Source organism: Triticum aestivum, chromosome 5A, assembly GCF_018294505.1.
Source record: "Triticum aestivum cultivar Chinese Spring chromosome 5A, IWGSC CS RefSeq v2.1, whole genome shotgun sequence".
Lineage (NCBI taxonomy): Eukaryota > Viridiplantae > Streptophyta > Magnoliopsida > Poales > Poaceae > Triticum > Triticum aestivum.
Window position 1 is genome coordinate 443,169,287 of NC_057806.1, and position 72,089 is coordinate 443,241,375.

Here is a 72,089-nt window from a genome sequence, read left to right on the forward strand (position 1 = left end):
AATCTATTACACAAGTCTCATAGTAATAATGAGCACCGAAGAAAGGTATCGGTGGGGGTAATTTTCTTCCAAGATGCTTCTTACACTTCGTCCGTAATATAGCATAAGTTCCCTGAGCGCGCTTTGTCTGTTACAGCCTTATGGCCCGGTTGCCTGGTTATCGGAAACACTGTCAATATTCTCGACAGGTGAAGTACATAACACTTTTCGGTCCGTGACCGAAGAGGGAGAAGCCGGCGGTCGGTTAAGACGCATTTAAAGTTCGGTTGAACAAAGATATGATATTAGTACTTCAGTACATACAATCATTATACATAAAATTCTTTTACCCAAGTCACTTGGGGGCTCTTAAATTTATATGAGCCGTTTTATAATAAGTGTTCTTCTTCTTTGTCATTGCAAAGTTTTTATTACTATTATTATTTATCACTCCTTTTTTCGACACGAGTGTGTGGTCACTAGCCGGGGAGCCTAATCTCTCTCTCAAAGCCGCTAGAGTTTATTTGCTAAACTGGCCTAATGAGAAGTACTCCGCCTTCGGGATAGGAGGTTGAAGCCGTAGGTTGACCTGCTCGAAGTCTTGAGATAGGATGTGTCATGTTAAAGCACGACAGAAGCACTCTTTTTTTCTAAGACCAATTTTCGGATTGGCACCGAACACTTGATCTTGTTCGGACGTCAAGTTTTTACTGCCGTTTTTTGGTTTTCCAAGCTTATGGCACTTTTAAACTATTTGTGTGTTTTCAGCACAAGTCTCGTAGTGCAATGCCGGACACCTTTATAGATTCGGCAAAAATATTCTCGGATATTGCTATATATGCATCGGTTTCGAATTGTGTCTTCGGTCAATAGTTGGGTTGCCCGGCTCCTCCACTTGCTTCCTACGTTCCGCTTTGTTTGGCTAGGCGTGTAAAGGGAGAACCACTGTGATTGTGCTTCCAGCTCACACGGTTAAGCACCTCAGTGGAGAAAGCCAAAAACTGACTGTCACAATAAGCGTAAACTGGTCAGCGATCCGATGACTGTGTTAAATGATGGGCCACTCATAACAATGGCCGAAGTGTTTACGGCTTGACCTCGACTGTCGCCGAACACTACCGGGGGCTATTAACTGGCCTCCAAACTAAATCCTCGATATTTTGCTCTTACATTAGAGTTGAGGTTTCATGATAATGCTTAGCATGACAACCCAAAGAAAGGAACCGATAGCGGAACTATTTTCTTTGGAAGACATTTCTTATGATAAACAGTAATATAACATATCTCTCTGCGTACCTTTGTTTATAAAACCGTGTGGCCATATTGCCTTGTTTGTCGTAAATCTTTGCCCTCATAAAGGCTTTATAAAGTAGGACAAGCACTCCTCGGCTACTGGCCCAGGAGGTGGAAGCCGATGGTCGGTCAACAAAGTTTTGTACAATGCAGATCTGAGCATTAATAACGTAAAGTACTTGGATACATAGAGTCATTACACATAATTTGTGATTTTACTATGGATATCGATCCTTAATTCGGCGACCCGTGCCCGCATTAAGGCTCGGGGGCTACTAGGCTTCGGGCTTATTATTTACAAATATTAAAGGGGCACATCGATCCCCTGATCTAGTGTTGCCACCCGACCAGTGTCTCGGGGGCTACTGCATTACCTGTCCAATGCAGAAAATTTTAAGTGTAATACAGTTTCCGAGGAGATTTTTATCCTCAGGTTGGTCGGCCGCACCCAACCCGAGTCTCGAGGACTGAGCACGCCGCGTTTTGTGTCCCGAAGTATTCTGCCGAGCTAGGACTTGATCCTCAGACCGATTTTTGCAAATCAACCTGAGTCTCAGCAGCTACTGGGATCAGCTGTCTTATGTCATCCTTCATGTGCATCTCGGGTTTTAGACCAATACCCACCTTGAGGGCTACTGGCTATATATCTCGGCAGAGAATAAATTGCACCAATCAAAAATCGGCCCACATTCGGGGTGGTGCACCACCTCAGAAGTAGTCCGGCATAAAGCTCGGGCGCTAGTGGCTGGCTCCATAGAGGGAATTTCTGGCGATAAGCTCGGCTAAACTCCTTCAACTTTTTTGAACCAAGGTGACATGACACCTCGGATATAGTCCAGCGTTGGAGCTTGGACACAGTCCGGTGTTGGAGCTCGGATATATTTCGGCGTTGGAGCTCGGATAGATTTCGGCGTTGGAGCTCGAAAGCAGTCCAGCATTGGAGCTCGGCTGCAAAAAATACCTCGAATGCATTCCGGCATTAGAACTCGGACGCAAGAGGACACTGCCTCCCGAGAACAACTTCAAACCCGAGGTGTGGCATAAAAATAACAAGGCATTGATAAAGGCCAGAAACTTCAAGGGGCTCCTCGGATACCCGACGTGTAAACTCGTCGAATGCATTTCGGCGATCCTCAAGATCGAAGATGAGAAGATTTGTTGAACCAGTTTTCAAGACCGATGACCGAAGATGAAGAACGGTTCGGAAGAATCGAGGAGCATCCCTAACTTGAAGACCGGTTTAGGGGGCTACTGACGATGTCCTGGACTAGGGCGTACTCACCACGTCATCTCCCGATCTGTTAGATTGGGCCGAGGACCCCCTATGGCCGTATACTCATGGGCCAGTTCGGACAACTGCCGCATACAAGGAAGATTCCACAAGACTTGGCGATCAAGACAAGGACTCCTCCCCACCGGCGTATTTGGCTAGGACTCTTGTTATGCTAGGCATATGGTGCATTATATAAACCGAGGCCAGGCTAGTCGATAGATCATATACATACAATCATACCATAGGCTAGCTTCTAGGGTTTAGCCTCTTTGATCTCATGGTAGATCTACTCTTGTACTGCCCATATCATCAATATTAATCAAGCAGGACGTAGGGTTTTACCTCCATCAAGAGGGCCCGAACCTGGGTAAAACATTGTGTCCCCTGCCTCATGTTACCTACTAAGCATGTCGGTTAAGTCGTCGATAGTGGCTACTAAGTGTGTGGTGGGTGGGCAGCGAATTTCTTCGTTGTCTGCATCCCATTCTAGCCGGACATAGTTCGGCCAAGGTTCTCCTGACAGGGAGAGAGACCTTAATGAATTTAGCACATCTCCGAATGGTGAGTGCTAAAAGATATCCGCGGAGGTGAACTCCATGATCAGCGCCCCGTCGGATTCGACAGGCATGGATGTAGGCGGCTCGGAGTCCGTGGCCGGGGATAAATCTAGTGGTTCGGTGACGCGGCTCTCGAAAGGGGTGAGGTCAGTATCTGGCTCTATCGCCACTGAGAGTGCGGCCTCCATGGCGGGGTCTATCCCTCCGCTCTCGGATGGCGTGATTTGCTCCGGATTAACGTTCGGAGTATCTGTGGATGCGATCTCCCGAACCCTGTTCGACAGTAGAGTTACGTCTTGCTCGTCGTGACTGTGCGGCGCATCCGGCATGGGCTCAAATCCGTCGAAGATCATGTCTCCGCGGATGTCGGCCGTGTAGTTCAAGTTTCCAAATCTGACCTGATGGCCAGGGGCGTAGCTTTCGATCTGCTCCAGATGGCCAAGCGAATTGGCCCGCAGTGCGAAGCCGCCGAATACGAAGATCTATCTAGGGAGGAATGCCTCACACTAGACCGCATTGCTAGTGGTGATCGAAGGAGCCATCAAGCCTTATGGTGACGACACAGTGGAACTCTCAATGAAAGCACCAATGTTGGTGTCAAAACCGGCGGATCTCGGGTAGGGGGACCCGAACTGTGCGTCTAAGGCGGATGGTAACAGGAGGCAGGGGACACGATGGTACCCAGGTTCAGGCCCTCTTGATGGAGGTAATACCCTACGTCCTGCTTGATTGTTCTTGATGATATGAGTATTACAAGAGTTGATCTACCATGAGATCAAAGAGGCTAAACCCTAGAAGCTAGCATATGGTATGATTGTCTGTTGTCCTACGGAATAAAACCCTCCGGTTTATATAGACACCGGAGGGGGCTAGGGTTACACAAGGTTGGTCACAAAGAAGGAGATATACATATATGTATTGCCTAGCTTGCCTTCCACGCCAAGTAGAGTCCCATCCGGACACGGGACGAAGTCTTCAATCTCGTATCTTCATAGTCCAACAGTTCGGCCAAAGGATATAATCCGGCTGTCCGGAGACCCCCTAATCCAGGACTCCCTCAGGCACGGTGTGCCATAGAGGGTGCCACCGAATTGAGAGGACTTGGGTGCGGCAGCAATCCTTGGTAGGGAGAAGCAAGATGATCCCCCCAAGGACGGCGTCCGGGAGATCGCTGATGCGGTCCACCCAAGATTCTACAGGTTCCTGGGATCCGGTGGGGGCAGGGTCGCCGCTTCTCCCCGTGCTACCAGGTGCGGGATCTACAACAGGCGTCACCACTGGCGGGATCCTCATCTTCTTGGTGCTGGGGTCAGCCGAATCCATTTTCCTCAAGGGCGTCTCGTCGCGCTCACGGATTTGAGCAGAGTAACGAATGACGAGCCTAGTCGTAGTGCGAGTAAAGAAGAAGGGGAGATGGGGTTTTTCTGTAGTAGTGAGGAAGAAGGGGAGCTAGGGTTTTCTGTACGAGTGAGGTGAGGAATTTGGGGGTACGAGTGGAGCGAGCTGACGTGAGGTGGGTGGGAGTGAGGAGGAAGAGGAACACCCAGGTTTTTTTGGGGGGCGGTGTGCTGGGTGTGGGTAGCGCCTCTCATTTAGTAAATACATGGACTTTTGAATTGATTTTACTATTTACTAGGGTGGATGGGCTGTTTTGTCTTGGGCCCAGAGAAACAATTACTACTAGTATAGTGGAGACACTCTACAGCTACCCGGAAAAACAATTACTACTAGTACAGTGGATACAATACCGCTTCTGGCTCCTCCTAGGTCATCGAAACATCTCCCTCTATTGAATGCCATTATACTTCTGTTCACCGACATGCGGGCCATGCAGCGTGCGGGCCGAAATGCCATCCACCAAATTAGAAGGCAGTATTCAGGCGGAGAGTCACCCCCATCGTAGTGCGGCAGTAACGAGCCGTCGTATCACAAAACCCCATCTCCCCATAGTCTAAGTTTGGTAGACGAAGCAACCATCATTTCACTCTTCGCTGAATCCCCTTCTGCCTCTCCGTCTTCAAGAAAGGCAACACTCGCATCTGCCACTGTTCTTCTCTCCCAATGAACGGAAGGTAAGCAGATCCGTGATGTTGGTATATTTTCGTTCAGAGAGAAAAAAGAACTTTTTCAAAGCAGTAACCGATCCACACTCTCTTTTTTGTTTCATTGTCATTGCGATTGTGTTTTCCTTTCAGTGGTCTCCTTGTATTCGTCAGTTTCATGATGAACCAAGGAGAACCAGGCAAAGATCTGCCGATATTTGACCAGATGCGGGAGGGTGATCCCCACGAGACAGAGAGCTCCAAGAAGATGGATGCAGCCACCGAGCCGACCCCAAATACGCTCACGACCACTACTGAGATGGTCAACGCCCCGTTTGAGGTTACAACCCCCGTGGCACTGTAGGAGCAGTTTTCCCCCTTCGAGGATGTGCCCCCCGCTGAGCTTCCCAAGGTGATTTTCTTCTTTGCCGATCTCGATTGTGGTTTTTCATCTAAGTATGTGGTGATGAATAATGCAAAATTTTGTTAGCTTCGATGCCATGCTATACATAGTGGTTTAAATAACTTGTGTTTCTTATACTGGAAAGTAATTCAGAATTTGTTTCTGTTTCAATTAGAGCCCTGATGCAGACAAGGATTGTGTGGTTGTACATGTCACTCGCTATGAGGCGGATGACCTGAATATACACACTGGGAAAACAGAGTTTTTAGGCTGTTGGATCCTGGAAGCCATTTGCGCTTATACCAATGAAGAGTTGTATTCCATCCTCACTATTGTGAGGCGTGTTGTCCAGGGTGTACTGAAGCACAAGAAGTTCAAAGATACTCCTTCGTTTGTTAGGCATACTGTTCTTGTCAAGCTTACGCAGAAAGATGACATGGCATGCCTCCACAAACAAGTTTATGAGTGGCAAGGCCACAAGGTTGTCTTCATGAAGGTTCACAAGATTGAGGTGCTGCCGGACGTCATCGATGATGTTTATGGCATGGTCCGTCTTGTGTCCAGCCCAAATTAGATCGAGGCATGACATAGTTGCCCCAGCTAGTGTTTAATAGTAGTTTGGATTGTGTCTAATTATCCGAACCTTTCCTGTTATCGAGCACTCTGGGGCTAGTACTCTGTTTGAATCCTTCTATGGGAACTGCTGGTACTTTTGTGTGCCCGTGAATCATGTGAGAACCATCGTAATTGTTGCCGAAACAGATGCGTCCTCACTAGTTTTTTCATGAATATGGCATGGTAAGACATAAGTTGTCACAGTTTATCATACGAGCAATGTGTGTTTTGATGAAATAGAGTACTCGTTCGAGAACTGTGCGCTGATGTATACATAAGTACTTGTAAACACTGTTGGTGCTACCCCACTTGTAAGCAGTTGTTCCAAACATGGCACATTGGCTCAACTTGCTTCAACACTAGGCTATCGACTAGCTAACAATCAACAATCTGCTGTCTGACATATAAGCAACTATGTATCTTGTTACAGTGGTTCATGCAGTTAACTAAGGCCACAATGTAAATTCCAAACATTCACACGCTAGTCCAGCGTTCATGTGGAACACTCACATTAAACTCGGCTTCATAAAAAACTTGAAAAGCATAAGTTAAGCAATTTTATACATCTCAGTGATTCATAGAACATAACAAACATATACTAGTTCACAGCAAAAGATAAGTTGTGAGAAGGTTTACAAATCAGGAAAAAACAAGCAAGGCTTCTCTGAGCAAAGGGCCTCCCGGCAGACTTAAATATCCCGGAATTCACTCTGGTTTTTTCTTGTTGCCACCATCCAGGGTTAGGTTCTCTCATTCCAGAATAACCAATTACAATTGTGTTCTCAGCTGGAATGCTGAACTGAACCATGTAGTGTACTGTCCAGCTGAAAGTCTTGTGCATTCCACCAAATTTAAGCACCGATATTTCCAGAAATAAGCAGACCACAATGCCTCTTGTCCGCGCACCTGTCCAAAAAACTGTCGTGCAGCCGTGCCAGCTAGTCCTCGGTCCAAGGATGAACTGGAAGAAAGTGCATTCTGGACTAGGATGCATTTGTTTTTGCTCGTCCCTACACTGCAATCAGGAAGTAAAATGTACGAATCAATTTCTTTTATATTGCGTTTGTCATGCTACCTAGTAACTACCAATGTAGGAATACCTGGAAGACGGGTGGTTAGATGACGGCAACGAGGGATAGCCATCTCATTTTGCATAGTTCTACTAAAATTGAGGTGTGTGCTTTTGAGTGCGCAGATAGAAATGGTACGGAGACAGACATCCCGAAACGATATGGAGACAGACATCCTTGTCTACGCAAATACGAAATACGGTTATTTAAACAGTGACAGATATTTGCAGTGGCATATGATTAACAGCAGCATCTATTGTGTTATAACTGGAACTAGATTGACAGTATGAAAGTGTCCTTAAGTAAGTAGCATCACATGACATCACATCAACACTGCCACTAGATTAACATGCAGAACAATAGCATTAGTATTACTGTCATGAGAGTAGCACATGGTCAGTAAATGTGCAATCAAATTTGTGAAGTTCCATTGGGATGAAGCAATGTTAGCGGTGTGAGATTTAAGTGTAACTGCAAAAACACAATTCATGGGAAATAAAGCAAGACGGAAGCACTTCATAAAATGGTGGTGGCATTGCTTCAATTTATCGACGGCACTAGACCATTACTTATAGTGACATTATGTGGCATTGCTTAATGCTTCAGGTGATTTTACATTAACGGTAGCGATATGGGCATAGGGACAAAAGGGGCATAAAGTGGTGAGGTAGATGTGCTTGCCGAGAGCGGAAAACACTCAGGCAGCATGTTTGCATTTCTCCCATTTTTTATCTCCTCGGCGACATTTTCCTATGTGAGCACAGGAAATCTAGACCTGCTCATTCTCATTTGCGTTGTTCCCCAACACCCATCACTTTCTTTCCTTTTTCAACCAAGAGATAGGTCCACTTCCCCCACCCTACGCCATCCACCATGCTTTCTTCGTCTTTTCAACCAAGACACCGGTTGGGTAGCCAGTATCTACTACTTTCCCCCGTTTTCTCTTAGAACCAAGTCCTAGATTCATGCTACAGCTTTCCCACTTTCTTCCCTGTTTGAACCAACTCTTAGAGTTGACTGAATGAACTAGCTTTACCTCTAATAATAGTAAAAGTCAAGGTGGCTTTGGAACAGCAGGCGGAAGTAGAGAAAGATCCACACGAAGCCAAGTGGGGAGCTGGGGCAGTAGAGCAAGGCAGGTTTCGAAGGAATATATACCTGAGAGTCGTCGGCATGTGGCAAAGACGGCGTCGGGAGGCCGCATCTTGGCCACAATACCGCAGGGAGGAAGAAGGGGCTGGAGGCCCTCCTGAGCCGGTGCTCTCTCAGAGAGAATGGCATGGCCACTGATCGGAATGCGTGGCCAGCCGTTGGTCTCCTCCCTCGCCGCCGCCGACAGCATGAATCGGGCCGGATTTGTGACCAACCGTGAGCTGAGAGAGAGTGTGGCCACCTATGTCTTGCTTAGATCTGGAGATCATTAGAGAGTGAACAAGAGGAACCCTAGTAAAGTAAGTGCTAAGGCTCCTTATTGTATATATAGTGGAGTGATTTTGTTGTACCAGCTTAAAAAAATGCGCTCCTACGTGTACCCGCGAGTGGGTGTGAGAGAACTAGTGCGTGCATGCACCGCTTCTCTTTGTGAGAGTACAATATACTATGCCCAAAGAACGTTTGCCACAAGAGTAATAGTATAAGTGTGTGACGTGTGAGCTAAAATAAAATGTGCGCGACGTCTTTTGTTTTTTAGAAGTTTTGAGGGTAGGGTGTGAAGAGCACATATGTGTGTGACGTCTACCTGCAGATAGACGGTGGGTGCGAGAGGATTCAGGAGAGTCGTGACTCATGAGGGTGCGTGTGTGTGAGAGAGAGGGGGGCATGTATCAATGCAATGCATGTGTCCGTAAATCATTATCCGACAAACGTTCGCCACAAGCCTTTTCCTAACGAACGCCATAAGAACCGTTAGATCGGCATCCGACACTGTCAGTTTTGCCATGTCATTTAACAGAACAGCCACTCTTCCTACCAACAAATATTCCATGTGAGTGTTAGCAACTGTCGTATGCTCCCCCCATTCCAGAATGCAGTGCATATAGCTTTATTGAAAATTCGAACCTCGCAAACTTTTACCGAGTTTTCGTGTACCAAATTGCACATGTAGAATACGTTGTATATATCATTTCATTCATCTTCGAGAGGTAACTATAAAGATGGGGGAGGAGTCTACAAAGAAAGACCATCGTATTACCTGCAGCAATTTCAAACATCCTTTGGTGTGGAGGAATATCATAGGAACTCTATATGATATGATTTTTATAGGATTTTTTTCCTTTAGAGCCAATTGGTTCATAGGAATAGATTCATATACTCCACATTTCAAAGGAAATAAACATGATATCATTTCTATAGCTTTAGAGCCACTTGGTTCATATGAATGGATTCCGATACTCCCATAATTTCAAAGGAAAATAAACATTAGCATATATTCAATAGAAAAGTTCCTATGATATGAACCAAATTACATCTCTTTTCTAATCCCTCCTCATGGGAATTGAGATACATGTCATCTCTAGATTCAATAGAAAAGTTCCTATGATGTGAACCAAATGACATCTCTTTTCCAATCCCTACTCATAGGAATTGAGATACTCCATGTCATCTCTTTCCCTACAACTTCCATGTATAGATCTTCTATTCCTAAATAGCTAGTACAACCCACTAGTTGCTTTTTCCCAAGACATGAAAGTATGGCACAAGAACTATATAGTGTGCGAATAACTTTGAAATATGGTCAGTGGATGAAGCTAAGCCGACAGTGCAGAGATGGAAAATCCAAGCACTACTGGCCGTTGGATATCATCAACATTCCACCAGATCTGCCACATGTACAATTTAGAAGACTCCATGGTTGAACTTAAGCATAATGCACAAACCTCAAAGCACTAGCACTTCTCCTTTGTTCTAGAATCTTTCGTATCATAATTGAATTTTTTTTCTAAATGAATTGCCATTATTTGTTTTTTTTTACTTTATGCTTTACAATGCACAACCCCATGAATCTTAACATTTTTATAAAACTAATTGATTTTGAATGAGATGAACTATAAGAACTAAATGGACATCTACATCATGCATATTTGGTTTCGAAATCTCATGTGTTCAATGCATGTGTAGCTTACTAGTTTTGAGTAGAGTAGCAAATTTCACGCGGCCCCGGGTATATCAAAATGCAGGACCCATGCATCATTGCCTTTCGGTCGAACCTACGTCCACAATTTTTTGTACGTACTATATCTCCATTGGTCCCTGAACCCAAAATGCCGCCTCGTTCCCCTAAAACAAAGCGGCCCACACATATTTAAGGCATCGACTCGAACTCAATCCCTCTCCCGTTTACTACGACGTGGCCCTGCACACCGTAGTAGTACTCCTACAAACCCTACCGCCGCACGCATCATCGGTTTTCTTCAAGAGGACGAGGGAGAAGCCGATTTATAGTGGAGGCGCTTTCAAAAAAATGATCTGTAGCGGAGACCCCTACCCTAGGGTGCCCTAGGTAGCTGCCGCATGCATCATTGGTTATCTCTTTTCTTTATGATGTTGCGCCCTAGAGTGAAATGATGGTTGCTTCGTCCATCCAGCTTAATGCGGGAAAGGTGGGGCTTTGTGATTTGACCCCTCATCATTCATTTTCTACTACTGCGGCGCTACGACCGAGGTGCCAACAATTCCAACCGCTGCTCCGAACTATAATTTCGTGCATCGCACGTGGAACAAGACGATGGATGAGCCACATTTTGGCCAAAGGGGTCATGTTAAGTGTGTCGCCATTTCGTGTGCGGACTGACCCGGCTTGAGTTGCTACGCCAACACGACAGGTGCAACCTACCACTTGGTTTTGCTCCTTGGTGAATCCCAACTATATTGATCTAAAAAGATACGTACTGAACTACCCTCTCCGTCCTGTTTTTTAGGCGTCTCGGTTTATAGGGCGTGCACGTAGTTCTAGGTCATCCATTTGACTAACTAAATATGAGTTATTATGTCACAGAAAGTATATCATTGGATTATTAAGCGGATGTAGTTTCTAAACATATACTGTTGATCACATATATAGCCAGTTAAATTCTCAACCTAGAACGACATGCATGTCATGTAAACCGATACAGAGGAAGTATAGTAGTAAAAATGAGGTGATTTTACTGAGCGATCAGCGGGGCAGCATGGCCTATCATGCGGTCCCATGTGTCATGATGTACCAAGGCAATGCGTGTGTCCCTCTTGAGGTAGAAGCAATACTACGTGTTTTGAGATGATGGCGAACTGAAGTGTGAAATAATGGTTGCTTCGTCCGTCTGGGAAGGTGCGGCATTGTGATTTGACGTCTCATTGCTCATTACTACTACTGGGGCGGTACGACTGGGAGCATCCCCCTGCTGTTCTGCATTGTTATTTGGTGCTTGACACGTCGCCCCGGTTGCTATATGTCCCACATGTCGGCGACAGGAAGTACAGAATTCATGAAAGCGATCGTCGACGGAGGAGTACAAGACACGGCTTGGGTTTTTGCTACTTCGTGCGATCCATCGATACAAAACCGGACTAAAAAAGGCGAGGGCGGGTCTTTTCCCGCGCGGCAGGCAGGGGAGTTTGGCATAGTCTGTTCGAGGCAAGGAGGCAGGAAGGGAAACAAGCAAGTAAAGGTTGAGCGACTTAGTTTTGGGAAAATCTGATTTTACGGAGTACGTACCCACTAGGGTTTATAGGCCTCATCTAAAAAACATTCGTTTTTCCGTTTCATAAGTCTCAATTCTACTACTAGTAGTAGTACCATCACATGTTGGATTTCGAGGTGCGTTAGATCACCTGATGCAAGCAGTGTCAAGAGAAAACTCGCCAATGCATGTAGAAGTTCATGGAAATTTAGTGGTCATTCATGCATTTGTTCTAATTAATGCCTCGATAGACATAACTTCTTGAGAAAAACGAGTGTACTAATTACTTGTGCAAACTAGGAGTACGAAATTAATTTGACCACTCACCGTCTACCTTGGTTGGAGAGATTTTGAAATTGAGCCATAAACTGGAAAGGAGGGGGTAGTAAATTTTGTCTCAGTTACTATCTGTGGCCTTGTATAGATGCAAAATGTATTTTTTTATAGTAGCCTTGTATAAGTAAATGGAGGGAGTACTAAAGGACATATATATTCCAAACAATATGTAATCTCTCTAACCAAGGTAGTACGGACAAGGAGTAAACGGAGGGAGTAGTAAAATTTTCTCCTCGTCCTGCGAGCCACCGCGCGCGTGGGCGAGGGAGCGGGCGTAAGGCATACAGTACTACTACTAATAAGCAAGCTTCACCTCATCATGCGAGCCACCGCGCCCGTGGGCGGGGGAGACGGCGTACTAAGAAAGCTTCTCCTCGTTCTGCGAGTTGATGGGACACATCAAAAGTACTCCAGTGTAAAGAGCCTTGCCTCTAAGGTAGGCCCCACATGGTTTGCCTCTTTTTTAACATAACGCGTCAAGTCACAATTTGTTTGTTCACCCGTTGTAGACGATCCTCCCTCCACCGAGTGGACAACTAGTACATGGTCAAATTACCACGTGGACTGCCTTTTCATACAGGAATGAGCTCCACCGTGTACCCGCGCGGGTGTGGTTGGGAAAGAGACGGGAGTACGTGCATCGTGCGTGCACCTATTCTCTTCGTGCACGCCCCCCACCTACGTGGGTGTGTGTGAGAGATACAAACCTAGACAAATGGCTTGTGCGGAATAACTACTCTTCATAAGCCATTGTAAGAGTGGACAAAATGGTGAAGGAGGAGATAGGGGAGCGGCGAAGGTGTGGGATTCTTGGCCAGTGTTTGGCCTCGTTTAAATAGGAGATTAAATAGACAGCGGACGGGAGGAGCTCGACCGGTGTTACGTTTAATGCCGGACCGGTCATGAACGGATGTGTGTCCAGAGTGGGTTTCTCGGCTTCCACATGGGCGGGTTTCATGGAGGCGTTTGAATGCGGCAAGGAGGCGTGTTCGGCCGAGCGTGCAGCGAGTGGCGCCTCCGAGTCTGACGTAGGACACCACACCGTTCTTCCACTGACATGTGGGCTCTTTGGGTACATGGCCTGCATGTTAGTGACCCAATGCAGGCAGCACACAGCAGAGGAACCTTTGGTTGGCCAGGGCGGTCAGAAGCGGGCATTTTATAAACCGATGATTGTTCATTGAGTGTGACGTCATCCTTTTCATGTAGATAAGCCTACTATGTTGATAGCCCGTTCGATACATTGTGATTCATAAAGACCGCTGCAAACATCAATGTTCTGCTTATCATAGATAAGATTGATTAATACCCGTAACAATCCATGTCCTTAACAAAGGGTGCATGCACGTATAGGTTGAGCGTGTGTCTTGCGTCGTGTGCTGTGTGCATGCAGCCGTGCGAGTGTTGCGTGCTTGCAAGGGTACGTTTTAGTGTTGCATGCATGTGTGCGTACGTGCGTGTGTTCGTGAGTGCATGTGTACGTGTCAGTGTTGCACGCCTGCATGTGTGCGTGTGTTCGTTATGTGTACGTGTCAGTGTTGCACGCCTGCATGCATGTGTACGTGCGGGGTGAGGCTACACGTCAGTCGACTGACTTTTTCATCTCTGGTCATTAGATTTTCCAGCCATTGGATACGAAATCAAGAGCTGCAGTTTATCATCAAACTCCACCCCTTGAGCCGCCAGCCACCACCGACCGAACCGCCGGCCCGCGCCGCCGTGCCGCCCTGCCGCCCCGAAACCACTCCCCACCGCCGGTCCACCGCTGCACCAGCCATCCCTCTAGCCCCCCCCCCCCCCGCGTCGAGCTTTTTCTCCGGCGATCCCCACCCCACCACCCAATCAACGCGCCCCCCACCGCCGACGACTGCCAACCAGAGGTCTCACGACTTTGAGTACCCACCGACCACTAATTTATTACCATTTCTATCCTTCATATACGCGCTGACGGGTGGGCCCTATGGTAAGGTGCGCTGCTCAATGTGGACCGTTTGATTGGTCAATTGATCGTGTCATCAACAAATTACGGAGCTGTATGGCGAGCCAGTGACCGTATGATCACCCTAAAATGTATTTTATTAACACAGTACAGACTCAAACTACCATTTCTTTCTTTCATATACGGGCTGACAGGTGGGCCCCACGGTTACGCGCCCTGATGGTGCAACACTAGTTGCGCCACGTGGAATGTTTGACTGGTCAATTGATTGTGTCATCAACAAAATACGGAGTTGTACGGGTGAGCCAGTGACTGTATAATCATGACATGTATTTTTTTAACACGGTACAGACGCAAGGGCTCATATATACGCGCAAGAACTCACCGCTATAAGCGCACACACGCAGACCCTACCCCTATGAGCACCTTCTAGAGAGTGAGCCAGCATATGATCTTGAGATTTTACAAAGTCACCACAGGCGCCTCGTAGTCGAGTGGAACGTCTCCTCCCACTGAACACACATCGCCGGAAAATACTGAAATTAACCCAGGATAAATGCGAGCTCCGGGACTTTAACCCTGGTGGGCTCGAGAAACCACTGTCCTCCTAACCATCCAACCACATGTTGGTTAGCACGAAAAAATGTATGTGGTGACCGTGATGAGCTTATTCTGAAGTCCAGTGACCATATCATGCTTTTGCTTCAACATTATGACCGTAAGTGTCGTCAACAAAATATGGAGCACGCATCAAATGTGAAGTCCGTCAGTGTCATCAAGAAAATACGGAGACATATCGTGAGCTAGATACCGTATGATCACCACGAGAATGTATACAGTGACCGTAATGAGCATATTCTGAAGTCCAGTGACCGTATAGTGCTTTAGCTTGAAATACAGTGACCGTCACGCGTGAATGTGTCGTGGGCATGCATACTTTTAGAGGGCCGAGAGATAGTTTGTGTGCGTACGTGAAAGTGGTGTAGAAAGAGGGGGTGTCCAGTGGAGACAAGGAGAGATATGCCCTTCGTTTCTCTTTCCTGCCACTAATATTTTAGGAGAATATATAACATTCACAATGCAGAACAAATATTTTTGGATGCACCATGCAATTAACTTTCATGTATAACATTGTACTATTGTATATGCTTATTTTCTTAGTGGCCGATTGCGTGTGTGATGTGGTGGGCACATCATTTCTAGTTGTGGTGGGTCAACATGAAGACTCATGGGTCGGTTCCATCCTGCGCCACATAGGTTGGACCGAGACGCGTTATACGAAGACCCATGTGGAGGACTCGGCGTACAACACAAAGCTAGCTACCAGAGTCGCGGAGGACTCTGTCCCCACTGGTGATAAGCCGACTATACATGATTTGTAACCCTAGGCCCCCAGTATGTTATAGAAGCTTGGGGGCTAGTACATTGATAGTATACACACACGCATAATGCCTGGTATTCACGTGTACTTTATACACATCCCTATCACTAATATACAGTACCAGGAGTAGGACTTTTCCTCAACTGAAGGGTCCGAACTAGGGTAAAACTTTGCCTCGTATTACCATCCAGCCTAACAGTCAGGGATATCCTACCGAATGATACGATGTAATCATATCTGCCAACTACTAAGAGAGAGGTGTATCTGGGGGGGGGGGCAATGTGTGCGAGATAGGCCTAACGATAATGTGCGTGCGGGAGACACGTAGGCACATATATGTGCGTATAGAGGGCTAGTAGAGACCGTGCATGTGTATATATGCATGTGAGAGAAATAGTGGTTTCCAATAGAGATTAGTGAAAAGAGTGGCACATAGTAGTCAGAAAGAGAGAGAGAGAGAGAGAGAGAGAGAGAGATACAGAGAGAGCATGTGCGTGAGACTCCCTGACACCCCGAGAGAGATTGTGAGCATGTGTGAAAGAGAAATGCCGATGCATATAAAGTGTGTGCACTTATGCAGTAGATAGAGACATATATAGCACGTTTGTGAGAACGGGCCGAGGCATAGTGCATTTTACGTGTAAAAGGCAGTGCTACGCATTAAATTAAAATATAAATGGCATTATTATTTTTGGATGAGATCATGAATTTTGCAAATTGCGTATGGACGAAAATCGGTCTATCAGACACCCATACTCTATAGAATTCTAGCATGTGCATGTGTTTCTTTCATATTATCGATCCATAGAGTGAAAGCGGTTTAAAATATAGGCAATGGATGCTTTTGCAATTCATATATAAACATTAATTAGTGCACTCCATGTTGTTAGTGTGAAGCACTTCATACATTTGTCACTTGCATGGATACATTCCAAATTGCTAGCTACAAAATAGAATACATGTCGAATTCAACATAAAGGGGGCTTTGAAGACTCGAATTCGTAGGAAGTGCATTCATCTATTTGAACCCGAGATAATGGCATTTGTAAATCAGATGTAAAAGGGGGCATCAATCTTTGTTGTGCGTTTGAACATGCTATATATATTCATACACATGTCTAACTTTTTTTTGCAACCAAGGAGATTATATCTGGAACCATGCATGAACTGAGGTAAGTCGCATATTTTTTAATATATACTTGTGAACAATGTATATTCAAATGTACCCCCTCCATTCCAAAATAATTGTAGCTTTAGGATTTTCAAGAGTAAACATTTGTGAAGTTTGACAAATCCTGAAAGTTCAATTCAAGAGAACCGAAAACGTTAATGCTTCTGCTCCCAAATATTGAACGAAGCGCCAAATAGGCCTCTGGTCACCCGAAACCGCGCGAGACTAATGTTTGGTGGTAGGAAATTACTGTCCTGACTCTGGCCCGTGTAGCCTATCGGCCCGATGTCCAAAGGTCTAAACCGGGGTAGGTTTGTAACTTCACCAAGACGCCAGTCTCAACCGCCTCCGAGAAGCATTCATACGCCGTGGGCGCCTAAACACCCATGCGCTCGGCCGAAATCTATCCCACGCACATTTGGGACACCTGAGATTACTGTCCTACCCCCAACCCGCAATATGTCCGAAATTTTAGATGGGGGCAAAGTTTGTAACTTTCCCCAAATTTCAAACAAGCGCGTCCCAAACCGAAACATTATCCCCCCTTAGTTCCCCGCCTCCCTCTGTTTCCCCATTCATACTCCGTGGGCGCCAAAACGCCCTCTCCACCAGCCGCGAAACCCCAGCCTCCTCCGTCCTCCACCCCATAGTGCCCAATCCACCGCCGCCCTCCTCCATCACGCCGGAGCTGGTACCCCGACGTCGTCGTCCAACGCAACCGCAACCGCAACACCCTCAACGACTTAGCGGCTGAAGCCGAGGTACAGTTGCCTCCACGATGCCGACGTCGACGTGCACCGTACTAGAACCACTCTGACCACGCCGTCCTGCGCCTCACTGCTGCCACTCCACTGTCGCAACCGTCCACCGCAATAGAGCTGTTCCCGCTACGCCGTCATTCGCCGCCTCGGATCTGGTTACCCGCCACCGATAGAAGGTCACCGCACCACACTCAACAACTTGGCCATGGGTTCGTCCAAGGCTCCATTGTCCTCCACAACTTCTCGTTTCCAGCGAACCACAAGAAGATCGTTGGAAAAACAGAAGGCGGACACATCACTGCCAGCAGAAAGAGGTACTCCTCTTCCCTTATTCATGCAAAACTTACGTCTCTGCTCACACCGTATTCATCCCACGAAAGAAACTAGTTGAACACTTCTTACTACATCTTCTTCGTGATACTAAATGCACAAGGTTTCCTCCCTTTACTATTTCACCTTTGCTAGAGGTCAGTAGCCCGCCTGGATTTCAATTCAGGGTCAGTCGAATCGCAAATTAAAGAAGCAGCACCCGCTTAGGCACGTGGAGCACCTAGTCTGCCTGTTCGCCGAGGAAGCAGTGCATCCGTGTCTATCATACGGGTGTGGGCGCAGGAGCTGCTTGCGCCCGATCTGGAGGTCGGCGGGGCTTGAATGGATGGCCGGGGGTGGTGCCAAGCACGGCGGTGCGGTGAGGTCGAGGGGAGGGCGCAGGAAGGGGACTGGGCCAGTGGTCACTGGCATTTCAAGGAAGATCGTCAACACTGACTGGCTGGAGATAGATGAAGGCGATCTGCCCGTTCTTTGTACATCGGACGGTGCAGAAAAATGGACTGACCTATTTGTTTTCAGTCGCCTGTTATTTTCATAGAATCCCGTAGTAATTTAGTGTGCCATGCATGTTGTAGAGCTATCATATGTCTCCCGTCATTTATTTCTCACCGACCTGCTATCTGCTACCCTTACACTTTACTAATTGTTCACACATTCCACCCATACTCACACTATTGTTTTTTATGCATGGGTATTTCAGACTCTGACACAGTGTTGATGAATGCAGAAAAGAAAAGACAGAAGTCGCTCCAGTGTAATTCGAAGATAAGCACTAAGCGTTTCAACGCTCTAAAGGGTGCAGTGTCAGCAGTTGGAGACAGTAATCGTAGCTCTGTAGTTGATGATCTCAATTGCCACACACAACCATCCCAGGTACTTGCTTTAACTTCGCGCTGTCAAATGTGGTTGCATGTTGCACATGGTGTGTCTAGCTTGTATTGCTTCCAATTTGGTTAAATTGCATCTGCTTACTTTACACATTATACCTTTAATAATGACATGCCTTCCTGTTTTTGATACATACTACATATGTCTATTAACCATTTTTGTACATCAAACTAATGCTCTTTAGTATCCCTCGCCAATCACTTATGATGAGACAGTTACCCCAGTGGGTTACTGTGAGACGCCATACTCATTTAAAGAGTGCAGTGTCATCCTCCCCACATGATTCTCAAGAAATAGCAAGGCTAAATGAAGATAGTCAACGTAGCTCTCTAGTTGATGACCGCAATTCCCCCACACCACCATCACAGGTGCTTGCTCTAACTTCGCAGTGTGATATGTGGTTGCATGTTGCATACGGTGTCTAGCTTGTAATGCTTCTAATTAGGGTAAATTGCATCTGCTTACTTTACACATTATACCTTTGAATATGACATGCCTTCCTATTTTTGGTACACACTACATCTATGTGTTAACCTTGTTCTTACATGAAACTACCTCTCTTCTGTATCCTGCATCAATCACTTACGATGAGTCACCTTTATTCGTTGCATATTGCATATTATTTCTAGCCTGTTGCCATGTATTGCTTCTAATTTGGTCAAATACATTTGTTAGGGCACCCTTTTAATTTGGCAGAGTGATATTGGTTTCATCTTTCATATGGTTTCTAGCTTGCATTGATTCTAACAAGTTCAAGCACCTTGTGCTTAGTTTACACTTTATACATCATACATGTCAATATGTCACGCCGTCCTGTTTTTCATACATATTCCATCCTCCTATCATGCGGCTGCCTTACATGAAAGTAGTGTTCATCAGTATCATGCATCAATGAGTTCTGAAGAGCAAATTTTATTCCTTTTTCTTGTGGGTTTGACTTGACAAGGCAAAATCAAGAAAGAGGAAGGAAAAGAGTAAGGAAGGCGATGATGGTGGTCCTCTGCAGCAACGTAAACGGAGCATCTATACCGATTCTCCTTGCACTGATAGTGCATTACAAGGTCCAAGTCTCCGCTCCCCTACTCCACCATCCAAGGTGCTTGCTCTAACTTGGCAGTGTGATATCTGGTTGCATGTTGCATATGGTGTCTAGCTTGTATTGCTCCTAATTAGTGTAAACTGCATCTGCTTAGCTTACACATGATATGTGTGAATATGACACGCTTTCCTGTTTTTGGTACATACTATATCTGTCTATCACACCATGTTCTTACATGAAACTACTCTTCTTGTGTATCCTGCATCAGTCACTTATGATGGGACACCTTTAAGTTGGCAGTGTGATATTGGTTTGCGTCTTGAATATGATTTCTAGCATGTATTGCTTCTAGTTTGATGAACGCCACCTATGACGAGACAGTTTTAACTTGGCAGAGTGATATTGATTGCACCTTTCATATGGTGTCTAGTTTGCAGTGCTTCTAATTTGTTGAAGTGCCTTCTGCTTAGTTACCACATCATAGGTGTGAATATGTCAAGCCAGTCCATTTTTTCGTACATATTCCATCCTCGTATCATGACTTTGCCTTTCATCAGAGTAGTGTTCGTCAGTATCATGCATGAATGAGTTCTGAAGAGCGAATTATATTCCTTTTTCTTGTCGGTTTGACCTCACAATGCAAGATCAATAAAGCTGAAGGAAATTGGCAAGGCATTGGATGATGGTGGTCCGTCCGAGCAACTGAAATGGAGGTTCTCTATAGATTCTACTCTGCCATCCTCCCAACAAGATTCGCAAGACAACGCAAGGCTAGACAGTCAACGTAGCTGTGTAGATGATGAGCACACCTCCCCTACTCCACTATCATAGGTGCTTGCTCTAACTTGGCACTATTATATGTGGTTGCATGTTGCGTATGATGTCTAGCTTGTACTCCCTCCGTTTCTTTTTAGTCTGCATATAAGGTTTGGTTAAAGTCAAGCTTTGTAGAGTTTGACTATCTTTATATTACAAAATATAAACATTCACTATATGAAATCAATATTATCAGATGCACCATGAAACGTATGTTCATACTATATAGTTTTAGTATCGTAGATGTTCATATTTTTTATATAAATTTGGTCAAACTTTGTGCAGTTTGACTTTGACCAAATCTTATATGTGGAGTAAAAAGAAACGGAGGGAGTATTGCTTCTAACTTTGTTGAATTGCATCTGCTTACTTTAGACATAATGCCTGTGAATATGACATATGTTCCTGTTTCTAGAACATACTATATCTGATCACACGATGTTCTTACATCAGACTACTATTCTTGCATATCCCGCATCAGTCACTTATGATAAGGCACCTTTAAGTCGCCACTCTGATATTGGTTGTCTCTTGCATACGGTTTCTAGCATGTACTGCTTCTAATTTGTTGAAACGCCATACAGTTTGAACTTGGCAGAGTGATATTGGTTGCATCTTTCATATGCTGTCTAGCTTGCAGTGCTTCTAATTTGTTGAAATGCCTTTTGCTTAGTTACCACATCATAGGTGTGAATATGTCACGCCATCCTGTTTTTCATACATATTCCATCCCCGCATCATGTGTTTGCCTTTCATCCGAGTAGTGTTCGTCAGTATCATGCATGAATGAGTTCTGAAGAGCGAATTTTATTCCTTTTTCTTATCGGTTTGACTTCAGAATGCAAAATCATTACAGCTGAAGGAAATTAGTCTGGCAGTGGATGATGGTGGTCCTTCGGAGCAACTCAAACAGGGGGTCTCTACATATTCTACTCCGCCATCCTCCCAACAAGATTCGCAAGACAACACAAGGCTAGACAGTCAACGTAGCTGTGTAGATGATGAGCACATCTCCCCTACTCCACCATCACAGGTGCTTGCTCTAACTTGGCACTATTATATGTGGTTGCATGTTGCGTATGATGTCTAGATTGTACTCCCTCCGTTTCTTTTTAATCTGCATATAAGGTTTGGTTAAAGTCAAGCTTTGTGGAGTTTAACTATCTTTATATTACAAAATATAAACATTCACTATATGAAATCAATATTATCAGATGCAGCATGAAACATATGTTCATACTATATAGTTTTAGTATTGTAGATGTTCATATTTTTTATACAAATTTGGTCAAACTTTGTGCAGTTTGACTTTGACCAAATCTTATATGTGGAGTAAAAAGAAACAAAGGGAGTATTGCTTCTAACTTTGTTGAATTGCATCTGCTTACTTTACACATAATGCCTGTGAATATGACATATGTTCCTGTTTCTAGAATATACTATATCTGATCACACGATGTTCTTACATCAGACTACTATTCTTGCATATCCCGCATCAGTGTAATGCCCCGAGACCGACGCTCCAGAAGACTTCCAGTTATTCCGAGTTTCTCCATATGTTTCTTTTGTGCTTGCTCCTTTACTTTTGCATTGCATCATGTCGTCATGCCATCATGTCATTAACCTTTGCATCTCAACTCAACTAACAAATTGCATAGATGGTTGATCTATTTAAATCGAGGGAAGGGTGACTTCTCTTTATAACATGTCGTCCCAATATTAGGGAGCTATATTAAATATTTCGTTAATTTTGAAATCACCATAACACACTTGCATATTATCCCAATGCCTTTCTTATCTTAATTCTTGGTTTCCAACCTTGACATATATTCTTTCATCATATTCCGGAGCTCCACTAAAAATCCGAACATTTTTGGACCTTCTCAACCCTCACTTCCTATTCAAATCATTTGAATTTAAATCAAATGAGTTTGAATTTAAATCTTTCAATCATGGTTTTTTCTATTTTCTTGGAATAAGCACATTTTTGTGAGTCCGGGAAAATTATCCGCGTGTCCAACTTCTTCCCCAACACCTCCTTCCTTCTTCTTTTCTTCTTTGTTATTTTTTCTGTTTTAGAAATATAAGAAAGAGAGAGAGTGCAGCTCTCCCAGACCCCCCTGTTCCCCCTCAGCCCACCAAGACCCAGCAACAGTAGCTGCCAGTTCGGCCCAGGGCCCAGCAGCCTCCTACCCTAGCGCCTATCTAACCCTAGCCCCGATCCCCTCCTCTCGATCCCCTGGTCTCTCCCTCCTTTCCCCGCTCGCGCCGCCAGAGAGGAGCGAGAGCCTCTCGTTCGATCCCGCAGTGCTGCCACCTCACGCCCGATCCCCTCTCAGCCTCACCGCGTGCCTCCCTCTACGGCACCAGGCCGCGACCGCGCCTCCTCGCCAAATCCCTGTCGCCCAAGCGCCCGAGGAGAGGAGCTCCTCGAGCACCTGCGCCCGCAGCCGACGTCCTCCGCGCCTAGCAGGAGCCCCGCGCCGTGTGTTCCCTTCATTTTGGCCGGAGCTCGTCGGAGCCCCAGCATCGGTCGTCATCGAACCTCCTTCCCGCGTCCCCGCCTCTAGCGACCAAGTCTGCCGACAACCTCGACTTCCAGCAGCCGTCTTCGTCCGCAGCTAACCGTCTCCCGCTCGTGCCCGAGGATCGAGCGTCTCCACCTCGTCCACCGCCGTTCCCGTCGCTCCACCTCCCGCAAGCCCGACCTCACACTGCTGCTTCTCTGCTTCGTCCTCTGCCGCGACCATCTCCTCCCGGACGCCTTGCTGCTGCTGTTGCTGCAAGACCACCACGGCGCCGTCATGGAGTCCCAGGTCCGAAGATGACCACGACCGTGCATCTCTCCTTGTACCACTTTGGAGTTCGAGACCATCAAGTACCCCGACGCTCATCACCATGCACGACTACAACATCAAGGGAACCACTACCCTCGACTCAGGGACGCCAAGTACCTCTACGGACCGTGTATGACTACGTGATTTCACCAAGTACCCCTCGGATGCGCCAAGTTCGACTACATGGACCACCAAGTTTCTCTACCGATGACTCGAACAACTACTAAATGCCAAACGTGTACCTCTACCATCGCCATGTACCCCTACTTCCTCTACGAACATCCCGAGAACGTCCACTTCCCCTACACCGCATCGAACTTGGTCCGTTCCAACAACACACGCTTCGAAGGTATAACCCCAAGACGACGCCCGTGAACGAATGTTGCGTGTTGTATGAAATGCTCGCGTTTGCACCGTGCCCAACGTGTTTCTTGCATGTTACCCGTGGCCATACCGTCGTCTCGTGGGACACCCGGTAACCGGGATCACCCCACCATCTCTAGTTGTTCTGCTCCCGCCACACCACCTTTTGCACCAGTATCTCCGTGAGCTACCGGAACCGATATGTTACCGTGGCATCATTTTCGGATTCGTTGCCGTGGCACCCCTTTCGTTTCCGCCATGGTGACAAATGCTTCATAATAATGCTCTTGTCAACTTTTAATAATAATTGCATGAAACTTGCTCATGTCATCCGCATCATGATAACAACTTCAAGATTGGTTAAAATTGTTGTTGCATTAAATTGCTAATGCATATGGGGATTTACCAGATCCATGGTTTGTTACATCTGGCCCCATTTAAATTGTTTAGATGGTATAGTTTTGTTTTGATTCACCTCTTGCCATGCTAACAACATTTAATATTGTTGGGTACATAAACGAGATCGAACTAAATAACTTGCCGTGGTGTTTCGTCAATATGCAACTCGTTGCATATTGAGCTCCACTTAATTTATAGGGTTGCTTGTGCATTTTGCCATGCCATGCCTCATTAAAACCGGACATGCATCATACTTGTTTGCGCACCATGCCATGCTTATGTGGTGGTTGTTTACCATGATTGTTTGCTCCTTTCCGGTGTTGCTTCTTCGGGTTGGTTCTGATAACGTTGCGTTTGTGAGGACCCATTCGACTACGCCCGTTTGTCTTCTTCATGGACTCGTTCTTCTTCCTTGCGGGATTTCAGGCAAGATGATCATACCCCCAAAATTACTACTATCTTTGCTTTGCTAGATGCTCGCTTTTTGCTATGCCTATGCTGCGATACCTACCACTTGCTTATCATGCCACCCATATTGAACCAAGCCTCTAACCCACCTTGTCCTAGCAAACCATTGTTTGGCTATGTTACCGCTTTGCTCAGCCCCTCTTATAAGGTTGTTAGTGGCAGGTGAAGATTGAAGTTTGTTCCTTGTTGGAACATGGAGTTGTTGTTCCTTGTTGGACCATGTTTACTTGTTGGGATATCACTATATATCTTATTAACTTAATGCATCTATGTACTTGGTAAAGGGTGGAAGGCTCGGCCTTAGGCCTGGTGTTTTGTTCCACTCTTGCCAACCTAGTTTCTGTCATATCGGTGTTATGTTCCCGGATTTTGCGTTCCTTACGCGGTTGGGTAATAATGGGAACCCCTTGACAGTTCGCCTTAAGTAAAGCTCCTCCAGCAATGCCCAACATTGGTTTTACCATTTGCCACCTAGCCTTTTCCTTTCTCTTGGGAGTCATGCTCCTGAGGGTCATCATTATTTTACCCCCCCGGGCCAGTGCTCCTCTGAGTGTTGGTCCAACTTGTCAGCCGCCGGTGGCCACCAGGGGCAACTCTGGGCTAGCCTACCGGAAGTTTAGACAATCCGGTGTGCCCTGAGAAAGAGATATGTGCAGCTCCTATCGGGATTTGTCGGCACATTCGGGCGGTGTTGCTGGTTTAGTTTTACCCTGTCGAAATGTCTTGTTGTACCGGGATACCGAGTCTGATTGGAACGTCTCGGGAGGAGGTCTATTCCTTCGTTGCCCGTGAGAGCTTGTGATGGGCTAAGTTGGGACACCCCTGCAGGGATTTGAACTTTTGAAAGCCGTGACCGCGGTTATGGGCAGATGGGAATTTGTTAATGTCCGGTTGTAGATAACTTGAACCTTAACTTAATTAAAATGACATCAACCGCGTGTGTACCGTGATGGTCTCTTTCCGGCGGAGTCCGGGAAGTGAACACGGTGTTGGAGTTATGCTTGACGTAGGTTGTTTTAGGATCACTTCTTGATCATACTTTTATCGACCGTGCTTTGCCTTCTCTTCTCGCTCTCATTTGCGTATGTTAGCCACCATATATGCTAGTCGCTTGCTGCAGCTCCACCTCATACCTTTTACCTTACCCATAAGCTTAAATAGTCTTGATCGCGAGGGTGCGAGATTGCTGAGTCCCTGTGGCTCACAGATACTTCCAAAACCAGCTTGCAGGTGCCGATGAGCCATGCAGTTGACGCAACCAAGCTCAGGAGGAGCTCGATGAAGATCTTGTCCTTTGTGTTGTTTCGTTCTAGTTGATCAGTAGTGGAGCCCAGTTGGGGATCGATCGGGGACCTTGTCGCATTTGGGGTTCTTCTTTTATTTTGGTTCCATAGTCGGACCTTGATTGTATCTGGTTGATGTAATGCTTTATTCATGTATTGTGTGAAGTGGCGATTGTAAGCCAACTATGTATTCTTTCCCTTATGTATTACATGGGTTGTGTGAAGATTACCTCACTTGCGACATTGCTTTCAATGCGGTTATGCCTCTAAGTCGTGCTTCGACACGTGGGAGATATAGCCGCATCGAGGGCGTTACAAGTTGGTATCAGAGCCTTCCCCGACCTTAGGAGCCCCATTGCTTGATCGTTATTAGCGGCCGAGTTGTGTCTAGAAAAATGTTTTGAGTCATTTAGGAATTATATATCGGAGAGTTTAGGAATTCTTTTTACTTCCCAGTCTCCTCATCGCTCTGGTAAGGCATCCTGACGTAGAGTTTTGACTCTTCTCTTCTCAAATTTCACTAAAAAAATTTAGGATCACGCGGGTATCTTGGAATCGTTCCGATGGTTTTATGATGAGAACATTGTCTTGGTGCCTCCTGTCAGGGGTTTTGTGGAAGTGTCCCGGGGAGTTGAGCTCTGAGGTGTTGTCGTCATAATTTTATCGTTGCAGTTCTGGAATACCTGAGTTTAGTACGCCGACATCGAAAATCTCTTTTATGCAGTTCATTGGTGAGATAACCTCGACGCCACCCAGTACTGGGGCGGGAGTTCGGGAGTATTGCCATAACTTGTATAACGGATGCTTTTCGAAGGTTGAGGTAGATGATTTCCGAAGGTTTCTTGGTTATGTGTTGAAGGATGGATACAGCTGGATGTAGGATTTGCTAGTTTGGGTGAGATATTATGCTTCCCCTGTATCCCCAACACCTGATTGCATAACCGGAAAGTTCGGGAGTTTCATAGGTGGGAATTCAAGTAGCTCTTAGGATATCTTTCTGACAGATGTATGATATGAAATTGGGGTTCGACGTCTAGTGGTCCGCCTATTCACGGTTGGTTTTGCAGTGGTCTCGTTGTGTCTTAAAGAGTCCTTGGCTATGCCGACTCGGGGACGCTTCGTATGTCATGTGCACTGCCTTATACATGATGGTGCTGTACGATCGAGCCCGTGTAGGCCCCACCACGAAAACTTCAGACGAAATCTCTATCATATGTTTGTTTCGGCTTATTTTGCAAGCCAATCCTTTGTTTTGTTTTGAGTTGTGGTATTCGAGTTGCTTCGAAGTCAAATGTTGATTCCATACCTTTTTCCAAGTGGTGTTCTCATACTCCTATGTGAATACTAATCCTTCTTGATCATCAAGATTGTTTTTGTCAATCCCTTTTAACCGGTGTGTCTCTTCTCAAGTGGATCCGATCACTTCAACATTCGCAAGATATATTATCACTTCTTCTCAACGGTGTTTGTTTCATCCATCTCCAAGTTGCCTTTGTTTTTCCTGCCCACCCACCCTTTTTCTTCGAGGACTCGAACTCCTTATTCAAGTATCCTTTTATTGATGCGAAGTCTCTCCATTCTTTTCCTTCAATGTTCTTACCCGGTGATTCTCATGAAGATTCTAACGGAACCTCAAGTTCATCATTTTTCATTCTCTTTCTTCTCCGTGGAACCAATTCAAGCTTTCGGTGTTGATCTCATATCCCTTTTTCCTCATTTCAACTACCTTCTCATACTGGTGCACCTCATAATAATTCACTTCTCGCTATTCTTTTGTTCCGGAGTGCTGAAGATATCTCAGAAGATTCATATTTTCATTCCTAATTCGTTCAAGATATCTCGAGGTTGTTATCTCATTCTAGCCATTTAATTCAACCAATGCATTCTCTCTTTTAAATTGTTCTACAGTGTTTCTTTTGAGTGGGCCCTAACCCACATGTCTTTTCCTAGGATCTTACCTGACTCTTCTATTTTCCCGGAGCTATCCTAAATTCTTTTTGAAGTTTGACGTAAGAATGAGTTATCATCAGTCAAATGCCTTCTCCAAGATCTTTCACACTATTTTCATCGTTGGCTCAACCTTCTCCATTCTTCATTCCGGAGTGCCTCAACAATTCTTGGTGGTGTTTCTCGTCGTCATTCTCAACATTTGAAGACCGAAGAAGAGTTTTACCTCCTTATCTTATCCGTCTTTCAGAGAATCGTGGTTCTAATTCGAGGTCATCCTCTCATAATTGTTTAATTGTGAGAATTCTTTTCACCCATCTGAAGCAAAATCAAGAGTCTTCTCAATTTGATTCTCTGGAGCCCATCATCTCATAATTATTCATTCCCAGCCTTCAGTTATCGTTCTCTAATCTTACCGGTGCATCGTTCAAGTGATCTTTAATCGGCTCGTGATCTCTTCGTTCTCATGTTTCTAAATCCTCTAAATCTATGTTCATTTTATAATTCTTCCCGGTGTTTTCTTTACCTTTAATTCAATCATTTTCAATTCTTACGGTGGTTCGTTCAAGATCTCTCGTCCGTATCAATTCATTCGTTCTTTCAATCCCGACGGGTGATTTGTTGAAGACCTTCTCAAGTTGGAGCTATATCCGTCTTAATGCTCGCTACGAGAATAAGTAGTATGTAAAATCCGTTGATTGTCATCAATTTAATTGATGAAGGATAAACATAATGTAATTCTTATTCTTGTTTCATCGAGTAAATTCAATTCCTTATTCCGGAGCCTCATCAAAACTCTCGGTTTCACTTGTTTAATCTTTCTTTCCGGAGCTCAAAGTTATTTAATTATATCATTCCAAAGATCTATCTAATCATTGCAAGGATTCACCTTGTGTTTTCAACTTCTCTTTCCTTTCGATTGATCATTCTTTTATTACCGGAGTTCTTCATGGAGGCTCTACATGATGGTTCATCAAGTATTTAATTCCTTCTCAAAGTGTTCATTGAGATTCTTTTCAGAGGAGCTCAAGCATTCTCTATCTTGCAACCCGGAGTGAAATTCCCTCTACCATATCATCAGAGGTGGTATTATGTCATTCTTGATAATTTGAGTTCATGTTTCATGATTCACAGGTTGTTAAGAATGGGGTATTTTAAATCCATCAACGTATTCATTGGAATTACCTTGGGTTATATTTCACCTAGAGCGTTCCCTAAGGATTGTTGCTACCTATGGTGCTTATAAAGGACCCAAGTTCTTCTTTATACTCCTAGTGAAATAGTTTCTCGTCTCCTTGTTCTTACCAATCCAATTCTTTTTTACCATGAGTGGCAGGTTATCACCTCATAATTTGAGATGTATTCCATAAAACCATATCAAGCTTATTCCTTTCGTTGTTGGTTTTCCAACAACTCTGTTCTAGCTTTTGTTGTAAGCATGCTCCCTCAAGACCTTGTTTCCTTTCGTTCACTTCATTCCATTCCTACTTTTGTTCCGGAGGCGTTGTGCTGCTCATCTTTTCAACCCATATTTTCGTTTTATCAAAGATCATGTTCTTTTCATGCCTATCCATTTAACCGGAGAGTTGTGCCCTCTGCTCAGTTCTCTTCATCTTATCAAGTCTTGTATCACTTTTCAATCGGGGTGCTGCCCGAAGTTGTTCTCCCTTGTTCCTCTTTTCTAACAGAGTGTTTTCAACTTTGTTCACCTTCGTTGTATTCTTTTCTTGAATTTGTTCAACCTCGCAAGGTTCTTTGGTCTCACTCGTTTGTCAAAGAAGCAACTTAGTTTTACCTCTTCAATTTCTCTTCCGTTGTCCCTCCGGTGCCATTCTAGATCTCGGGACGAGATCCTCTCATAGTGGTGGAGTGTTGTAACGCCCCGAGACCGACGCTCCAGAAGACTTCTAGTTATTCCGAGTTTCACCATGTGTTTCTTTTGTGCTTGCTCTTTTACTTTTGCATTGCATCATGTCATCATGCCATCATGTCATTAACCTTTGCATCTCAACTCAACTAACAAATTGCATAGATGGTTGATCTATTCAAATCGAGGGAAGGGTGACTTCTCTTTATAACATGTCGTCCCAATATTGGGGAGCTATATTAAATATTTCTTTAATTTGGAAATCATCATAACACACTTGCATATTATCCCAATGCCTTTGTTATCTTAATTCTTGGTTTCCAACCTTGACATATATTCTTTCATCATATTCCGGAGCTCCACCAAAAATCCGAAAATTTTTGGACCTTCTCAACCCTCACTTCCTATTCAAATCATTTGAATTTAAATCAAATGAGTTTGAATTTAAATCTTTCAATCATGGTTTTTTCTATTTTCTTGGAATAAGCACAATTTTGTGAGTCCGGGAAAATTATCCGCGTGTCCAACTTCTTCCCCAACACCTCCTTCCTTCTTCTTTTCTTCTTTGTTATTTTTTTCTGTTTTAGAAATATAAGAAAGAGAGAGAGTGCATCTCTCCCAGACCCCCCTGTTCCCCCTCAACCCACCAAGACCCAGCAGCAGTAGCTGCCAGTTCGGCCCAGGGGCCCGGCAGCCTCCTACCCTAGCGCCTATCTAACCCTAGCCCCGATCCCCTCCTCTCGATCCCCTGGTCTCTCCCTCCTTTCCCCGGTCGCGCCGCCAGAGAGGAGCGAGAGCCTCTCGTTCGATCCCGCAGCACTGCCACCTCACGCCCGATCCCCTCTTAGCCTCACCGCGCGCCTCCCTCTATGGCACCAAGCCGCGACCGCGCCTCCTCGCCAAATCCCCATCGCCCAAGCGCCCGAGGAGAGGAGCTCCTCGAGCACCTGCGCCCACAGCCGACATCCTCCGTGCCCAGCAGGAGCCCCGCGCCGCGTGTTCCCTTCGTTTTGGCCGGAGCTCGCCGAAGCCCTAGCATCGGTCGTCATCGAACCTCCTTCCCGCGTCCCCGCCTCTGGCGACCAAGTCTGCCGACAACCTCGACTTCCAGCAGCCGTCTTCGTCCGCAGCTAACTATCTCCCGCTCGTGCCCGAGGATCGAGCGTCTCCACCTCATCCACCGCTGTTCCCGTCGCTCCACCTCCTGCAAGCCCGACCTCGCACTACTGCTTCTCTGCTTCGTCCTCTGCCGCGACCATCTCCTCCCGGACGCCTTGCTGCTGCTGTTGCTGCAAGACCACCACGGTGCCGTCATGGAGTCCCAGGTCCAAAGATGACCATGACCGTGCATCTCTCCTTGTACCACTTTGGAGTTCGAGACCATCAAGTACCCTGACGCTCATCACCATGCACGACTACAACATCAATGGAACCACTACCCTCGACTCAGGGACGCCAAGTACCTCTACAGACCGTGTATGACTACGTGATTTCACCAAGTACCCCTCGGATGCGCCAAGTTCGACTACATGGACCACCAAGTTTCTCTATCGATGACTCGAACGACTACGAAACGCCAAACGTGTACCTCTACCGTCGCCATGTACCCCTACTTCCTCTATGAACGTCCTGAGAATGTCCACTCCCCCTACACCGCATCGAACTTGGTCCGTTCCGACAACACACGCTTCGAAGGTATAACCCCGAGACGACGCCCGTGAACGAATGTTGCGTGTTGTATGAAATGCTCGCGTTTGCACCGTGCCCGACGTGTTTCTTGCATGTTACCCATGGCCATACCGTCGTCTCGTGGGACACCCGGTAACCAGGATCACCCCACCATCTCTAGTTGTTCTGCTCTCGCCACACCACCTTTTGCACCGGTATCTCCGTGAGCTACCGAAACCGATATGTTACCGTGGCATCATTTTCGGATTCATTGCCGTGGCACCCCTTTCGTTTCCGCCATGGTGACAAATGCTTCATAATAATGCTCTTGTCAACTTTTAATAATAATTGCATAAAACTTGCTCATGTCATCCGCATCATGATAACAACTTCAAGATTGGTTAAAATTGTTGTTGCATTAAATTGCTAATGCATATGGGGATTTACCAGATCTATGGTTTGTTACATCCGGCCCCATTTAAATTGTTTAGATGGTATAGTTTTGTTTTGATTCACCTCTTGCCATGCTAACAACATTTAATATTGTTGGGTACATAAACGAGATCGAACTAAATAACTTGCCGTGGTGTTTCGTCAATATGCAATTCGTTGCATATTGAGCTCCACTTAATTTGTAGGGTTGCTTGTGCATTTTGCCATGCCATGCCTCATTAAACCGGACATGCATCATACTTGTTTGCGCACCACGCCATGCTTATGTGGTGGTTGTTTACCATGATTGTTTGCTCCTTTCCGGTGTTGCTTCTTCGGGTTGGTTCCGATAACGTCGCATTTGTGAGGACCCGTTCGACTACGCCCGTTTGTCTTCTTCATGGACTCGTTCTTCTTCCTTGCGGGATTTCAGGCAAGATGATCATACCCCCGAAATCACTACTATCTTTGCTTTGCTAGATGCTCGCTCTTTTGCTATGCCTATGCTGCGATACCTACCACTTGCTTATCATGCCACCCATATTGTTGAACCAAGCCTCTAACCCACCTTGTCCTAGCAAACCGTTGTTTGGCTATGTTACCGCTTTGCTCAGCCCCTCTTATAGCGTTGTTAGTGGCAGGTGAAGATTGAAGTTTGTTCCTTGTTGGAACATGGAGTTGTTGTTCCTTGTTGGACCATGTTTACTTGTTGGTATATCACTATATATCTTATTAACTTAATGCATCTATATACTTGGTAAAGGGTGGAAGGCTCGGCCTTAGGCCTGGTGTTTTGTTCCACTCTTGCCGCCCTAGTTTCCGTCATATCGGTGTTATGTTCCCGGATTTTGCGTTCATTACGTGGTTGGGTAATAATGGGAACCCCTTGACAGTTCGCCTTAAGTAAAGCTCCTCCAGCAATGCCCAACATTGGTTTTACCATTTGCCACCTAGCCTTTTCCTTTCTCTTGGGAGTCGCGCTCCTGAGGGTCATCATTATTTTAACCCCCCGGGCCAGTGCTCCTCTGAGTGTTGGTCCGACTTGTCAGCCGCCGGTGGCCACCAGGGGCAACTCTGGGCTGGCCTACCGGAAGTTTAGACAATCCGGTGTGCCCTGAGAAAGAGATATGTGCAGCTCCTATCGGGATTTGTCGGCACATTCGGGCGGTGTTGCTGGTTTAGTTTTACCCTGTCGAAATGTCTTGTTGTACCGGGATACCGAGTCTGATCAGAACGTCTCGGGAGGAGGTCTATTCCTTCGTTGACCGTGAGAGCTTGTGATGGGCTAACTTGGGACACCCCTGCAGGGATTTGAACTTTCGAAAGCCGTGCCCGCGGTTATGGGCATATGGGAATTTGTTAATGTCCGGTTGTAGATAACTTGAACCTCAACTTAATTAAAATACATCAGCCGCGTGTGTAACCGTGATGGTCTCTTCTCGGCGGAGTCCGGGAAGTGAACACGGTGTTGGAGTTATGCTTGACGTAGGTTGTTTTAGGATCACTTCTTGATCATAATTTTATCGACCGTGCTTTGCCTTCTCTTCTTGCTCTCATTTGCGTATGTTAGCCACCATATATGCAAGTCGCTTGCTGCAGCTCCACCTCATACATTTTACCTTACCCATAAGCTTAAATAGTCTTGATCGCGAGGGTGCGAGATTGCTGAGTCCCTGTGGCTCACAGATACTTCCAAAACCAGTTTGCAGGTGCCGATGAGACCGTGCAGTTGATGCAACCAAGCTCAGGAGGAGCTCGATGAAGATCTTGTCCTTTGTGTTGTTTCGTTCTAGTTGATCAGTAGTGGAGCCCAGTCGGGACGATGGGGGATCTGTGTAGCATTTGGGGTAGTCTTCTTTTATTTTGGCTCCGTAGTTGGGCCTTGTTTGTAACTGGTTGATGTAATGCTTTATTTATGTATTTGTGTGAAGTGGCGATTGTAAGCCAACTATGTATCTCTTTCCCTTATGTATTACATGGGTTGTGTGAAGATTACCTCACTTGCGACATTGCTTTCAATGCGGTTATGCCTCTAAGTCGTGCTTCGACACGTGGGAGATATAGCCGCATCGAGGGCGTTATGATCAGTCACTTATGATAAGGCACCTTGAAGTCGCCACTCTGATATTGGTTGTCTCTTGCATACGGTTTCTAGCATGTACTGCTTCTAATTTGTTGAAACGCCATACAGTTTGAACTTGGTAGAGTGATATTGGTTGCATCTTTCATATGGTGTCTAGCTTGCAGTGCTTCTAATTTGTTGAAATGCCTTTTGCTTAGTTACCACATCATAGGTGTGAATATGTCACGCCATCCTGTTTTTCATACATATTCCATCCCCGCATCATGTGTTTGCCTTTCATCCGAGTAGTGTTCGTCAGTATCATGCATGAATGAGTTCTGAAGAGCGAATTTTATTCCTTTTTCTTATCGGTTTGACTTCAGAATGCAAAATCATTACAGCTGAAGGAAATTAGTCTGGCAGTGGATGATGGTGGTCCTTCGGAGCAACTCAAACAGGGGGTCTCTACATATTCTACTCCGCCATCCTCCCAACAAGATTCGCAAGACAACACAAGGCTAGACAGTCAACGTAGCTGTGTAGATGATGAGCACATCTCCCCTACTCCACCATCACAGGTGCTTGCTCTAACTTGGCACTATTATATGTGGTTGCATGTTGCGTATGATGTCTAGCTTGTATTGCTTCTAACTTTGTTGAATTGCATCTGCTTACTTTACACATAATGCATGTGAATATAACATGTGTTCCTGTTTCTAGAACATACCTGTACATGATGAGCACATCTCCCCTACTCCACCATCACAGGTGCTTGCTCTAACTTGGAACTGTTATATGTGGTTGGGTTTTCCGTATGATTTCTAGTTTGTATTGCTTCTAATTATTTTGAATTGCATCTGCGTAGCTTACAACTTATACCTGCAACGATCACTTACCCATAAGACACATTTAACTTGGGACTGTGATGTAGGTTGCATCTTGCATTTTCTTCTAGCTTGTACTGCTTCTAATTTCTTGAAATGGCACTTACAACGAGACACTTTTTACCTGATAGAGTGATATTGGTTGCATGTTCATATGGTGCCTAGATTCCATTACTTCTAATTTTGTTGAAATGCCTTCCGCTTACTATTTTTTCATACATATTCCATCCTCCTATCGTACGTGTGAATATGAAACACTGTCTTTTTTGTATATATTCCATCCTCCTATCCCGCGCTTGCCTTACATCAAAGTAGTGTTCGTCTGTATCATGCATTAACCCATTATGCTGAGCTAATTTTATTCATCTTCTTGTGGTTTTGACTTCATAAGGCAACATCAAAAAATAGGAAGGAAAATAGTAAGTTAGGGGATGTTGGTGGTCCTCTACACCGACGCAAACAGAGACTCTCTAGATTTGCCATAGCTATTGCTAATGAAGTTGAAGTCCCAAGTCTACATGATGAGTTCATCTCCCGTACTCCACCATCATAGGTGCTTGCTATAAGTTGACAGTGTGATAATTGGTTTCATGTTGCATATGTTGTATAGCCTGTATTTCTTCTATTTTGATTAAATTGCACCTACTGAGTTTATACGTTATACATGTGCATATGACATGGCGTTCTGTGTCTAGAATACACTTCATCTATCTATCATACCATGTTCTTACATCAAAGTACTGCTGTTGTTATCCCGCATCATTCACTCATGATTGGACGCTTTTAACATGGCAGTTAGATAGTGGTTTCATCTTGCATTCATTTCTATTTAGTACTGCTTCCAATTTTTCGAATTGCCACTTATGACAAGACACTTTTACTTGGCAGAGTAATATTGGTTGCATCTTTCATATGGTGTCTAGCTTGCATTACTTCTATTTTCTTGAAAATCCTTCTTCTTAGTTTACACATCGTAGTTGTGAATATGTCATGTCGTCCTGTTTTTCTTACATATTCCATCCTCATACCGTTGTCTTACATCAAAGTATTGCTTGTCTATATCATGCATCAATGAGTTCTGAAGAGCGATTTTATTCTTTTGTGTTGTGGGTACGGCTTGACATGGTAAAGTCAAAAAAGAGCAAGGAAAATAATATAGTAGGGAGTGGTGTTACTCATTGGGAGAAATGGAAAAGGTTCTGCCGTCCAGATTCTACTGGTACTTATAGTGAAGTAGAATGTTCAAGTCCACCGGCTAAATCTACAAACACAGTATCACCTGCTCCACTAGCTACAAGATCCGCTTCAACTGTACCAGCATCTCAACGAGTTACTCATTCATTTGCTCCGGAACTAGCTAGTTCCCAAGCTGCCTTCGCACCTAACACTACTTCCGAAGCACTACTGACACAACAGGACTTGGCAAGATCAGATGAACCTCATGAGCATCAACACCAAGACGGTACCTGACCGAGTCAAGTTGAAGTTGCATGCTCCTTTATATGTACTCTCACAGTTTGATGTACACTAACACTTTCCATATTCGTTGTTGAACTAGCACCACGGCGCAAGCCGAAATAGACATCAGGGATAATGCTTGACAGATTAACAAAATCTAAAGGAGGAAGAATGGAGATCTATTTTGAGGCAGGTTTAAAAAGGCCACGTGATGCTACAGAGTCAGCCAAGTTAGTATCAGAGGCAACCGTTGCCATTAGGTGTCATGCACGTATCCTCCCAACGTGGATCCAGTACAGGAATGAGAAAGACAATACCTAGTTTAACACCTTCCTTGACCATTTATCTATAAGTAATGTTATTCATCGCAATTATTAATATTGTCTTGCTCTGTCCCATACTTTCTAGCTTCCTCCTAATAAGACTCACATCCTTTTTTCAACAGATGAGGTTCAAGTTGGATCCGAAAGATGATGCAACTAAACAAGCATGCACTCATATTTTTCAGTCTGCTCTACGACAGTATCGGTACCACCTTAGAAAATCTCACTTTGAAGGCAAGGCTAACACTGAAATCGCCCAAACATCTCCACTGGAATATATTACAGATGAAGACTGGACAACCCTCGTTAAACACTGGACTGATCCAAAGTATCAGGTAGGCTATATGTATTTGATCACACCACATATTGAACTTGTATTTATGTATGTGCCTTACAAGTGTATCTTCTTCTAGGCTAATTGTTTAAAGAACAAGACCAACCATTCTAAAGTGAAATTCCAACAGACAACAGGATCTCGTAGCTATATTGCACACCGCGAGGCTCTTGTAAATAGCTGCTACTTCCTTCTTTTTTCTGTGCCATATTATCATATCTATATTGACTTGTTCCAAATACAGAGAAAAGCCTGTGCGGACCAAAAAGAACCTGAACCGAATGCAGTGCAAATCTTCAAGGATTGCCACAACAGCAAGATGAAGGGCATGAGCACACCAGTTCAAGCCGCTGTTGCAAGTCCTTAGTCCTCCTGCCTTTGAACTGATTGGTACTGTGATGTGTTCACTTAACTACTTGGTTTGCAGCCAATGTCAGTTACTCTGCTCACTTTTATACATAGTTGTCTTAACGTATCATTTCACCTTACATGGTTTAAAAGAGATGAAGGATATTCTTTTGGTCTTGATCTGTAATCTAGTTGTTATGTTCACGTGCGCACACAATAATAAAATAGCCTGTTTGTTTTATATCTGTTTGCCCATGATATGAATGATGTCATACTATGTTCACCCTACTTTAAACCATGTCTCTTTATCCTTAGATGTCAACAAATGTGAGGAAATAGACAATACAGTAGGCATGCTACATGGACATGTTCCGAAAGTGATTTTATTATGTAGTTGGCACTACAATACATGCTAATGTATTACAGTAGTTCACCAAAAAAGTTATGTATAAACGTGTAACCTACTTTGTTTGTTTTTGTCTCATTAGTAACTTATCTAGTACACTAATCTAGAAGTTCAAACTTTCAGGAAGCTATGGAACAAATGATTGAACAGCCACAACCACCTGAAGGTGACGAGCCTACCATAGGCACAATGTCACATCTTGCTGCAGTGCGTTAGTATATCTCCACTAACAGTGCAAAAAGCACCTTCCTGCGCAATTCTGGGTTGGTTGTCAAGGTAACCTCGTCCAAATCGCCTACTGAACAAAATCTTCCTGCTAGATAGAGTGATATATCTGTGCTCCAGACATAAGTCCAATCCCTAATGGACGTCATTTTGGAAACAGGAATAGTGGTTGACAAATGTTGTCAAGATATGGATGGTTTTGAAACCATACTATCAGACATTCGCTTCGTTGTTCAAGAGAAATGGCGGAAAAAGGTGAAGATCGTGCTGCTCCATCAGATTCTACAACCTGAAACATTAGCACTCAGGTCAAATGATCTGTGCTTCTATACATCTGATGGTGCTTTTATCTGCAAGGACTGTAAACTTTATCCCAACAGGCCTTTTGTTGTATGGTTGGAATTTATTTTGTTGTGATACAACATTTATGATGTTGCCAAAGGCTGCAGTAATTACGACGCTATTTTTGTATAGTGTAGGTTTATCTTAGTAATGTATTCGGCCGAAAGCTTCATCGGAGCCCAACATGCCAACATTCGTCAGGCCCATTCTAATTGGGCTAAAAATGATTATGGGACAAAATTTGCATGTAGCCCACTAAAAATATCTGGGCCTAAATCAGCATAAGCTTTCATATTTTTCTGGTAGGCATGTGCCCATAGTGGGCCTTTAACAGGCCTGAACATAATTTGGGCCCTCAGTAACAATAGACCGTTTACATGTGTAAATATCTCGAGCCCATAAAAACATGGGCCTTTAATAGACAGAAAGTGAGATTGGGCCCTGATTATGCCAAATAACCCACTGGTCTTAGGAGGCCGAAATGGTGGCCCATTTATGATGCAGATCTTTCACAGGCCGAAATTCGGACGGGCCGTAAATGCGCTGACCTAATACACGGGCCTTTAACAGGTCGGAAGTTCGGTCGGGCTAGATTATCGTCATTTTTATATGGGCCGTTAATGGGCCCGATGTGACGTTGGGCCACATATGGCCCATGGATTTCGTCCGACGTTAACAGGCCGAAAATCACAACAGGCCGATAGTGGCCCAAATCTATAGTGGGCCTCTAACAGGCCAAATGTCAGACATGGCCGAATATGACCCAAATCCTTCATGGTCGTTTATGGTACAAAAGTTTCAATGGCCTGTAAATCGACCCAAATGAAGCAGGACCTTTAACAGGCCAGAAATACACCGGGCCGTAATTCGGCCCATATACTTAGCGGACTGTTAACGGGCCATAAGTGGCCATGGGCCGCGATGATGACAAGTTTAGCACAGGCCGTTGACGGGCCGATTTGACACTAGCCGTACGGGCCCTAACCGAGAATGTTGGGCCTTTAGCTGGGCCGGCCCATTATGGTCTGCAAAATCTTGTGGGCCTTTAGCTGGGCTGGCCCATTGTGGTCCGCAAAATCTTGTGGGCCTTTAGCTGGGCCGGCCCATTATGGTCTGCAAAATATTGTGGGCCTTTAGCTGGGCCGGCCCATTATGGTCCGCTAAATCTTCTGGGCATTTAGTTGGTCTGTCCCATTTAAACTTTATGGGCCTGTCCATGTTTCAACATATCATAGGCCCATCTCGACCGTTGGATGAGTGACACCTGTGCCAATGCGGAGCTGACTCGTGGCTCCGTCGGCCAATGAGAATTTTACACATGGAAAATCAGCATTGGTCGTGGTTGTTAGCGGGTTATCGGATCCAAAACCAGACCAGATAGCTTAACGTCGTCTCGTTACGGTGGATGCCACGTGTTGGTCACTCTTGACGAAAGCACTTCTATGACACGCGATTTATCGTCATGGAAGTGGACACTTCTGTGATGATAATTTTGGTAATGTCATGGAACACTTCTACGACAGCACATGTATGACTATCTTCATTCTGTCATAAATTTGTCATGGACGTACATGCATGACAGAAAACGTGACCTACTATGACAAACACATATCATCACCGAAGTGTATTTCTTTGTAGTGTTGGCCTCTATCCACTTAGCGAATTTATCCACCATGACCAACAGATATTTCTTCTTATGGCTTCCCCCTTTAAGGGGTCTGACCATATCTAGCCCCCAAACCGCAAAAGTCTAGGTAACGGGAATTGTTTTTAGGGCGGTGGGCGGCATATGACTTTGATTGGCGAACAGCTGGCACCCGACACAGCCCTGTACGAGTGCTTGTGCATATGCACGGGCCGTGGGCCAAAAGAAACACGTACGGAAGGCCTTGCTTATGGGGGCCCGGGCTGCGGCGCGATGGTCACCGAGGCCAGCATGTATTTTGGCCAATAGCTGTCGTCCCGCCTCTTCGGAGATACATCTTTGAAGAACTCCGGTAGTACTTTTCTTGTAGAGTTCTCCTTCATGAACTTTTTAGGCTTTCGAGCCTCGGACTATGCGACATGCCTCATTCTGGTCATCGGGGAGCTCCCGCCTATTAAGGTAGGCTAGGGAGAGTTCGGTCCATGGAGTGATGACAGCCATGATTAAATGGGCGGAAGGAGTCATTTCGGTGTCCGGGCCCCCGGTGATATCAGACTTGTGTTCGGCAACCGGGGGTGTGATCGGCTCTGGACTAGTGTTGCCGCTCTCGTCCTGCCATACCACGGATGGCTTGAAGAGCCTTTCCACAAAGGTGTTAGGTGGGACGGGGTCACGTTTAGCGCCCATTCGAGCAAGGATGTCTGCTACCGGATTATTTTCTCGAGCGACATGATGAAACTCGAGCCCCGTAAACCGACCTAATATTTTGAGTATGGCGTTGGGTTATGCTGCCATTTATGGATCTTTTGCATCGAAATAGCAAATTTATTTGGGATATCGCGAGGTTTGAATCCCCACGCACCTTGAGGCATTGTATGCCCATGGAAACGGCCATTCAAAGACCATGCAATAGTGCCTCATATTCAGCCAAATTGTTGGAGTCCGTATACATGATTTATAATACGTAACAGACTGTGTCCTCTGTGGGGGATGTTAGGATCACACCAGCCCCCAATCCGGCTAACATTTTAGAGCCGTCGAAGTACATTACCAGTTGGAGTATGTGTTGTACTCCTTGGGGAGTTCGACTTCTGTCCATTCGGCGACAAAGTCGGCCAACACCTAAGATTTAATAGCTCGGCATGGCTTTTATGTTATTTCAAATGGTAAGAGCTCGATGGCCCATTTGGCGATGCGGTCGGTGGCGTCCCGATTGTTTATGATGTCATTGAGATGTACTTCTGTCGTGGTGGGCGCATGGCAGATGCCAAGGGATGGCTAAAGAGAGGAGGAGGCTCGAGGGCACCGGGGGGCTCCAGAGGCGAGGTCGGCATGAGCGAGGGAGGGACACAAGACATACCCAAGTTCGGGGCTCTCCGGATAGATAACACCCCTAGTCCTGTCGAGTGTAGTTTCTTCGTAACATTACACAATTTGTCGTAGAGTTGTATGGAGGAAGAAGGGAGGCAGGCCAAGGCTTAGGTTGTTCCCTCTTCTAGTGTGTGGCTAGTCTAACTGATCTTGTTTCCCCGGGTATGAGTAGCTTGCCCGCATGCATGAGGACTCATGGGGGGTTTTATAGGTCAACCCCCAGGGGTACAATGGTAATGGTACAAGGTCGTGGGGCCGCGTTGTCATTGTCCGGGAAGCCGCCGCTAGGACCCGCCGGGTGTCAGGGCTCGCCGGGTTCTCTAGGTGCGGGCCCTGTGCGGTGGCGGGCACTGTGTGCCGTCTTGTTGATCGTCATGGAGTGGCCGGGTTGAGTCTGCTACAGTGGTGCACGGTCAGGTCGCCGCTTGCTGGTGTCAACAATGATGACGGGTGCACTGTAGCCATGCTGGCCCTGGTTAGCAGGTAGGTGGGGCACTGTTGCCACGCCTCGGCTGACCAGAGGCGTTGGTGGGGCACTGTTACCTCGCTCACCCTTGAATGGAGACTTGTCCCATCGTACGACTGGGATGGGACGGGAGCTGACCCATGGCCGGGTAGGGGAACATGCCAAAGGGGGAGTTGGCTTGTTGGAGAAGTCTTGATATGCCAGGTTCGACCGTCCTACACCAGCCGTGGGGCCGGGTTGAGGAGTTTGGCCGGGTCGAAGAGTTTGGCCGGGTTGAGGGGCTTGGCCGGGTTGAGCAACTTGGCCAAGCGCGATCCAGATTGAGGGGTGTTGCTTGCTCCGATGTTTTTGAAAAGGATCTAGGTTCCGCAGCCTGCCCGGGGTTCATCCCACCGACAGTAGTCCCCAAAGTTGTGAAGGTCCACCATCTTCGAGTGGGAGGGCCTTCGTAGTTTCCCCCCTAAGGAGGCGAAGTTGTGACCACCGGGTCCGGCAACACCCACTGTGTGCTGGCTTTCGAAAGCCAGATCGCGGCATCCCTGTGTGGGCGGGAAACTGAGGAGTCCGTAGAATCTTGAGGCAATCTTTTGGGCTCTACGCGGACGGGCCTAACAGGCCCTGCGCGTGACAGGATAGGGCGATGGGCTGGGGGCCGCTACTGCGTGCCCTCGGCCCATGCGCGTGGATTTATTATGGCGTCCATGAGTCGGTTGCCGTTCTCGGGGCAGTTATTGCATGCATACGTGTGCACTTATTGCGGGGAAGTGGGATGGGCGAGCGCAAGCAATCCCACTTCCCCACGTTTCGACCTTTGGCTTATAAATTAGGAGGAGGGGGCGGCGGAAATCATTCTCACTTGTGCTCCCCTGTCTCCTTGTCCTCCCTTTGCTTCTTGCGACCGCCGCATGCTGCGACGCCCGCCGCTTTGAGCAGAGCTCCATCGCCACTCTTCTCTTTTCTTTCTTCACTTCGTCTTGCCGATGGCACTGCCTTCGGGCTCGTGCATGGGCTCATCCATTACTGCAGAGGACATCACGTACCTCCGCTCCACCGGGCGCTTGCCAGGGGAGACGGAGGTCGTCGTGCGCCTGCCGGAGGGTGAGCAGGAGCCGCGACCGGAGGGGGCGGAGCACGTAGTCTTCTACCCGCACTTCAAGCGCGGATTTGGCCTTCCTGCGAAGTGTTTCTTCCACATCTTCCTGGAGTTCTTCGGTCTCCAGCCCATCATCTTGGTGCAGGCGCCATCTTGCAGCTCTCCGGCTTCATCACCCTCTGCGAGGGGTACCTGGGGGTCGAGCCCACGATCGATCTCTAGGTGCGCTTCTTCACCCTTAAGCAGCACGGCCCAAAGGCCGGGGAGATGTCCTCCTGCGGGGCCACCATCATCTACAAGTGGTTGAGCGGGGGCTGCCCCAAGATGCCGCTGGAGGGTTCTACCAAGAAGTGGCAGAGCTCTTTCTTCTACGTCGGCAACCTCGGCACGAACCACATCAACCTGCCGCCCTTCGTCGACGCGCCTCCGCGGGCGAAGCGGACCTAGAACTTCTTCCCCTGGGATCCGTCGCAGGAGGTGCTCAACCTGTGCCAGCACATGACTGAGATGAGGGATCGGGGGGGGGGGGCTCACCAGCACCGACCTTATCACCGCTTTCATCAGGCGCCGGGTGCTACCGCTGTACCGGCGCACCCACATCATCGGTCTGATGACCGGTCTCCAGGACCCCAATCGGTTGTCGAATTTGCGCCTGGGAGTAGACTAGGCCGCCCACCGAGTAAACGATATTTCCAAGGCCGGGCTGCAGGAGGATTGGGAGTACGGGAAACCCCCATACAGCCAGGCGAACCTGGCACCCGTGGTGAGTCCTTGGTCTTCGTATTTTTCCACTGCCCATCTTCTTGTTCATCCCGACGCAACGCGGGAGGTCCTTCTGAACGCCATCCGACATGCATATGACGGGCGCCGACGCAGGTGGTGCGGGCCGACTCGGAGGAGCTTGGGGCCCATGGCGAGGGGGCGGAGGAGGCGGACGCCGATGCCGGCGCAGGGCGCTGCACAGGTAAGTTTGTCTTCTATATTTCTTGAGTTGTCAGGCGCGAGTTGGCGAGGAGACGGCGATGCGGCTGGAGCCGGGTCATCTAGGGGGACGGCGGCGGCAACCTGGCTGCACGAGAAGGATAATGTTGCACCCCAAGGCCCGTCAGTGAAGCGCGTGGCGAACCCGGCTGCTGGCGTGAAGCCGCCCGCCAAGAGGAGGTGCGGCTCTCCGCAGGCAAAGCCGGCGAGACCCGCCATCCTGGTGGTGCCCGGGTAAGTTCTCTTTCTGTTGAATCTGAATCGCCGAGCGGCTTTACTTGGTTCTTGTCCATTTACTTCATTGAGCTTCAGGTCGCCGATCTCATTGGCGCTGGTGGCGGCGGATGTCGCGTCCACCGAGGGCGCCGTGTTCCAGAAGACCCGAACCAGCGCCATCGATCGGGATGAGGCGATGGCCGACCCGGACCTCAGCCTCGACCCGGCCGACACCGTGGCCTTGGCTTGGTGGGACCGGAGCAGGGCCGAGGCGGATCTAGAGGTGGAGTCGGCCCAGCCTTGGGCCAACGCCGCGGCGGCGTGGGCACGAGCCGGTGTGGCCCGAGATGCCAGCAGGGATGGAGCCAGCGGCGATAGTCTTAATGCCGTTGTTGGAGGGAGAGCGCGGAGAAGGTGGTCGTGCGGATGTGATGGACCTCGACCGGGAGATCATGGTGGATGAGGATGACCCCCCGCCACGGACCGACGTGGTCGAGCGGGCGGGGGTCGAGTGAGGCGGCGGTGATGCAGTCTTAGAGGAGGCGCCGCAGACAGCGCTGGAGGGAGCGCCTCGGGTGCCGGCAGGCGGGACGCCACCGGTGGTGGCGCCGCAGCCTACTTCAGGCGTTGTGCTGGAGAGGGTGCTGGAGAGGGTGCCGGAAAAGGCGTTGGCCGCGGAGGAGGCAGTGAGCGGAGAGTACGCCCTGGTGCCCAGGCCAGGGAGTCGCCGGGTCATCGGGTCGCAGCCGGCTCAGGCTGGGCCCAATGAGGTCTTCTTCGGGCCCTTAACCTAGGAGGAGGCGGTGATGGCCGCCGTGAGCCGGCGCCTTCGAGGGCGGACGGACAGGATCCAGATCTTCGCCCAGGCCGAGGTGGAGTAGACGCGGGAGCATGCCGTTTTCGTAAGTTCTCCCTTGTCTTCCATTTTCTTTTTGCTGCTTCTTTTAGTGGGGGCGCGCTAGCGCACCCACTGGGTGTAGCCCCCGAGATTCAGGACAACTCCATAGTAGTTGGCTCGAATCTTAAACCGCTGCCTTGTGCTCATTGTTGTCCCTTGCAGCAACTGGACTCCTATCGGGTCAGCGTCTTCAACCGGCTTCTGGAGAAACACCGGCAACTCAAGGAGCAGCTTGCCGCCAAAGAGGAGGCGCTCCGCATCACCACAGGTATCTTTTCTTGCATGCTCTTCTTAGTGGGGGCGTGCTAGCCCACCCATTGCGTGTAGCCCGCAAGATTCGGGCCAACTACGTAGTAGTTGGGTCGAATCTTATAGTAGTCCTTTGTTTCTAAGTCTTCATCGCATGGCATACTGCAGCCGAGGTGTCGTCTGGGAGAACCCGGCTGATCTGAGACAGCTATCGTTACGACTGGCTTGTTGCTAACGCCGGCCCGCTTGGGGCTGAGGTGGCGGAGGCGAAGGTGGAGGCAACAGGGGTCCGACAAGCGCTTGATGAAGCTAGCCGACAGCAGGAGCAGCTGGCAGGCGACAAGAGCCGGCTTGAGGCCGAGGTGGACTACCTCAAGGCGGAAGCAACCAAGGTCGTGGGGGCGCAGTGAGCCCTTGCCGAGGCCGACCAGCAACGCGACAAGCTGGCCGACGACAAGGGCCAGCTCCAGGCCGAGGTGGAACGCTTGAAGGCGTTGGGGACCGCGGTGGAGGAGGCCCGTCAGGCAGAAATCCGTCGCTGCGAGGAGTCCGAGAAGGCGGCCGAGGCCAAGGACACCGAGCTGAAGGCGGCCCTTGCCAAGGTTGCCGACTTGGAGAAGACGCTTCAGGAGCGTGACCGTACCACCACCAGGGAGCGGCCATTGCTTGAAGCGCAACACCTGGAAGAGTCCTTCTCCAGTAAGTTCTTCCTTTGGGTTCTGCTGGGTCGGGAAGCCGGCTTGCCTTCCCTTGGTTATTGACTTGTCTTGCTCTTCTTTTTGACAGGGCACTTCCCGAAGATGTGCTGGCTAGCGGAGGAGGCCGTCGGCTTTCGGCGAGACCCGCAGGGAGTCGTGGGCTCCACGACCGACCCGCAGGTGGCTTGGACCTTCCCGGAGATCGTGACCGCCTGCGAAGCCCGTCTACGAGTCTTGGGCGAGAAGAATGGGCAGCTCTCCAAGGCCGGCATGTGATGACGGCGGCCCTTTGGCCTGGCTCCCTTGCGTCGAACAGCTTCACGCGGCTGGCGTGGTGGTTGGATGTGGGCCCGAAGCGGCTCTGCATGTGGCGTGTCTCCGATGCCCGTGCCAGTACCGAGATAGCGCTTAGGTTTGTGATGTCTTGGCATCCGGATCTGGCGCTAGATGCACTGATGGGCCAGCGAGCCGGCATGGAGCGCTAGCTACAGGCGGAGGCCAGACGGATCGCCGCTCGGGCGAGCTACATCCACTACAAAAAAATACACTTCCGTGATGATACATGTTTGTCACAGTAGGTCACGTTTTCTATCATGCATGTACATCCAACAGAATCAAGATAGTCATACCTGTGCTGTCGTAGAACTGTTCCATGACATTACCAAAATTATCATCACGGAAGTGTCCACTTCCATGACGATAAATCGCGCGTCACAGAAGTGCTTTCATCAAGGGTGACTGACACGTCGCATCCACCGTAACAGAACGCCATTAAGCTATTTGGTCCGGTTTTGGATCCGATAACCCATTAACAACCCCGACCAATGGGGATTTTCCATGTGTAAAATCATCATTGGTTGGAGGGAACACATGTCGGGTCGCCGTTGGGACAAATGTCATCCACTCATTGGACCCAAAGCACCAATGATACGTCCACACGTGGCACGGCCCAACAGAGGCCCATTCCTATGAAAAGGCCGGCCTGTTTGACTTGGTCAAAAGGTGGCGGGCCGGCCCACGGCAAGCCTGTTAACGGCCTGTTCGCATAGAGCCCATTAACAGCCTACTAACTCAGGGCCCATTTATGGCCTATCCAAATTAGGCCCAGTAGCGTCATCTGGGTCGTCCAATATAATTCCAGTCCGTTTTAACTTCCGGCCCATGTATGGCCCATGACGTCTTTCGGCCCATATGAGGCCCTTAGTAACCCTCGGCCCGTGGTAAAACTGGCTCGTAATGAAGAATGTATCACTTTATACCCATTAACGGCCCATTATTCCGTTGGGCCGTTTCCATCCCATGTTATCTTTCGGCCTTCTGAGGGCCATTTATTCTTGGGTTCATTTCCAGCATTCGTTTACTTTCGGCCCGTTACTGTCATTTTCTGCATGTGGGCCAAATTCAGCCCATGGTTACAGTCGGCCCATTTGTGGCCCGTTCATAAGTGGGGCCGTTTTCATAGCGTCATCAAATATGGCCGATTAACGACGACCCGTTATGGTCGGCCCATGAATGGACGATTTCAACTCTAGCCCGTTTACGGCCCCTTATACGGCCTGTAGAAGGCCCATAGATCCTACGGGACATAGAAGGCCCATTGACCCGACGGCCCATAGAAGGCCCATTGATCCGATGGTCCATAGGAGGCCCATGGATCCGACGGCCCATAGAAGGCCCATGGATCCGACAGCCCATAGAAGGCCATGGATCGTCCGTCACGTAGATGGCCCATGGATCGTACAACCTGTGGATGGCCATGGTCACTACAACGTTTGGGCGAGTTGGCCCCCGTTTGAACGGCATAGCATATTCAAAGAATTATCCTACTCTATACTATCACATCTAAAAAACATACACTATACAATAAAGAGACTAAGGCATAGAAACGTAGAATAATCGTACACTATACAATAAAGAAATTACAGCCGATTATACCCACTAGGCATTATGGTTCGGCACCAGTGATAATAAAGCGTACACAAACAACAAATTACATACACTAGGAAAATACAGCTCATACATCATGGACGCGCACCAACATAACTTACCATTTGAACTATAATCTCCTCAGAAAATAGGATTGGCCGGATTTAGATAGCACAAATTTCAGTCTGCAAAATCTCCAATTCCTTCGTTGTTACCTCAGTGTCTTGTTTCATTTTTTTGACTCCTGCATCTAATACCTGCATGTCCAGTCTCAACTTGTTGATTGTACGTTCAGAGTCATGTACACGTTGTCTTGCCACCTCTAGTTGATGCTCGAGAACATCAACATGTTCCAATTACAATCCATAATCATTCGGTAACGGCCATGCCGCACTGCTCACAAATCTTTGTGTTGATGTCACTTCATCCTGAAATTTTTCTGTAAGTACACATGACTAGGGAAAAAATATAGTTACAACAGTGAAGCGAGCAAGATAGACTATTTTGTACATGGCAAAACATGACTAACAATAATGTTACACATCATGAAGCATAAGCAGGTGATATTTTAAAAATTATAAAAAGGTAGTCTGTGCAGCCTGCATCAGAAATATCTCTTAGCTCACCAGAGGAGCATGATGTTGGGGCCCAATCCAAAACACAGACAAGTTACAAATTTAGACAACATGTTGCGTAGAAGTAAGCAAGCAGTTGGCCATTTTGTAGCTCAATTAAAGTCTTAGGGAGCATAATGAACAGCAGGGGATTTCATACAAACATACTACTGCAAGCAAAATTATGCAATCATTAGCCTAGTATAAACTACATTGTGAGCCTCATTCAATAATAGTTGGTTAATAGACTTCAAAGCTTCAGGCACACTTCGGCAGAGTAATTAAATGGTGAGGTCTTTAATTATGTCAACTAATAGTTATACGAGTACCCAACATCAGGCATCATTCTTTGGGCATGTCATTAACTAAGGACAAATCAAGCAATTGGAAAGAGCAAATTAACTATGCCTGAAACAAACAAGGAATTGAACTATTGAGTTGGATACTGTGACTTACCTTAATAGGTTGAAGAGGCTCTGCGCAGCTCCTACTTATCTTGCAAGGCTCCTTCCTAACATCTTGTACTTAGAAATCCTCAATCTTATCTTCATTGCACCCCCACTGCAAAGTGACACAAACTAGTTACTCGTCTCCTTGGAAGATAAATACGCATACTTTCCAGTCTGTGAACACAAAAGGATGAGATTATAACAAAACAACACCACATAATGAAACATGCCGCACCTCTTGCACTTGCACACAATGAAATGAGCATTTACTATGTCTGCACTATGTAAAAACTAGGCATACCTTTGAACTGGATCTCCAGCTACTCTTGGAGAGCATACTTTAGTGTACAACCAAACCTTTATGTCACCTATGAGTTACAAAAGGCCCCACTACAGCAGCCCTTAGTGTTTAAACTGTTGACAAGCTCTGTTAGAGTGTTAGGTCAAGAACAGCAAGTAATCAAAGCAAACAGTCCTAGTATGGCTGGCTGATGCAAACAAGCAATTGAACAGATGTGTGAGCAAACCTTACATATCAAGAAAAGAAGCAAAGAAGGAGGCTTAAAGACCATCACTTGACTGACCAGGATTAAGGGGCATTTAAACATCATGTGCAATGTATGAACTAACATAAACATTGCATATTCCAGATTCTACAATGGAATGCACATGTATTAGGTTATGCCATGTATGATGATGCCTAAATGTACACTATAGCAGGCATGAGTGATTGAATTGCAGGTTAAGGGCCAGTTATATTCTGCCTTTTCAGGGCTTATTGTCAAAATAATCCATAAAAGATGTAAATAAGTCATTTTTTAGTTATGGGCTTGGGCTTAACTAATTTCGCTTTGGAGGGGGGTGTTTCGGGTAGAACTTCACTAACAATTGAAGGGAAGGGGAATAGTGAAATGACTCTGTTGTCTGCCTATATTACACTCAAAATGCAACTGGTGACGCCCTGTCAAACCTCACCCTCAAGTAAAAACAAACATGCAAGTGTTCATTGCGCTGCCCGCTTGCATCTCCTCTCCCCTTTCCCTGTACCTCGATACCCTACCTGCAGCACTAGGGTTCCTCCAGCAAGCCGTCGCCACTGGTCCCATCTAGCCTGGTCCTCGAAGATGCTCTGTCCAGCTAGGCTACATGGCCGGCGGGTAGGGGCAAATCTCCCTGGTTGCTCCTCCCTCTGGTGCCGCCCCTCATTCTCATGGTCTCCAATAGCTGCTCCACTGTGGTTCGTCCAACGCACTACTCCGGCAGGCGCTGCACAACTACGGCTGATGCCACACTGTGGCATAAGGCACCTTATTCCCCCTCCCCACCTCACAGGCCATGGCCTTGAGGTGCTATTGAAGGATGATCTCATCCAACAAGGTGAGGATCTCCTCTGATTTTTTTGCCAAATTTTTATTCTGCTCCACTATACGATGAATTGCTATGAGCTACTTCTGCTGCTGCTGTATGATGCATTGCTATGAGCTGCTCCTGCTGCTGCTATATGATGAATTTCTATGAGTTGTTGCTGCTATATGATGAATTGCTATGAGCTGCAGCTGCTGCTATATGATGAATTGCTACGAGCTGCTGCTGCTATATGATGAGTTGCTATGAGCTGCTCCTGCTGCTGCTGTATGATGAATTGCTATGAGCTGCTCCTGCTGATGATGTATGATGAATTGCTATGAGCTGCTCCTGCTGCTGCTATATGATGAATTGCTGTGAGCTGCTCCTGCTGCTGCTATATGATGAATTGCGATGAGCTGCTGCTGGTATATGATGAATTGCACACGGCTGCTGCTGCTGCTGTATGATGAGTTGCTATGAGCTGCTGCTGCTGCTATATGATGCTTTCAGGTGGTGCTGCTATATGATAATAACCAACCACTTGGACCATCGAATTTCAATAAACAATTGTTCTTCATTTAAATGTGGGTCATGCGGTTTTCGTTTAAATTAGGCAACGGAATCTCTATGAAAAACATTGACCAAAGTAGATTGTGCCAAGTAGATGGTATCTTTGTATTTGCATTTTGAGAAATAGTGAAGGCCTGTTTTCCTATCATATTAATTACTGCACCGGGTTCAATTTGTGAGGTTTGCAAGTCAAATTAATTTTCATATGGGCAGCAAAATGAAAAAATATAATGCAATCTAGACTTTTCACTGAACATACCAAAGATAAGCTGAAAACGCAATGAAAAGAACTGGTTGGCTTATTACATGGAGCTTATATTCACAGGTGCTTATTTTCTTAGGATAACTAGTAATAACTATCCCTGAGAAACTTGGACAATAGAACTGACATACAAATAACATGTCACGATGATTGCAATGGAGGGGTGATGTACCATAGCACACTGTATAGGCTCACCGCTGGCTCTCCTTTGTTTGCGATGTTCCATGAAATTGCCACATACATCTTGTACTTTTTCATTGTGTAACCCTATCTGCAAGTTGACATGGCTAATTTCAGACATCCCTACATGATAATACATTGCATATCCCTTGCGCATATTTGAACCACCAATTAATGATTGTGTGTTGATAACCCACAAGTATAAGGGATCACAACAGTTTTTGATAAGTAAGAGTGTCGAGCCCAACGAGGAGCTAAAGGTAGAACAAATATTCCCTCAAGGTCTATTGACCACCGATACAACTCTACGCACGCTTGACGTTCGCTTTACCTAGAACAAGTATGAAACTAGAAGTTCTTTGTAGGTGTTGTTGGATAGGTTTGCAAGATAATAAAGAGTACATAAATAAAAAGTAGGGGCTATTTAGATAAAGAAACAATAAAGTAAATATAGCGAGTGTGGAGAAGTGGTGGTAGGAGTTGCGAAACTGCCCCTAAGCAATTGACTACTTTACTAGACCGATAGCAAGTATTATGTGGGAGAGGCCACTGCTAGCATGTCATCCCTGACTTGGAATTCTTTGCACTTATGATTGGAACTATTAGCAAGCATCTACAACTACTAATGTTCATTAAGGTAAAACCCAACCATAGCATTAAGGTATATTGGTCCCCCTTCAATCCCGTATGCATCAATTTCTATGCTAGGTTGAAGCTTCTGTCACTCTTGCCCTCCAATACATAGTCCTATCAACATACAACTAACCCTAGGGTGTGATCCACGCGCGCAATCATATGATGGGCACCAAAGGACAGCAACATAACCACAAGAAAATTAAATCATCATAGAAATTCATCAACCACCGATAGGACAACGAAAATCTACTCAGACATCATAGGATGGCAACACATCATTGGATAATAATATGAAGCATAAAGCACCATGTTCAAGTAGAGGGTACAGCGGGTTGCGGAAGAGTGGACCGCTGTAGATATAGGGGGGGGGAGGTGATGGAGATGTTGGTGAAGATGGCGGAGGTGTTGGTGTAGATCGCGGTGATGATGATGATGGCCATGGCAGCGTTCCGGTGCCACCGGAAGAGAAGGGGAGAGGGGGGGCCTTCGTCTGCTTCTTCCTTGACCTCCTCCCTAGATGGGAGAAGGGTTTCCCCTCTGGTCCTTGGCCTCCATGGCATGGGAGGGGCGAGAGCCCCTCCGAGATTGGATATGTCTCTCTGTCTCTCTCTGTTTCTGCGTTCCCAGATTCTTCCCTTTCACCGTTTCTTATATTCCCGGAGATCCGTAACTCCGATTGGGCTGAAATTTTGACACGATCTCTATCCCGATATTAGCTTTCTTGCGGCGAAAGAAGGGCACCAACCGCCTTATGGGTGGCCCATGAGGGTCAAGGGCACACCCAGGGGGGCAGGCGCACCCTCCTACTCGTGGCCACCTCGGGCACCGTCTCGCGTGGATTTTTCTTCCTGAAAATCATATATATTCCAAAAAAATCTCCGTCAGTTTTTATTCCGTGTGGACTCCATTTGATATGGATATTCTGCAAAACAAAAAAACATGCAACAAACAGGAACTGGCACTGGGCACTGAATCAATATGTTAATCCCAAAAATAGTATAAAAAGTTGCCAAAAGTATATGAAAGTTGTAGAATATTGGCATGGAACAATAAAAAAGTATAGATACGATGGAGACGTATCATGTGTTTAGCATAAACTAGCCACGACTCTGTGTGCTGGACTAGCAGGCACTCTATACAAGTACTGTGAAATACGTGAGCCAGAAAAGTTATATTGCAAAAACCTGACTGTATACAAGCACTGTGAAATACGTCAGTATCCGAACAATGATTGTTATGTCTATGAGCAGGACACCATCTTGTTGGGGCCTTCATGATTTTTTAGTTGGAGGCGGGTAAACAGCCTTGGTTCACACACTCTATTTCTCGGACTCAATTATCCGATTAACCAGGAGATCACCGTTGGCAAGGACCTTGATGGCAGAGAGATTCTGTTTTCTATGGAAAACTGTGTCTACACGACGAGCCCTAGGAGTTCGGGAGCAAACTCCCCTGATTGTCAACGGTACAGCCTCCAGCCAAAAGAAGGTGAGAATGGCAAAGGCATCCGGATTAACTTTGATCCTTGGATGTCTCAATTACGACATGCAGTGATGTGGTTCAAGCCTTCAGGTTGATAGGTAATTGGGCTGTTGCATCGAAAGGGTGGAGTACTGGTGTCTCCGGATCATTGGTCGCTGAAGCGGGGCTACAAATTATGATGGTGTTGGATCATCTCTTCGAATGACTTTGTTGTCTTTCTTTTGTTATGCATATTCCTTGTCATTTGGTCATCCTCGTCTATGTCACTCTTACTATGTAATAGTCGCCTCTGTTTAGAATGTCATTCTCGTCTGGATCGCGAGAGTCTGAGCGCTGCATATGGGTGCATTTTGGTGGTGTAGCAAGACTTCTTATGAACTATCATGTCTTGTTATTTATGTCACTAGTAGTCACTAGTCAGTGTTTGAATGTTGTATATATCGTTGTTTAGAACTGTTTATTGTCTCGGACTACTGGTGGGCTAAATGAGGGCATCACCATTCTCCAGTGTTTAGAGTGTATCTCCTTTTTTAAAGTTATATAATTTGAGCTCAATGTCTTTTCGATGATGTACACTTGTTCGGGCCTGTGAGGTGTCGTTGAATATGGGCCGAGTAGTAACGCAATGCCAGACAAGTCGATTATGACTCTCAGGCCGGGCTCTCAAAAGATCCTCAAAAAAAGGTCGGGCTCTCCAAAAAAGAAAGAATAAGGACTCTTAGGCCGACATGTGGGCGCCACTAGTGTTTTCGTGCGATCGCGTGCCAAGAGAATATTGGCGCGTGTTCGAAATTCAAGCTACCATTTCATCCCCAATCTCCCGCCCCTGCCCCACCTCTGGAATCTTGATTCCTACTCCAGTTCCCCCATATCCCCCTCATGTACTCCCTGTACTCAAGCTCACTATCATGTCACCGGTCTACGCGGATCTCCGAGTCAGAGATCCTGAGGTCCGTCCTGCCTTCGGTCGCCGAGTGTTGTCGCTCAAGAGTGGCATGGCGGCGCTTGACAACCAGTTTGCCGGCAAAGTGTTGATGGTAACCATCAACGGCGACCGGCCTCCCGTCTCGCTGAACGACCTTGTCAAAGCTCTTGGCATTGTGCATGGAATCCAAATAAGTGACTTGCTCGTCGAAGTCTGTCCGCCACCGGCTGATTTCTTTGTCAGGTTCCGCACAACTTTCGACTGCAATCATGTGTTCGAATCTTCCCTGCGTTTGTTCTGCAATGGCGCGCTGGTGAGCTTTGATCGGTGGTACCCTGGATGGGGCTCAGTGCCCTTTGAGCTTGAGTTTTTAACAAATGTTACCTTCCACGGCATGCCTCAACGTGCTTGGAATAGCGAGTCGATGAATGAGCTTATCAACGACCTTGGAGGTGAGCTCGTAAGTATGTTTGTTCCTCCAGACAGCTGGGCTCTGACGGTTATGGCATGGATGAAGAAGTCGTCCACCATACCGAAGGTGATTGGTGTTGAGATACCGGTGCAGGAACCGGGGTTGTACTATTCATCACCACCAAGGCCGTCGCGGACCACGTTAGGGATGTACCTATATCGAGTGTTCGTGCATGTCGAAGAAGTGGTCAATCCATCAATCAAAGTCCTGCCGCCGCCGCTGGTGCCAAGGTCTGTCGACGACATCCATTACAGGAGTCAACGTCAAACTTTCCCCCCTGGTGCTCGGAACGATGGATGGCATAGGGCCTACTCCATCGTGCGGCAGAGGCCACTGCTTCTTTGGGAGAAGAGGCAGGGCTGGCTGCCTGGATGTGCTCTAATTTGAGGTAATAACTGAATCTTGTCAGATACTAGTTAAATACGAGCTATGGGTGTGAAGCACTGATGTGCGAGTACATTTCATTGTGACATGTTCTAATTTTGTACCTGAACTTTTTTAGAAAGGGTCGTACGTCAACTTAATGTGCTAGCCGAACTTATTGTGTTGTCTGTATGTTTTCTTTGCACAGCATTCAATGGATGAACTGTTATGTACGAGTTCGTTGGTTTCAACATAGCCCTACCCGTAGCGATCCATTGCTTCCATCCTGATTGTGCCGCCTGCTTGAAATTTTTGTATGCATGTTCAGTGTGCTATGATGTTCTATATGATTGTGTCAACTATATAAGTTTTCACTAAGCATCAGCAATGCATATGGCTGAAAGATATATTTACAAGCATCGACCGGTGGGTCTCTCTCTCTCTTTCTCTCTCACACACACATGCACACACGCACAAGTGGGACCAGTTGAATTATTTCTTTGCTCGTGACAGCTTTTAATTAGGTTCCACTATAATCTAACTTTTTTCTTAATTATTAATTGAGCTCAGTGACTTCAAAAGGTTGTAAAGAAGCCTTGTTTGGGCCTTTCCGGCGTCGCTGAATATGGGTTGAGTAGCCATGTTAGGTTGTATTGTACTACACAGGCCTTTTTTTCAACATCAACAATGCGACTAGGCCGACAGTTGTACACAATATCCGGGTCAACTTGTTATTCTCCGCCCCGCTAGGCTACAAACTTGCCTAGGAGGTATGCATTAGGCTTAACAAGAAAATAGAATTTAAGAAATAATAAATGGGATGTAATTATAATAACTGGGCAGTAACTATAAAAAAATGCACCAAACACGTAATTAGTTTTAAAAATATATTATTTTTGGAATTTGAAAATTTTAATTACATTACTTGTTGCGCGTGCAATATTTCGTAATACAACTTTATTTTGAAATTATATCTAATCTGAATAGAAATTTCGGATAAAAATATTTCGGATCCATAAAAATGTGGGAATTTTTTTTAATTCTGTTTTGAGCGGTTGGTTGAAATTATTAATCGTTGTCCTAGCTAGAAAATGGCCTGTACTTTTAACAAACTGTAAATGGGCTGTAGTAAATTCCATTAGAATTAAAAAATGGGCTGTACATTCTTACAAATCGCAAATGGGCTATATGTTCTCTGCCACACACTTGGGGGCCTTCTAAGTTGACGCGTCCCCTAAAAAACTAAGTTGACGCGTATGCAAGGCTTTGTCAACAACACACGGTTCTGGCAGCTCTGGTCGTTGGATGTCCATCCAATGGATGTCGTGCTTCTTCATCAATCTCGGATATTCTTGCTTCAGCCGCCCAAAAAATGATTCCTCCACCTGACATCTGGGCGCACCATTTCGGAGGCTGACCTGTGGGCCTACTAAGTTGACTCGTACCAAGGGCTTTGGCAACTTAGTCAATATAAACGATTCTAGATGCAGTGAACGTACGATGTCCATCCAACGGCCGTAGTGCTTCTTCAACCTCTGGTCTTCTTGCTCCAGCCGCCAAAAGCAGTGTCGATTGTGCCGCGTGCTCCTTCCTCCCGTGGCCGGCTGTGATGCCGCGGAGGCCTCACCTCCCCCTACTACTCCCACCGCTAGCCAGGCCATCCCTCTACTCACCCACACCCCCTGTTATTCTGCGGTGACCGTAGCCTCACACCGCAGCCGAACCAGTGAACCCCCGTACTCCTTTCCGCATGGGCTTCCACTGCCGCGTCTTCCCCGGCTCCGCGTCGTCCCCTTCCTAGGGCTCGCCGTCGTCCACCGCCCTGGTGCTCTCGGCGCAGCGTGGTCAACATGGTCAAGGAACGACTTCCATCAGACGTGGACTGTACGTGGAGAGGCTGACAGCTGGGTCCATGACGGCAGCAAGGAAGTGCCTCCTTATTACACGGAAAATAATGATTCCTCCGCCTAACAGCAGGGACCCACCGGACGGGCCATCGTATTTCGCAAAAAAAACATTTCCCCCTGACTGCTGGGACCCACCGGACGGGCCACCGTATTGCGTGAAAAAACATCCCCCCCCCCCGCTGTCAGCTCAGACCCACCAAAAGTGCCTCCTTATTACGCACAAAAAAATGAATACTCCCCCTGCTGGTTGGGACCCACCTTGGTGGGAGGCTGACTTGTAGGCCTACTAAGTTGACGGGGACGGAGTGCTTTGTCAACTTAGTCAATATGAACGATTCTAGCTCCAGTGACCGTATGATGTCCATCCAACGGCCGTAGTGCTTCTTCAACCTCTGGTCTTCTTGCTCCAGCCGCCCAAAGCAGCGCCGGTTGTGACGCATGCTCCTGCCTCCCATGGTTGGTTGTGCTGCCGCGGAGGCCTCACCGCCCCTACTATTCCCACCGCTGGCCAGGCCCTGCGGCGACGGCAACCTCTCACCGCAGCCGACAAAATAAAACCTCGTACTCCTCTCCGCGCGGGCTTCCACTGCCGCCTCTTCCCTGGCTCCGTGCCGTCCCCTTCCTAGGCCTCTCCGTCATTCACTGCCCTAGTGCTCTCGGTACGGCTTGGTCAACGTGGTCAAGGAACGGCTTCCATCGGACGTGGACTGTACGTGGAGAGGCTGACAGCTGGGTCCACCGCCGCAGCAAGGAAGTGCCTCCTTATTATGCGTAAAATAATTATTCCTCCACCTGACAGCGGGGACCCACCGGACGGGCCACCGTATTTCGTGAAAAAAAAGTTTCCCCTGACTGCTGGGACCCACCAGCTACATCTTCGCACGCAAGGAAGAACGTCCGGGCAAAAAAAAAGATTCGCCCCCGTGACTGCTGGGACCCACCAGCTACATCTTCGCACGCAAGGAAGTGCCTGACAGTCGGGACCCACCTGGTCGAAGCGTACGTAGCATTGTCATTCTGGTCGCGAACGTGTATGCACATACTGGTCGATGTAGAGGCGCGCACATGTCATAGTAGAGTCGCGCACGTAGCATGTACATGGGGAGCCAGCCGGCTTGGTCGGAACGGAATATGTCATCGTGTTCATCAGGAGAACTTGGACGGAATAGCCGATGGAAACGAGGCCTGGCGTACCGTAGAACGGAGGAAACGGGCCTGTGTTCGAGCGGCTATGTTCGAAACGGGATCATGTTCATCGGGAGGGGTCTGACATACCGCAAAACGGAGGAAACAGACCTCCTACGGTCAAAACGGGGGTCCTGTTGATTGGGAGGGGTGTGGTGCTACCTCTTGAGCACTGCGTTGGTTTTCCCCGAAGAGGAAGGGATGATGCAGCAAAGTAGCGTAAATATTTCCCTCAGTTTTTAGAACCAAGGTATCAATCCAGTAGGAGGCTACGCGTGAGTCCCTCGTACCTGCACAAAACAAATAAATCCTAGCAACCAACGCGAATAGGGGTTGTCAATCCCTACACGGCCACTTACGAGAGAGAGATCTGATAGATATGATAAGATAATATTTTTGGTATTTTTGTGATAAAGATGCAAAGTAAAATAAAGGCAAAATAAAAAGCAAAGGAAATAACTAAGTAGTAGGAGATTAATATGATAAAGATAGACCCGTGGGCTATAGGTTTCACTAGTGGCTTCTCTCGAGAGCATAAGTATTCTACGGTGGGTGAACAAATTACTGTTGAGCAATTGACAGAATTGAGCATAGTTATGATAATATCTAGGTATGATCATGTATATAGGCATCACGTCCGAGACAAGTAGACCGACTCCTGCCTGCATCTACTACTATTACTCCACTCATCGACCGCTATCCAGCACGCATCTAGAGTATTAAGTTAAAAACAGAGTAACGCCTTAAGCAAGATGACATGATGAAGAGGGATAGACTCATGCAATATGATGAAAAGCCCATCTTGTTATCCTCGATGGCAACAATACAATACGTGCATTCCTGCCCCTACTGTCACTGGGAAAGGACACCGCAAGATTGAACCCAATGCAAAGCACTTCTCCCATTGCAAGAAAGATCAATCTAGTAGGCCAAACAAAACTGATAATTCGAAGAGACTTGCAAAGATAACCAATCATACATAAAGGAATTCAGAGAAGAGTAAAATATTGTTCATAGATAGACTTGATCATAAACCCACATTTCATCGGCCTCAACAAACACACCGCAAAAAGAAGATTACATCGAATAGTTCTCCACAAGAGAGGGGGAGAACATTGTATTGAGATCCAAAAAGAGATAAGAAGCCATCTAGCTAATAATTATGGACCCGTAGGTCTGAGGTAAACTACTCACACTTCATCGGAGAGGCTATGGTGTTGATGTAGAAGCCCCGCGTGATCGATGCCCCCTCCGGCGGAGCTCCGGAACAGGCCCCAAGATGGGATCTCGTGGAGACAGAAAGTAGTGGCGGTGGAATTAGGTTTTTGGCTCCGTATCTGATCATTTGGGGGTACATAGGTATATATAGGAGGAAGGAGTACGTCGATGGAGCAACAGGGGGCCAACGAGGGTGGAGGGCGCGCCTGGTGGGGGTAGGCACGCCACCCTACCTCGTGGCCTCCTCTTTTGTGTCTTGACGTAGGGTCCAAGTCTCCTGGGTCTTGTTTGTTGAGAAAATCACGTACCCAAAGGTTCCATTCAGTTTGGACTCCGTTTGATATTCCTTTTCTTCGAAACCCTAAAACAGGCAAAAAACAACAATTCTGGGCTGGGTCTCCGGTTAATAGGTTACTCCCAAAAATAATATAAAAGTGGAAAATAAAGCCCAATAATGTCCAAAACATTAGATAATATAGCATGGAGCAATCAAAAATTATAGATACGTTGGAGACGTATCAAGCATCCCCAAGCTTAATTCCTGCTCGTCCTCGAGTAGGTAAATGATAAAAACAAAAATTTTGATGTGGAGTGCTACTTGGCATAATTTTAATGTAATTCTTCTTAATTGGGGTATGAATATTCAGATCCGAAAGATTCAAGACAAAAGTTCATATTGAAATAAAAATAATAATACTTCAAGCATACTAACAAATCAATTATGTCTTCTCAAAATAACATGGCCAAAGAAAGTTATCCCTACAAAATCATATAGTCTGGCTATGCTCCATCTTCACCACACAAAATATTTAAATCATGCCCAACCCCGATGACAAGCCAAACAATTGTTTCATGCTTTTGACATTCCCAAACTTTTTCAATCTTCACGCAATACATGAGCGTGAGCCATGGACATAGCACTATAGGTGGAATAGAATGGTGGTTATGGAGAAGACAAAAGGGAGAAGATAGTCTCTCATCAACTAGGCGTATCAACGGGCTATGGAGATGCACATCAATAGATATCAATGTGAGTGAGTAGGGATTGCCATGCAATGGATGCACTAGAGCTATAAGTATATGAAAGCTCAAAAAGAAACTAAGTTGGTGTGTATCCAACTTACTTGCTCATGAAGACCTAGGGCATTTTGAGGAAGCCCATCATTGGAATATACAAGCCAAGTTCTATAATGAAAAATTCCCACTAGTATATGAAAGTGATAACATAGGAGACTCTCTATCATGAATATCATGGTGCTACTTTGAAGCACAAGTGTGGTAAAAGGATAGTAACATTGTCCCTTCTCTCATTTTCTCTCATTTTTTTTATTTGGGCCTTTTCTCCTTTTTATGGCCTCTTTTTTTCGTCCGGAGTCTCATCCCGACTTGTGGGGGAATCATAGTCTCCATCATCCTTTCCTCACTAGGACAATGCTCTAATAATGATGATCATCACACTTTTATTTTTCTTACAACTCAACAATTACAACTTGATACTTAGAACAAAATATGACTCTATATGAATGCCTTCGATGGGGTACCGGGATATGCAATGAATCAAGAGTGACACGTATGAAAGAATTATGAATGGTGGCTTTGCCACAAATACGATGTCAACTACATGATCATGCTAAGCAATATGCCAATAATGAAGCGGAGCGGTGGAAAGTTGCATGGCAATATATCTCGGAATGGCTATGGAAATGCCATAATAGGTAGGTATGGTGGCTGTTTTGAGGAAGGTATATGGTGGGTGTTTGATACCGGCGAAAGGTGCGCGGTATTAGAGAGGCTAGCAAAGGTGGAAGGGTGAGAGAAGTGCGTATAATCCATGGACTCAACATTAGTCATAAAGAACTCATATACTTATTGCCAAAATCTACAAGTTATCAAAGCAAAGTTTTACGCGCATGCTCCTAGGGGGATAGATTGGTAGGAAAAGACCATCGCTCGTCCCCGACCGCCACTCATAAGGAAGACAATCAAATAATAAATCATGCTCCGGCTTCATCACATAACGGTTCACCATACGTGCATGCTACGGGAATCACAAACTTTAACACAAGTATTTCTCAAATTCACAACTACTCAACTAGCACAACTTTAATATCACCATCTTTATATCTCAAAACAATTATCAAGCATCAAACTTCTCATAGTATTCAACACACACATAAGATAGTTTTATTATTAATCTTGTATGCCAAGCATATTAGGATTTTAAGCAAACTACCATGCTTTTTAAGACTCTCAAAATAATCTAAGTGAAGCATGAGAGATCAATAGTTTCTATAAAACAAATCCACCACCGTGCTCTAAAAGATATAAGTGAAGTACTAGAGCAAAACTACATAACTCAAAAGATATAAGCGAAGCACATAGAGTATTCTAACAAATTCCAAATCATGTATGGATCTCTCAAAAGGTGTGTACATCAAGTATGATTGTGGTAAACTAAAAAGTAAAGACTCCAATCATACAAGACGCTCCAAGCAAAACACATATCATGTGGTGAATAAAAATATAGCTCCAAGTAGAGTTACCGATAGAAGTAGACGAAAGAGGGGATGCCTTCCGGGGCATCCCCAAATTTGGCTTTTAGGTGTCCTTATATTATCTTGGGAGTGCCATGGGCATCCCCAAGATTAGGCTCTTGCCACTCCTTGTTCCATAATCCCACAAATCTTTACCTAAAACTTGAAAACTTCACAACACAAAACTTAAAGTAGAAAATCTCATGAGCTCCGTTAGCGAAAAAAAATAAAAGACCACTTCAAGGTACTGTAATGAACTTATTATTTATTTATATTGGTGTTATAACTACTGTATTCCAACTTCTCTATGGTTTATAAACTATTTTACTAGCCATAGATTCATCAAAATAAGCAAACAACACACGAAAAACAGAATCTGTCAAAAACAGAACAGTCTGTAGTAATCTGTAGCTAGCACAAGATCTGGAACCCCAAAAATTATAAAATAAATTTCTGAACGTGAGCAATTTATATATTAATCATCTTCAAAAAGAATTAACTAAATATCACTCTCCAAATAAAAATGGCACTAGTTCTCGTGATCGCTAAAATTTCTGTTTTTTACAGCAAGTGCAACAAGACTTTCCCCAAGTCTTCCCAACGGTTCTACTTGGCACAAACACTAATTAAACACAAAAAACACAACCAAAATAGAGGATAGATAAATTATTTATTACTAAACAGGTACAAAATGCAAGGAATAAAAATAAAATTGGATTGCCTCCCAACAAGCGCTATCATTTAACGCCCCTAGCTAGGCATAACAAGCAAGGATAGATCTAGGTATTGCCATAATTGTAAGATAGATTATTAAAACTCATTTCATATTCTCTACGTTCGGCAGCAAGTTTTCTTTGAGGCAAGAAAAAGTAATCAAAGTGGCTGAATTTAATGGGACAAAAGTCCCAAAGGTCAACCTTGGGAGGTATAGGTTCCTCCTTTGGTCCTTCATAGTGCACAACCAATTCATCATTATAAGCATTCTTTTGACAGAAGTTTGTGAGCCTATATTCAAGAGAATATCCTAGTTCATTATTTCCAATAGCAAAATCATCATTAAGTTTAGAAGTTCTATCAACTAAAACATTGGTAGTAACCCTTTTTCTAAGATTTTCATTGAAAGCAACATAGTCTAGAGATTGAAAACGCATTATTTCTTCTTGATCAAAGAGGATAGCCTCTATGGGAGGACGGCAAGCATCCACCCCATAATGTGCCAATATTTCTTTGGCCTCTTTTATTATGAATCTAAACTCATGAGCCAAAAAGATAGTAGTGGCACGCTTAACAGAAGAATGCTCAATATTAGAAAATACCAGGAAAATCCTTTGAATGCAAGGATGCATGTGCATGAATTGTCTCTCAAGTTCAACTACAAGCATGGCAATAGCGTCCGCAAGACTACTAGTTCTATGAAGGATAGAACTACCCATAGAAGGTAAAGCACTAGCACAAGTAAAGAAATCTTGAATAACTCTTTTTCCAATAATATTACCACTACCAACACGGAACATTTTTGTATGTAAGATGGGTGGTTCTTTAGCAGGAGCATCAGAATTTTTCATGATATTATAATTGACAATAGTTTCCCCAATTTTATACATAGAGGCATAAGGTAAAGGACTAGCCATAACGACAAGCAAACGAACTAACACACAAGCAAACAAACAGGCAAAAAGAGGCAGATAGAGAAAGAGAGGGAGGATAGAGAGAGAGAGGGCGAATAAAACGGCAAGGGTGAAGTGGGGGAGAGGAAAACGAGAGGCAAATGGCAAATAATGTAATGCGGGAAATAAGGGTATGTGATGTGTACTTGGTATGTTGACTTTTGCGTAGACCTCCCCGGCAACGGCACCATAAATCCTTCTTGCTACCTCTTGAGCACTGCATTTGTTTTCCTCGAAGAGGAAGGGATGATCCAACAAAGTAGCGTAAGTATTTCCCTCAGTTTTTGAGAACCAAGGTATCAATCTAGTAGGAGGCTACGCGCGAGTCCCTCGTACCTACACAAAACAAATAAATCCTCGCAACCAACGCGAATAGGGGTTGTCAATCCTTACACGGCCACTTACAAGAGTGAGATCTGATAGATATGATAAGATAATATTTTTGGTATTTTTGTGATAAATATGCAAAGTAAAATAAAGGCAAAATAAAAGCAAAGGAAATAACTAAGTAGTAGGAGATTAATATGATAAAGATAGACCCGGGGGCCATAGGTTTCACTAGTGGATTCTCTCGAGAGCATAAGTATTCTATGGTGGGTGAACAAATTACTGGTGAGCAATTGAAAGAATTGAGCATAGTTATGAGAATATCTAGGTATGATCATGTATATAGGCATCACGTCCGGGACAAGTAGACCGACTCCTGCCTGCATCTACTACTATTACTTCGCTCATCGACCGCTATCCAGCATGCATCTAGAGTATTAAGTTAAAAACAGATTAACGCCTTAAGCAAGTTGACATGATGTAGAGGGATAGACTCATCCAATATGATGAAAACCCCATCTTGTTATCCTCGATGGCAACAATACAATATGTGCCTTGTTGCCCCTACTGTCACTGGGAAAGGACACCGCAAGATTGAACCCAAAGCTAAGCACTTCTCCCATTGCAAGAAAGATCAATCTAGTAGGCCAAACCAAACTGATAATTCGAAGAGACTTGCAAAGATAACCAATCATACATAAAACAATTCAGAGAAGATTCAAATATTGTTCATAGATAGACTTGATCATAAACCCACAATTCATCGATCTCAACAAACACACTGCAAAAAGAAGATTACATCGAATAGTTCTCCACAAGAGAGGGGCAGAACATTGTATTGAGATCCACAAAGAGAGAAGAAGCCATCTAGCTAATAACTATGGACCCGTAGGTCTGAGGTAAACTACTCACACTTCATCGGAGAGGCTATGGTGTTGATGTAGAAGCCCTCCGTGATCGATGCCCCCTCCGACGGAGCTCCGGAACAGGCCCCAAGATGGGATCTCGTGGATACAGAAAGTTGCGGCGGTGGAATTAGGTTTTTGGCTCCGTATCTGATCGTTTGCGGGTACGTAGGTATATATAGGAGGAAGGAGTACATCGGTGGAGCAACAGGGGGCCCACGAGGGTGGACGGCGCGCCTGGTGGGGGTAGGCACGCCCCTACCTCGTGGCCTCCTATTTTGTATCTTGACGTTGGGTCCAAGTCTACCGGGTCTTGTTTGTTGAGCAAATCATGTTCCCGAAGGTTTCATTCCGTTTGGACTCCGTTTTATATTCCTTTTCATCGAAACCCTCAAACAGGCAAAAAACATCAATTCTGGGTTAGGCCTCCGGTTAATAGGTTAGTCCCAAAAATAATATAAAAGTGGAAAATAAATCCCAATAATGTCCAAAACAGTAGATAATATAGCATGGAGCAATCAAAAATTATAGATATGTTGGAGACGTATCATGTGGCGTACCGCAAAACAGAGGAAACAGACTTGTGTTGGAGCGCTACGGTCGAAATGGGGGTCCTGTTCATCAGGAGGGGTGTGGCGTACCACAAAACGAGACTCCACGAGATACTATTCATCTCCACCGTCGACCCCCTCCAGCCTCCACGGGCTACTGTTCATCCACCGTCGACCTCCTCCAGCCTCCACCTGTGACTGTTCATCCATGGGCTCCTGTTCATCCAGCCTCCACCGCGCGCTACTCCACCGGCTACTATTCAACCAGCCCTCTCCAGGGGCTCCTATTCAACCACCCCTCCACGGGCTACTGTTCATCCAGCCCTCCACCGTCTACTGTTCATCCTTCCCTCCACGGGGTGGTCCTGTTCATCCAGCCCTCCACGGGGTCCTGTTCATCCAGCCCCAACCGGCTCGATCGATCGTGGTCATGTTCATCCAGAGGCAACACCACGGGGTTCTGTTCATCCAACTCCATCGGGAACTGTTCATCCAACCCCCCCCCCCAGCAACTCTCACTATTCATCCAGAGGCAGCATCGATCGGCTTCAGTTAGCAGCAATAGCGAAGGAATCGCTCGATCGGGTTCAGTTAACAACCATCGATCGATCGCTCGGGTTCAGTAACGCGTAGCCTGCAGTGCAATCGCTCGGGTTCAGTTAGAGCCCAACACCTCGCTCGGATTTAGTTAGAGCCCAACACCTCGCACTCACGCGCCTGTGTGTACGAGAGAAATGCGCATCGCTCGGCCCCGACCACCCACCGTAATCGGGAACACCCTGATATTTTCCTCGCCCTCGCTTCTACCATGGTTTTTTACCGTCATGGACGGCCCAAAGAATGTCATGCAGCTGCTTCTCCGGCCCTCCCAGGACAAAAAGCCCATTTTCTGTCATGACTTTTTGTCATAGAAGTAGGACCCCACCACATCTATGATGATACCGTGTTTTGTCACAATTATTGTCATAGAAGTGTCATAAATATGATAGAAAAAAATTCATTCGGCCCAAAATGTCACGGATGTGTCTTTTTTTTTGTAGTAACCACCGCGTTCGCCATCAACATGAGTTTCAGTCGGAGCAGACCGATGACGGTGGAGTCGTCCCTACTGACGACTATGGCCTGCTTCTAGAGGACCCGGAGGGCAGCTCCGAGGAGATGAGCATATATGGTGATGGGGATGCCGAGGAGGGAGACACCGGTGTGTGACGCCCCGAGATCGTTGTGTTGTGTCTTTTCCAGTTGGGAGCCCAGTTGGGATGACCGGGGATCTAGCAATTGGGGTTGTCTTGTTTTATTTTGGTTCGATAATCCGACCTTGATTGTACTCTGGATGATGTATGTTTAACTTGTATTTGTGTGAAGTGGCAATTGTAAGCCAACTCTTTATCCCTTTCTTATTCAGTACATGGGATATGTGAAGATTACCCCTCTTGTGACAAACCTACCTTGCGGCTATGCCTCTAAGTCGTGCCCTGACACGTGGGAGATATAGATGCATTATGGCTGTTACACGGTGCCTCGGTGAACCCAGAGACTACCGAGGGGGAACCGGCGGCTGTGTGACCCGGCGCTGGAGATGCCTGAGGCTGAGGCCGTCCTACCTTATCTTAGTGAAAAAATTCTGTCAGGTAGCAGGTCCACCCTCCCACTAGGGGTGTTTGGGTGTAATGTGATGAACTCTGGCCTTGGGCCTGTTTAATTTATGGTGTAAATATTTCGTGAATGTTTGCGCTTCTACTTTTCATCTTTTGAGCCGTTTTCTTGCTTGCGTCCCCTCTTGGACCCCCCCCCCCCCGCGAGTCGAATGGCCGGGCTCCGATCTGTGACATGGAGTTCGGCATTTGAGAGGAATGTGCGGTACTTAGTCTTTTCAAACGTTGAGCGCGAGTGAAACACACACTGGGCCGGCTGGCAGCAATCTAGCAAAGCTGGTTGCTGAGCAGCCGGTCGTGCGGCAACTTAAAGTGATGGGGCCGGGTTGGGCAATCCGGTGGTCTCCACTTAGTATTCGTGGCGCGCTGGCACTTTGGCCCCTTTTTCTTGCGGGCCGACATACGAAGCCGGTTCTGTGGCGTAGGGCGAACAGGGAGGCCGCAGCGACTCAAACACGCCAAGAGCTGCTAAGGAAGGCAGCGCGTGGTCACCAAGCTGGCCAGCCCCCGAGCCCTCGGGTCGAGCATGTCGAGCCGGCGGTGGGGGTGGGGGTTTTCAAGAGAAATTTACGCAAGTGTAGGAGACTCAATAATTTTGATCGGAAAGGGCAGCCCCTGAGCATCGTTCGGGGACTCCGTAGTTTTCATGCGATTACAAAAGGCAGCGATACATACGTGCGCACACCTAACTGTAAAATGGGCGGAGAAGTTCTGCGTTCCACGGCCGGGTTGATTCTTCACCGACGATGTCTCTCTTGCGCTTGTTTGACTTGCGGGCGTCGATGAGGTAGTAGGCATTGCGGTCGCACAAGGCCTTGTTGACGATGAAGGGGCCTTCCCATGGGGAGGACAGCTTGTGCTGGCCGGCTTGCTGTTGGATGAGTCAGTGGACGAGGTCTCCCTCGCGAAATGCGAGGGGCTTGATCTTCTTGCTGTGGTAGTGCCTTAGGCCTTGTTGGAAGATGGCTGACCAGCTGAGCGCCAACAGGCGTCCTTCTTCGAGTAGGTCGATGCCGTCTTCGCGGGCTTCCTTGGCTTCGGCTTCAGTGTACATCACGACGTGCGGCAAGTCGAACTCAACATCGATCGGGATGACGGCTTCGGCTCCATAGACGAGGAAGAACAGGGTGAACCCGGTCTACCGGTTTGGCATTGTGTGGAGACTCCATAGGATGGCTGGCAACTCATCAAGCCAGCTGCTGGGTGAACGAACAAGAGGCTCGACAAGTCGCGGCTTGATGCCGGATAGGATGAGGCCATTGGCCCGCTCGACCTGGCCGTTGGACTACGGGTGTGCCCCGAAAGCCAGGTCGAGGCGGATCCCGGAGATAGAGTAGTATTGCACGAGCGCACCTTTGGCGAAGTTGCTACCGTTGTCCGTGATGATGATGTTCGCATTGCCATAGCACATCGCGATATCCTTGACGAAGAGGACAGATGTTGGCCCGTCCAGCTTCTTGATCGGCCATGCTTCGTTCCACTTGGTGAACTTGCGCACCGCCACCAGCAAATGTGTCATGCCTCCTCGAGCGGTCTTGAAGGGACCTACCATGTCGAGTCCCCAGACCGTGAAAGGCCAGGCGATCGGGATGGTTCATAGTGCTGAGGTCGGCTGGTGGTTGCGTTTGCTAAAGCGCTGGCATCCCTCACACTTCAGGACAAGTGACTCGGTGTCTTGGAGGGTCGTGGGCCAGTAGAAGCCATGGCAAAAGCCTTGGCCACCAACGACCACAAGGCAGCACTAAAAAACGCTGGTGGAGCTACACTTGACGAGCTCGTTGTTGATGATGTTGTAGGCGGACGCCCGGCGCTGCACTTGCCAGGCCTCAGTTTCATCTATGGGAAGAACCCCGTTCTCCAGGAACTCCAATATGGGCAGGGCCCATGATGGGGCCGTCACCACGGCGAAAACGGCCACCATGGCGGGTTCCGGAATGGCAGCCCTCGAGTCGGAGGGAGCAGCCCCCGGACCGGGGACAGCAACGCCGGGTCGAGGATGACAGCGGCCGGGTCGAGGACGACACCGGCCGAGTCAAGGTTGATGGAGGCCGGGTTGATGGGTGCAGCCCCCGAGCCAGGCTCAGCAGTCCCTGGGCTAGGGTCAGCAGCCCCCGAGCCGGGTTCGGCAGTCCCCGAGCCGGGTAGAGGTGCGTCCGGGGTGCGCTTCGCCGGGTGATGAAGACGCCATGTTCTGCTGGTCCTCGGGGTCGTTGGTGTGGATGGAGTCGGATCCTGCCAGCTTGGCTAGTTGGTTGAGGCGGTCCTGCTGCGTGCTAGCCGTGTTGAGTAGGTGGTTCACCCGCTTTAGGCGGTCCTTTGTCTCCTCGCCTACAAGATGATCCAGGCCGACTGCGGCTGCCTGGGCGGTGCACTTATTCTTCACGGGAGTCTTGTAGATGGGAGGGATTGTGCCGAAGGCGCGGTCGATTGCGCTGCCCCGGGCCTGCACATCGGCGACCCGGCTTGGCTCGGCCGCGACAGGTGTTAAGCCATAGGCGGCGCTGCGCTCCAGCTGAGTGGAGTCTAGGCGGCGATGCATGGCAGCGAGCGTCTCGGACAGGTCCAGCAGGCACTGGCATTCTTCCTCGAGCCGAGTCCGGGTCTCGGCTATGTTGGTGGCGTCGACGTCGGTGGCGATGGGGACGCGAAGGCTCTGCATCATGGCACGCAGCGGTGTCGGTGTTCTGGGAACGGGGGTCCCCAGACTTGCCTGACTGCAGCTCACGGCGTGGCCCTGCAAGCGGGCCCGTACGACCCATCTTCACCAACAAGCATTCAAGACCCTAACAAGGGGCCAAGCCTCGCGAGGCGAACGACACAAGACCTCCTCGGGAGTGGCTTCACCAGGTTGGCTCTCGAGGGGCGGAGAGATCAAGGGAAGGCAAATCTCGTGAGGTTCCAATGACGTGAGCCGTGAAGATCGAGACCAGGCGGGTGCCAAGCGGGCACCAGCGCGCATAATGTCCTTGTTTCCTCTTTGGTGTTAAGGAGGCAAGCACAGACGAAGAGTACCGAGGCGTCAAGCAAAGGTTTACATATTGGTGCAACAAGACCAAGACTAGCTGGACGGGAAGAAGGAGGTCACCATGGAGCCCAAGGCAGCGTCACCACCAGAGCCTTTTCCAGGCGAAGACTGCATTTGTCAGGATAAATTGTACTAGTTGTCCCCTTTCAAATTGGTTGTTGTTGGCTCCCTTCCCGCTCAATATTTGGGGAGAGGGCCAGGGCCTCTATAAATAGGGCTAGCCACCACCATAGCCAGGGCCATCTGATCCTGGACTAGATCATCCTCAACCACACAAACTCACCAAGCACAAGAGCACCTTTCCTCAGGAGGCTATTCTTCCCCTTGTACTGTTCATCCTCAGCCCGAGAGGCAATCCATCACACCACACTGGAGTAGGGTATTACACCGCAACTGTGGCTCGAACTAGTATAAATCTTGTGTCCCTTGTGTTGCAAGTTCGTCGAGTTAGCCTTAGAGATCATGGCGAGGTTGAGGGCATGAGTTGGCAGGGGGAGATCTTCGCACGCACCCTAGTGTTCGAACCTTAAGGGTTTTGCCGGAACCTGAAATCCGACATTTGGTGCGCCAGGTAGGGGTGTGCCGAAGCTTTCCTTCCATCTCTCCATGCTCCACCGCTTGATCGCAACAATGTCGGATGCTCGTCGCGCCCGAGCTGAGCGCCGGGCCGCCCTCGCCGCCCGCGTCGCCCAGACAGCTCTAGTCGGCGGGCCTCCTCGTCGTTCTCCGTCACCCGCCCCCAACGTAGCCACCAGCCGGATGGGGAGCGAGCAGCAAGCATCCTCGTTGCACCCCTCGGTGCGGCGGGACAGCCGCAACGCCACTCCATCGCTGACCCCCGCCGGTTCCTCGTCTCACGCTCGATACGCTCCCACATCCGTGCTACTCATGGCGCGCGAGCCCCTGCATTACTGCCCAGTCGAAGGCCTCTATGAGGACTGGCTGGACCGCATCACCGAGCTCGTCAGCACCGCAGGGGGCTACCCTGCACCGTCCCTCTCGCTACCTCATGCACTGCCAGCTATGGGAGACGTAGCTCACGCAACACCTCCACCACCCCTGCACCAAGACGGCGCCCTTGCACCAAGGCGAGCAGCTCAGCGGCGCGACCCGCCGTGCCAAGCGCCCGCGCGTGAAGAAAGAAGCTGTCAAGAAGTTCCTCGACCGCAAGAGAACGCTCCATCGCTTCCCGCACCGTCACGTCAGGATCGCTTGCCGTAGCAAGGCCATGTGCCGCTTGCCGTGGTGGCGCGCAGGCACCAAGGCTAGACTCCACCTCCATGGCGGGCCATGATGTCTATGGTCGGCTACCGCGCCTTCACCCCTGAGTTGCATAGCGTCGCCTGGCCGGGCAAGTTCAAGACGGATCTGCCTCCTCGCTACGATGGCACCCCCGACCCCGCTGAGTTCTTGTAGCTCTACAAGCTGAGCATCGAGGCGGCCAACGACGACGAGAAAGTCATGGCGAAGTGGTTCCCATGCCTCCCAAGTATCGCGCACGCTCATGGCTCCTAAACCTGCCTCCTGGCTCCATCTCTTCCTGGAACGAGATGTGCGTCCGTTTCGTCGCCAACTTCCAGGGCACTCGTGACCGCCCGCCGGCCGCGGGTGACCTATGCCGCGTCAAGCAACAACCAGGGGAGACCCTCTAGAAGTACATCCAGTGCTTCAACAACGTCCGCCTCAAGATCCCCAAGGTGACGGACGAGGCCATCATCTCTTAGTTCTCCGACGGCGTCCGTGACGTCAAGATGAAGGAGGAGCTCGCCATCCATGAGGAGCTGTGCACATCCCTGGAGCTGTTCAACCCGGCGACCAAATGTGCAAGGGGTCAGGGAGGGTGCCTTTCCCTCCTCGAGCTCCCAGCTGCCGACCCGGAGGAGAAGAAATCCAAGGCCAAGGACGTGAAGTGCAAGGGAGTCGCCGAGCTCGTGGCGGAGTCGGACACGAAGTGCGGCAGGGATTAGCCTGAGTTGTCCAAGGGCAGCCGACCGTTCTGTGCCTTCCACAACGTGCACAGCCACAACACCAACAATTGTCAAGACCACAGGGCCATTCGCGACGGACACTTCGGT